This window comes from Eleutherodactylus coqui, chromosome 13 (genome assembly GCF_035609145.1).
Source record: "Eleutherodactylus coqui strain aEleCoq1 chromosome 13, aEleCoq1.hap1, whole genome shotgun sequence".
Taxonomy (NCBI): Eukaryota; Metazoa; Chordata; class Amphibia; order Anura; family Eleutherodactylidae; genus Eleutherodactylus; species Eleutherodactylus coqui.
The window spans coordinates 93696730-93768818 of record NC_089849.1 but is presented as its reverse complement, the minus strand read 5'-3'; the positions used below and the strand labels follow the sequence as shown (position 1 = coordinate 93768818).

General features: G+C 46.6%; 1 protein-coding gene across 2 annotated transcripts; it reads left to right on the top strand.

Annotated features, from left to right (window-relative positions):
• Positions 1 to 43294: 43294 nt before the first annotated feature.
• Positions 43295 to 66350, top strand: TRIM16 (tripartite motif containing 16). Of its 2 annotated transcripts, none has more exons than XM_066588077.1 (6): positions 43295 to 43392; positions 52175 to 52270; positions 53899 to 54132; positions 56511 to 56682; positions 61213 to 61308; positions 64812 to 66350. In XM_066588077.1, the coding sequence occupies exons 2-6, from the start codon at positions 52190 to 52192 to the stop codon at positions 65585 to 65587; spliced, it is 1359 nt and encodes a 452-aa protein (XP_066444174.1). In that variant the 5' UTR covers positions 43295 to 43392; positions 52175 to 52189; the 3' UTR covers positions 65588 to 66350. The 2 variants fall into 2 exon arrangements, with proteins under 2 accessions (XP_066444174.1, XP_066444173.1); XM_066588076.1 differs by lacking the exon at positions 43295 to 43392 and adding an exon at positions 43406 to 44234.
• The last annotated feature ends 5739 nt before the right edge of the window (positions 66351 to 72089 follow it).

Below are 72089 nucleotides of genomic sequence, written 5' to 3'. Positions count from 1 at the left end.
TGAACATCCGGTGAAAATCTGCACATAGCTAAAAGTCTGAATTTTTTAATATGGATTTTGGTGCAGAATTCACGCTCTTAGGCTAGTTTCACACGGGCGATCACGATTTTGCCATGAGAAAATTGCGGCAAAATCGCTTGTTTGTTCCTGCAATTTTTGAGCATCAGCAATGCTTATTTTTAAATCTCCCATCGCTTTGCTGCCAGCCGCGCAATTTTTTTTTATCGGAAAAGTTAATTGGACTTTCCAATATTAAGATCACATCGTAACGCAAGCTTGTTGCGATACAATAAAAAGGAGGCTCCATAGGGAAACATGGGATATATTACAAAAAAAATTAAAAAATCGCACATCGCAAGAAGATAGAGCACGCCACGATTTTTTGTTCTCTCAACATCGCATGAGTTTAAACATCGCAGATGGGAAGGAAACCGTTGTATATCACTGGATTCATAATCTGCCTTTATACTGACTCTCACTTACATACGGCCGAGAAAATCACAAGAATCCCATTCTTTGGGCGTTGTTTTCAATGAGGCTGGCAAAGCATCATACGGCGTGCAAGATGCATGTGGGTGCGATGTTTCCCAATGGGAAGCACATGCTGATCCTCCGGTGTGGCTGTCAGCCGCGAATGAGGATCGCTACTTTTCTGAAGTGATGCAAGGCATTTTTAACACAACATCTCGCATCAATGGGAAAATCTCACGTTGGCGAGCGCGATATTGGGCAGAGTTTCACGGCTCCACATCACACTCGCCTGTGTGAAATTAGCCTCAGGGCTCGTTCACACAGGCGATCGCGATTTTGCCGCGGCAAAGTCGCAATTGTACTGGGCATTTTTTGAGCATTATCGATGCTTTTTCTTGAGAATAATCGCGCATCGATTCGCTGCCGTTCACGATAAGAATGAGCAATCTTTTAGCTCTAAAGTCAATTGCTGCAGGATAGAGATGAGATTGATATGCTGCGGATTTTAATTCCGCACCTCATATAAATTTGCACACGGGGTCTGGGGAGATATTTCTGCAGCGTGTGGATGAGAGTTTGAAAATATCATCCACTTTGCTGCTATTGTAAAGGCAAAAACACCTGAACATGTTTTTCTCCCCTTATGCGGCTGTGATAATTAGTGTGAATACAGCCTCGCATCACTGCGGGGGTTCACTTCATCCCATTCCTTTCAATGGGGCAGCAGCTCCGGCCACTTTGAAAGCAATGGGAGAACATGCCAATCTACTGCCGCTACTGTGACAGCTGTGGCAGAGGATTTCTTCATCCCCGCGGGGAGTCCCCTTATCACTGAACACTGTGACAGCAGCCGCAGGGTGTTCAGTGATGAGGGGAGTCCCTGCGAGAATGAAGGAATCCCCTGATGCTGCAGGCTGGCAGGGGATTGTGATGTTCTCCCTACGTTTTCAGTGGGGCCGCCGCTGCCGCCGCCGACCCCATTCAGAACAAGGTTAAACCCCTGGATGTGACAGCGTCACATCCCTGCAGGGCTGAAGGAATCCCCTGCTGCAGCTGTCACAGCTGCAGTTAGGAATCACAATCTTCTCCCATTGCTTTCAATGTGGCCGACGCTGCTGCCACTTGCCCCATTGCATACAATGGGGAATAATGGAAAAAGAATGGACATGCCGCAATTTTTTTTTCACACAGCATCATAGGCATGAAAACATCGCGAATGAGAATGAAACCATTGAAATTTATTGCTTTCATAATCATGCATTTTCACTCACTCTCGCAGCGTGAGAAAATCGTCTAATTTTTCTCGCCAGCGTGAAGGCGTCCTGACTTTCTCTAAAAAAATCATGCAATAAAAACGTGTGAGAAAATTTTCTGCGGCAGCAATTACTTTGTGAGGAAAAAAGCGGCGCTGATGCTCAAAAATTGCGGAAAAAAAGACACAATTTTGACTTGGCAAAATCACAATTGCCTGTGTGGGACTAGTCTAAACTTTGATGCGTATTTTGGTGCAGATCCACACCAAAACAGGCAACACAAAACATGCTGTGGATTTTGGGGCATACCTGTGTGTGAACGTACCCTAAGGCTCGGCTCAGCTAATAATTACAAATGTTCCTGCGTTCCTCCAGTCCTCTTCGTGGGCAGGGGCGTAACTATAGCGGATGCAGGGGATGCAGTTGCACCCGGGCCCAGGAGCCTTGGGGGCCCATACGGCCTCTTGTCACTATATAGGGAGCCCAGTACTATGAATAAAGCATTATAGTTGGGGGCCCTGTTACAGGTTTTGCATTGGGGCCCAGGAGCTTCAGGTTACACCTCTGTGTTAAGGGGTTAAGAGAAGTTGGGGGGCCCCAAGATAAGCTTTGGCACCCAGGCCCATGAGCCTTTAGCTACGCCCCTTTTCTTGGGTATATGCACAGCAGCTTTGTCATAAGAGGGAATGCCTCATTTGACACCATCACAAAGGGTACTGGCGTCACGATTCCTGGAATAGGTGGAGGTGCTGGGAGCGTCACACAATCTTGAAGACTTTAAAGTCCAATCTGGGATGTTTGCAGCACCCAAGAATCTCCGGTGCGGTCATAGGCACCAACACCAAGCCTGATCCTGAGTGCGGTGACTGAAGTACACGAACATATTTACCCTCAACTGTGACCTAGACAGTTAGGAAGATTGGTTGGCGTTTGAAAACCTGCTGCAACCAAGTCTCCATGGTTGGGCAAGGCATGACAATGGGCTGCAATTTCTGCCAGAGAACCTTGTATGTACACCTCCCAATTCCGAAATCGGAGGTGCAGAGATGCATAGCTCTCTCTACAGTGGCCAAATATATGCAATAGCAAAAAAAATTAATACATAAAAAAATAACATCATTTAACCCTTTCCAATCCAGTGTCAGACCTCATCCGACATTCAGATTTTCCTGCATAGCTCTGATGTTGGGCCGAGGTCCGACATGTTTCTAACACTGCAGGACAGCTCTCTGCTGCGCTGTCCTGCATAGTGTAATATGTAGAATAGTCTACGTTCTACATACTATACATAATTTCTAATTAACATGAAACTCTTAATTTCTAATTTATCTATCTATCATTAGAGAAATTAGAAATGAAGAGTCTTATTATGTTAATGTATGTAATATCAATATACTTATATTTACAGGATTATAACAAATCATCTTCCAGATGTGAAACATTCATAACTTGTGTTTAACTTAAATATAATTGCTAATAAAATCATCACGACGGTTTATTTTTATGGGTTTCTGTTGAGTCATTCCTAGGAATCCACAACTTGCTTAATAAGTAAGAGCTGGAGAGTGCGCAGGTGGCAGGGATATTGGATTGGAAAGGGTTAATAACTTACAGAGATGCGTACATTTTTTTACATCATGTTCTATGGATTAAACTAGTGTTAGGGACATAAAATAAAATTCTATTACATAACATAGCCAAAGTCATGCTGACTTGTATATATTACACCTCACGATGGAACAATGTCCATAACATTAACCTAAATATCATAGCATTGCATACATTCTTATTTGGAGTCGTCCAGCAAGGTTATAAGTCATGGTGTGATTGTGTCTGTGTCACGTCGCTACATTAGTAGTGCATGAATTAAAAAAATTAATAAGTCTGTCAACATTGCTTGAAATAACAGTAATATATATATATATATATATATATATATATATATATATATTATAATACAGTTATACAGCTATTTTCCTTGAGGTACTCCATAATAGCATCTCTTAGGGTGGCTTCAGATGAGCGTGTATTTTGTTCATGCATACGCACGCACAAAAACACGCGTCTGTTAGCCCCAATGCATTCCCTATGGTGTGTGCACATGTCCGTACTTTGCAGGTGCGTGCCTGCGAAGATAGGACATGCGTGCACCATAGTGAATGCACGCATTGTTTTCAATGGAGCCGCGGCTGCTGCCGGCACACCTGCATTGTTTTTCAGGGAAGAACTTTACATATAAGCTCTTCCCTGAAAAAAAAAGTTTTTTAATGTAAAAAAATAAAATTAAACTTACCTGTCCGCTGCTGCCGTGTCCCCCGAGGGGATGAAGAACACATCTGCCGCATGCGGCAGATGTTTCCTTCATCCCTGCTAGAAAAAAGAATTCCCTGCTGCTACATCTGCCACATCTGTGACAGATGCAGCAGAGGAATTCGTCAATTCCCTACCGTAGCTGTCACACAAGTCAGCTGCGGTATTGGATTCTACTGCTGGCACCCGTCAATTGATTTCAGGGAAGGGCTTTAAATATAAGTAAAATAATACTGAAAATCCAGTAAAAGTGCTGTAAAAAAAACAAAAAAAATAGATACTCACCTTGCTTCAGCTGTCGGGGCTCAGGTCTTCTCTTGCTGTCCTCTGCACTGTGGTGCTGATCTATCAGCAGGCGGGGATTTAAAATCCCTGCCTGCTGAAAGAGCTGATTGTGATTGGCTGAGGTACTCAGCCAATCCCAGGCAGCTCTTGCTGAATAAATGACGGGCGAGAGCTGCCTGTGATTGGCTGTCGAGAATAATTTTTTGCCCCCCTAAAAATGAGGAAAATTGGCTTCTACCTCATTGGTTTTTTTTGCCTTCCTCTGGATCAACATTGGGGATGATAGGCCTCACATACATTACATAAAATTTGTCTTCATTGAACAATAAATTCCCAGAAGGTGATGAACAGCTTCTTATCTGTTGAAATTGCATTCCTCATCATAGTGTTGGCAAATATCAAGTCCTAATGCACTGTGTCCAGCAGTCAGTCCAATGAGCCAATAAAGAGTCTGCAGAAACATATGACCTTCTCCGGATACCTTTATATAAGATAAACAATTTATTAGATTTCTATAGACAGAAAAACACGCTGATTACCTTCTCAAATCAACACTAAGGTTCAGAAAGTGACCCTTGGTGGTTCTCTCCAAAAGAAGAGGGTGCACCCCTCACCTGCTTCTTCTTCTCATTTGCTCCCGTGTGAAATAATAAGGAAATATTTTTAAAAAACAGATATATTAAAATCTTCAATGTAGGACAAAAAATTAGGACTAAAGATTTGACAACCTGCCGCAGACGTCGTCTCACAAGCATCAAACGTGCATACAACAGCATTGACAAATGATGCCTGCACATTCGCAACATATTCGCACTCCCCCTTTTTTCCTGCTGCCATAGAAGACTATGGGAGCTTTCTGCATAATACGGACAAAGATAGAGCAGGTCCTACCTGTGCCATGTTTGAACAGCCGGGGCTGTCTAATGAATTGGCGGGCCAGCCTAAGTAGTTGCCCGTGATATCGATTTATACTGCAAAATTGCGCTGTGAATTGTTTCCTATGGGGCCTCAAGTGCGCAAATGTGGACAAAAATAGCGCATGTCGCATATTTTCGCTGATGGCTGAAATGTGCATGAAAAAATGAGTAATGTGAGGGAGCCAACTGAAATCTATGGGTTTTAATGGTTACGGTTCCCGTAGCCGATTTTTGCACACAAAACTGAGCAGAAAATCGTCCGTCTGCCGGGGCCTGTCTGCTTTTTTTTTTCTCTCCGCGTGAAAAATGCAGTGAATACAGATGCAGCATGGATGTAAAGAACAGGCATACGCAACACAAATGACAGACATAAATCCGCAGTGAATATGATGCCCTTTTCACGGACCACAATTACATACCCCCATGTGAATGGGCCCTCAGGCCTTCCTCACACAGGTGTTTGCAGAAATGAACATTTTTCAACTCTGCGTTTCTTGCGGTTTCAGGAATGCTGGCAAGCGTTTTGCCAGTGTTTTGGCTGTGTTTTCAGCAGCCAAGAAAACTGTAAAAAAAAAAAAGCAACACTTACCTATCACGCGAGTTTGAAGACCCCGCCACCAGCAAGAGATTGTTCTGTTTGGCTCAGCTGCGGGCTCAGCCAATCAGCGCTAGCGCTGGATGCACCAATCACAGCCATTCATTGAATGGCTGTGATTGGTTCATTGAGCGCTGGCTTTGATTGACTGAGCCAGCTCTCAAGGAACCAATCAGAGCAGTCTCTTGCTGGGAGGCGGGGTCTTTCAACCCCGTTACTAGCAAAAGATGATCTGTTGGCGCTGACAAGTGCCTGCAGGAGCGCCGGAGAGCAGCAGGAGGGTCCTGGACAGCATCTCATAGGTGAATGTTGCTTTTTTTTTAGGTAGTGTAGCTAGGGCTTCTGTTTAGCGCTGTCAAAAATGTGGTACCGCTGCCCATTCATTTCAATGGGTGACGCAGGGCTGAAAACGGCCGAAGATAGAACATGTATCGCTGTTAAAGCGCACCATTGAGGATGCTGCATATTGGTGCTTGTGTGAGCAGCCCCATTGAAATGAATGGCGGCATTGTACAGCGTTTAGCGCAGCGCTGAAAAGGCAGCGCTAAACGCTGTACAAAAACCTCAGTCTGACGGAGGCCTCGGGGTGTTTTCAGATGGTGCAGTTGAGGTGAAAACCACAATGAAAAAACTATTTGCCCTGGTTTTTGAGTGGTTGAAGTAAAAAAAATGGGAAACCGTGTTAAACCCGCATGGAGTTTTTCAATCTAGTTTTAACAAACAAAGCCAATGGCGCGTTTCTCCGTGCCGCAGCTTATATAATAGTGCAGCTGCCCGCGCCGCGGAACTGACTTTTATAGCCTGGAATATCATTTCTCTGGGACCAGCACATTTTTTGCTGTGTTGTTTGATTCTATCCCTTCTCATTAGTCTGCGGCAGCCAAGAATAACAATGTCGTTCCACTTCTGTCTGCGAAGTTCTGATGTAGTTCCACCCTTGGCTCCAAGACAAGCCCACAAGTGTAAAGATCTCCAGTCTTACCCAGAAGGGACCTCAGAACTACAGAGGTCATCATATTAAGCAATTCTGCAGGGATGGACAAACAGTACTCTTCCCTGGAAGCATTTAAAGTCCAGCAGGAGGGAGTAATATAATACTGCGAGGCAGGTGCTTATACACAGGGCACAGGTGCCCGCATAGTAATTAACCCCTTATACCTCTATGAGGTTACTTCATGCCAGCGGCAGAACCCTCCTGTCATTTAGTGATATAATAAATATACATACTCAGTAACAAAACAAGCTAAAGGCGCTGTCACACGGACACAAACAAACAACAGAATGACTTGTTTGCTTTCAAACGATGACTTTTTATGCTTTAACCCTTTCCAATCCAATTTTGGATTCAGGGTTTCCTAAAAGGCTTTCTCTTTTTGCTGTTACACAACGGTGCCATCTGCTGGCTAAAGCCAGTCTGTGTACGACAGAGAGGCTCATACAGCGGAGTGGCTGGCAATAGACAGTAAGAATACCCTGGCGGACTTTTTCTGACATTAAAGCTGTACAAGCCTCAATCAGAATGTAGGAAGACGTCAGACAGTGGATGGGAAAGGGTTAAGATTAGAGATGAGCGAGCGTACTCGGAAAAGCACTCCTCGCTCGAGTAATTTGCTTTATCCGAGTATCGCTGTGCTCTGGTCTGAAGATTCGGGTGCCGGCACGGAGCGGGGAGCTGCAGGGGAGAGCGGGGAGGAACGGAGGGGAGATCTTTCTCTCCCTCTCTCCCGCCCGCTCTCCCCTGCTCCCCGCTGCGACTCACCTGTCAGCCGCAGCGGCACCCGAATCTTTAGACCCGAGCACAGCGATACTCGGATAAAGCCAATTACTCGAGCGAGTAGTGCTTTTCCGAGTACGCTCGCTCATCTCTAGTTAAGATCATTGTTTAAATTTCTTGTCACTTTGCTTGTTTGCTCGTTTCTCTGCCATGGGTAGTGTTTAGACTGAATGATTAATTGCTTACAAAGTTCTGTACTGTCGGCTATTAAAGCATCGGATGATTGCGGAAGTACATGGTGGCATCCACCGCAGGAGTGACATAAAAGCCTTGAGAAATCATTTGCTATTCCGATCACTTGGAGAGTACCGCTGACGCACGTGTCTTTTCACTACTTCGAAGGGCGCTTCAAACTCGGCACAACAGAACGAGGATTACGTTATTCGATCACCTGGAAGTATGGTTCACTTTTTCAAGGCAATATTTTGAACAGTTCCATAAAAGTGAGTTTTCTCGCTTGTAAGTTCTGCTGCTCCATAGCTTTCAGTACTACTGAGGACTCTTGAACTATTAGTCCTACTGCAAAATTAAGTCCTAGTTACAGTTAATAAAAAGGTAAATTTAAATAGTGTCCAGGCAGCTGTAAATGTAAAAAAGTAAAATCACACTGTCTTATTTTCGGGGGGAAAAGGGTATTACCTCCTTGTTATGGCAAATTCTAATAATTATTAGGAAATTATAGTACCAGTGTTTCTGGTGGCGCAACTCTGCTACATGCACGTCACACACACAGCTTTGCTGTATGACAGACAGCTTTGCTACATGACATGAGCATCACAGACACAGCTTTGCTACATGCCATGCGCCTGACAGACACAGCTTTGCTACATGGCATGCGCGGCACAGAAACAGCTCTGCTACATGACGTGTGTCACAGACTCAGCTTTGTTACATGACATGCGTCTGATAGACATGACATGTACATGGTACAAACACAGCTCTGCTACATTATATGCGTGTAACAGACAGAGTTGTGCCACAGTACATGCGCATGTTACAAACTCAGCTCTGCTACATGACATGCGCATCACAGACACAGCTTTGGTACATGACATGCACCTGACAGACATGATATGCAGATGGTACAAACACAGCTCTGCTACATGACATGCATGGGACAGACAAAGCTGTTCCACAGTACATGTGCATGTTGTAAACTCAGCTCTGCTACATGACATGCACATCACAAACACAGCTATGCTACATGACATGTGCATGTTACAAACACGGCTCTGCTACATGACATATGTTACACGCACAGCACATTAAACAAACAGCCACTCGCAGCTCTACTACATTTATGTTGACTGCACACATGAGACACATAGCTCCTGGATGCAGTGATGAGCCCCTGGTCATGTGATTCCTGACTCCACCCCCACGGGTGATCACGTGACAGTGGTGTCATTACAGGTCCTGGTAGTTTCTGTTGGCTTATCCAGTATACAGTACTACCAAACTCCAGAATGGCTCCTCCCACAGCAGTGACGTCACCACAGGTCCTTTAGCCCGCCAAATCTCTGGGGTGGCAGTAGGTCTATATCTCCTGTCAAGTCCAGTGATTTGTGGTGGTAGGTCAATTTCTCCTGTCAGGACTGCTGATCTGTGGTGGCGGTAGGTCGGTGTCTCCTGTCAGGACCGCTGATCTGTGGTGGCGGTAGGTCGGTGTCTCCTGTCAGGACCGCTGATCTGTGGTGGCGGTAGGTCGATGTCTCCTGTCAGAACCACTGATCTGTGGTGGCGGTAGATCAGTGTCTCCTGTCAGGACCACTGATCTGTGGTGGCGGTAGGTCGATGTCTCCTGTCAGGACCGCTGATCTGTGGTGGTGATAGGTTGGTGTCTCCTGTGAGGACTGCTGATCTGTGGTGCTGGTAGGTTGGTGTCTCCTATCAGGACCGCTCATCCGTGGTGGCGATAGGTCAGTGTCTCCTGTCAGGACCGCTGATCTGTGTCTGACATAAAGGCTTAGTTGTATTCTCAGTGTGTTAGGACCTGCTATGATGTCGCCAGGGGTGGAGATATGATGGCAGCAAGGGGCGGAGCTATGACATCACCAGAGGGCGGAGCATGAGAATCACTCACTCACATACATACTAATGGACAAGTGGTCATTAGTAGTTTGATATATGTCGAAGTATGACTCGAGGTAGAGAGCAAAAATGTTTCGCAGGCAGCTGCACCATTTTTTGTCATTTTTTATAGGCACTCATAATGACAAATAAAGAGCCCCGTGACGCTGCTGCATGTGAGACATTTGTACTCTGAACTTTGAGGGGTACTTCTACAGGTCTGTTCACTGCTACGGAAAGTATTCTGTTTGCTTGTTATCGTCCTTGGCGCTCCCAGGTTTACTAATTGTAAAGAAAGTGACGTATCCTTTTCAATATGCACGTTAAATTGTCTTGCAGGTGGCAGCGCTACGTGGCTTCATACAGGCGTTCATAATGGCGAATGGAGAGCCACGCGGCGCTGACGTCAGCAGTGCACTTTTGCTCTTTACTTTGAGAGGTCGTTCGACATGTCTGTTGACTGTAGAGGAAAGCACTCCATTTCGGTCGTTATAGTCTTTGGTACTTCCCGTTTTATTAACCCTTTCCAATCCACTGTCTGACATCTGAAGACATTCTGATTGAAGGCTGTACAGCTGCGATGTTGGAAGACGTCCGGCAGGGTATTCTTACTGTAGATTACTGGCCGCTCTGTTGTTGGGGGCCTCTCCAGCATGTCCCATACCGCAGTACTGGCTCTAGCCAGCAGATGGCGCCATTGTATAATGGCAGAAAGAGAAAACTCCCTAGGAAACCCTGAATCCAAAATTGAATTGCAAAGGGTCAAATGTAGAGAAAATGAAGTATCCTTCGAAGTTGCGAGAAAAAATGTCTTGTAGGTGTTAGCGGCATGTCCCTCGATTTAGGCATTCGTAATTGCAAATAATGGAGAGCCAAGTTGGCGCTTTTGCCTGCAAGAGATTTTAGTATGCTATTCTGAGGCTTACTTTGACTGAACAAGTGCTGATAGATAGACTGGATCCTTGGGGTCTATAAGGGCTCGTTCACATCTGCTGTAGGGGATTCTGTTTTCCTGCTCCATTTGGGAGGTAAAAAAATGGCACCCCCTAGCTGAAGAGTTCCATCTTATGACGGAATTCAATGCCTCTAACTTTAATGGGGGTCTGTTCAATTTCTGACGAGCATTCTGGCATTTTCCCAAAGTCTACGGAACGAAATAGCGCTACTATTTCATTCTGCTTTCTAGCGTAAATCAGTGATGGAGGTATCGAATGGAACCTCCAACGCTGATGTGACCGAACTCTAATAAGTGTGCCCTGGGTCGGAATGTAGGGTTTCATACCGATACTTTATAGGTCTGTGATTTCAAGAGTGTTGAATCTTCTTGGTTTTGTTTCCATAAGGGAGTCATGGAGCGTGAAGAGTTCTTCAAGGATTTCATTGAAGTCTACTGCTCTTTCTGTGACTGGTGTGGATGGCGTTTACACCCCAAGACTGTGGTACAACGATCTCATGGCTTCCACCAAGGACTAGGAGGTCTTCACAATGTGTTGTAAATACGGCTGATAATGTTGGACTGGAGCCTAGTAGTGATTGCACAGACCTGGCACAAACAAGCCAACCACCCTTGGACAGCGTAAGCACATGACTAGCTATACCTGACAGAGCACACAGTAATCGAGCGAGAGGTCATCAACACCCCTGAACAGACCACCCAGGAACAGATTGCTACAGCCATCCCTTCCTGGAGCCTCGTGTGGCACAGAGTGTTAAGGCAGCAGAAATGCAGTCCTAAGCTCTCATTTACGTCCTGAAGGTTGTGGGTTCAATCCTGACAAGGTTCAGGTAGCCGGCTCAAGGTGGACTCACCCTTCCATCCTTCTGAGGTCAATAAAACAAGTACCCAGCTTGGAATAGGTTTATGCTATACAAATAACAAGGTTTATTTTTTTTTAAATTTATCTCAGCACACCACCCGACCCCGCAAAAGAGCTAGGGGGGGCTACATAGACGTAATGAGCTATTGGAAATGGCCAAACAATTTCTTGAAAACCCACCAGATGAGTTTGATCACATCGGGCAGAACATTGCTTTCAAAATGAGATGCATGACCGAACGACAAAGGATTCATTAGAGGGTTTTGACAGACTTGTCTGCTAAGGGACTACTTGGCGAACTTGATGCAGACAGCTTTATTGCAAATCAGAGGCAGCTTGCACAGCCTTCACGCCAAGCTATGTATGACTTCCAGCACACAACGATGTGCAACCATCTCTTCTTTTATAACTCTGACCCGTACAGACCGGGACACTGGGTAACACTACCACATCTTGTAGGGAACATCATGAAGTACCATTTGCTGAAGGTCATGATAGGTTCCCTTTAACCCCTTAATGCCACAGGATGTAAGTTTACATCTTGGTAGGGGGTATTTACCATGGCAGGACATAAACTTATGTCCATGTGGATGGCACAGGCTCAGAAGGGAGCTTGTGACATCCCACAGCGGAAACCAACTGTGACTGACAGCAGGTCTGTTGCTGTAATAGTGGGGGATGGATGCTCTTACTGATCGCCGCTGTTAACTCCTTGCATGCCGCGATCAATGTAGATCATTAAAGTAAGTAAAAAATGTAAAAATATAAATGACAAAAAACACTTTAAAAATACAATGTAACAAAAAAAAGAAACATTTTTGGTATCTTCATATCCGTAACGACTCGCACAAGAAATTGGCCGCAGTATTTATCCTGCACGGAATACAATGTAAAAAGAAAATTAAAAACAGCCAAATTAGCCTAAATGCTTATTTGCTTCATTTCGCCTTCCCCCCAAAAAAGCCAATAAAAGTGATTAAAAAGCTGTATGTCCCCTGACATGGTACCATTAAAAATGTCAGCTTGTCACGCAAAATACAACCCTCAGAGAGCTGGAAAAATAAAGAAGTTACAGGACTTGGAATGCAGCGAGGCAAAAAATAATAATTTCGAAAAAAATTTTATTGCACAAAAATTGGCCAACATTAATAAGTTATTTACAGTAAAGTTATTTTTTAGTAAAGCATTTAAGACAGACTAAGTTTATGTCATTTATGCCCTCAAAGTAGTAGCAAGACTTGTAGGCGACCGAATGAAGTAATGCTCGTTGCGATGAGCAGTATCCTTTGAAGTAATGAAAAGAATCAGTAGCTACACATGGCACTCTACAGGGGATCGGAATGGCGAATGATCCCTCCAGACTTTTATGTAGTTCCCGCGGCGTACATCATGACGTACGTCTGACTATTCGCTGCTTTAATAGCCAATAGTAGGGCACTTTGTATGCTTGTTAAAAACCCACCCTTGTTCTGCCGGCAGCCTATTGCAGAGCATTTAGTGATGCACGAAACTACGCCTATACAAACAATTAACAATTATTGAAAACCCCTCGGAGAGCAGATAAACTTCTAGAATTAAGCCCAGTTATAGTTGTGTAAACCGGGTGCCAGGACTCAGCCCAATGCTACACACAGCGATTATGCCAGCAGACCCTGAACGGTCACAGCCTACTGATAGCCTGAGGTTCAGAGTGTGAACTAATGGGGTAATTAACAAAATCTAATTCTTATTCCTTTTTACTCCATACTTAAGGCCTCCTTCACACGGGCAACAAAGTCGCATTGCTACAATGCTACAAATCGCATGTATGTGAAGCCCATGCTTTCCTATGGGTTACTTCACACATGTGATGTTTTGTAGCATGAGAAAACCTGAAACAAAAACCTTCGGGTCCGCTGATGTGCCCGCGACTGGTGATGTTTTGTAGCCCATGTTTCCCTATGGAGCCCTACTCTCTGTTGCATCACATCCCACAAAAATGTGCATGAAAATCCTACTGTCAAAGCTATAATCTAAGCCCTGGCTGCAGGGAAAAAAACCAAAAAGACATACATCACCTTAGAAGTGCTCTCTGACACTGACGCAGCTTCTCCCCGGGTCCCGGCACTGTTTCTCTTCATCTTCTGGCTGGGAATAGGAAATGCCAATCTCCTGGAAGCGCTGGCTGTGATTGGCTGACGCTTAGCCAATCACAGCCAGTGCTCGATGAATGGCTGTGATTGCACCAATTCATCGAGTGCTGGCTGTAATTGGCTAAGCATCAGCCAATCACAGCCACCGCTTCCAAGAGGCGGGGATTTTTCAATGCCCGGCCAGAAGATGATGAAGAGAAACAGTGCTGGGGACCAAGAAGAAGCTGCAGCGGTGCCCCAGACAGTGCAGGAGAGGTGATGTATACTTTTTTTCTTCAGCTACAGCTATTTTTGGGGTAGGGCTTATATTTCAAGCCCACTCCCCCGAAAATCCTCGCATGTGATACTACAAAGTCGCAAGACTTTGTAGCAGCAAATGCGACTTTATAACGCTACAAAACCTCGGTATTGCTGTGAGAAGACGCAGCGATATCGAACGGACCAGCGATGCGATATCGCTGCGATTTTCTTGTGGCGATGCCATATCGCTCGTATGAAGGAGGCCTAAAAGAAATGATGATCTAAGTAAGGCTGGGCTTACATGAGTGGGTCGGATTCCTGCGGATTTCGGCTGTGATCCCAGACGGTGACCTTGCGTATATCCTTAAACTGTACTGCGGACGACCGTGACGGCTCACCGTTGGTCATGCACAGTACAGTTCCTTATTTTTTTGTATTTCCAGTGTTGTCGCTTGGCGATGACGCGGGTACCTACAGCCCATACACAATGTTAGTTGCGTATGGTCTGCGGATCAGATGGCCTCCATTGACTTCAATGGTGGCCGTCCGTGCGGATTTCATGACAAAACAGAGCAAGCTGAATTTTTCTTCCATTTGCAGAATACACAATTCGTATCCACGAGTGCCAAGGAAAAATCAAAAGATCATGCCTTTCAATGCCTGCATTTCACCACTGATCATCCATGTGGACGGTGATCATGGCATCTGCATTAAAAATCCGATTGTGTAAAACCCCACCCTAAGACTGGACTTCCATATCGCATTTATAAAAAAAGATGCATCTGAAGGATAAGTTTGCACATAGCGGAGATGCTATGAAAATGGCATCACCTATAGTAAGCGCAACACCACTGATCAGGCCAGCCAGGTCCCAGGTGTCGGGGAGCACTGACAGCGTGAAGACATCAGAGGTGAGGTATGTTCTCTAATCAGCTGCAGATTTTAATTCTGTTTTGGATGAAGAAATGCTGCGGAATATGAAGGGATTTTCAGGTATTGTGAAAGCAAAAAATCTTAATCATTGTAGACTAAAACGTTTTTTCTGCTCTACTTTGTGTATGGAATTGTCAAGATCTCTGTTTTCTGTCAGTAAATAGGAACATTCATGTTTACATCTAGGACTGCAAACAATGTCAAGACCTAATGTTTCTTAAACCTCAGAGTAAAAGTCCTTTTACACGGACCGAGCTGTCAGGCAAACTGTGCCCAATGCTCGTCCCAGTGATGCCCGCCCCTGTGCTGTTACACAGGAGCGAGTATCGCTGGCATCGATCACAGCGCTGGCAGAATGGAGGTGAATCAGCTGGGAGGTGTTCTTCCCCCCACCCGCCTCCATTCACTGTAAGCAGAGAGTCGTTCAGAATTGCCTGACTGCTGTGTACACCGAACGGCGTGTTGTTCAGTTTTCTACATGCAGAAACTGAATGACTGAACTACTCTCGTTTAGTTGCTGCAAACATTTACAAGGGAAGAAAAGAGAGTAGCGGGCAGGACATGCCTCCCACCACCAGGGACAGTGGAACAGTGTCCCAACATTCTAAATCCAGGACTGTTCCACAGAATTCGGGATGGTTGAGAGGCATGAATGGGTGATATACATGAGGTTCCTTCACTTGGAAGCCCCTATGTTAGTCAGGGAGGAGAGCTGCTGTAGTGGCCCAGTACATGCTTTCCTGGCCCCCTCCATAATGTCATACATGTCATGTGTTATGTTGGTGCGCTGTGCAAATCTGTCTAGTCATTCTGTTATGTGTATTGCAAATTGTATTGTGATGGGTTAAGTGTTTGCAAAAGCCTGCAAATTGTATCAGTTTATGTCCTGTCATGTGGTATGAAGGAGAGTATAAATAGGAGTGTCTGAGAGAGGAAAGAAGTCCAGGTCTTCTAGGTTCCTGACCAAGAGTGCCAGCTACATGGGGGTACCTTCAACCCTCATGTAGTGAAGAATGGAAGAAGAAGAGAGGTTTCTCTGGATTGACTGTTCTGCCCAGTGCAGAGATACTCGTCATTAATTCGCACATCCAGCATCCTCAAGTCTGGGAGCGCTGGTTGGAGATACCTGTCTTCAATTGTTCACACACGGGTGTCCTGAAGTCAGGGATCGCCTTGTGGAGGTACTCTTACTCAAGTCTGCCTTAATGCCTGCACTTGGAACATTGTTAATTCTGCCTTGTACTATTGAAGTTTCTTCAAGTAAAGTTTTGCCAAGCCCTGACAGTTCCCAGGGACCTGAGGTATGTTATATATCTGTCTGCGGCTCCTTTATTCTCCACCGAACGTCATTCCGGTGTGTAGCGGAATGGTGGCGTCACCCGTGACAACTACTATCCCTGTTCTGCAGTTTATTGGGCATCCCTATCCTAGGGGTGTCCGGAAGAGGCCCAGCACTGCCCTGGCCGAGACTATGTGCGTCCCTCCGGGAGGGAGCGTGGTAAGTGCCACCATGACAAGCCAGCATTTTACCCTCCCTTCTCCTCAATGTATGCCCTGTGTCTGGGGTCACCCTACGGGACACTGCACTGTTGCAATGCAAATACGAGCATGACAAAATCTTCCCCTCATAGATATCTGTTGATCAGTATGGGTTCTAGCAGCCTGATCCCCAAAATTGGTGGTTCTGGGTGCATAAATTAACAACATATGCAAACCAGAACATCTCATGAATACAGCACCAGAATCAAGCTGATAACATAAATATAGCAGCAGAACCAAGCTCAGTACATAAATACAGCATCAGAACCAAACGCAGTATTTATATAAAAATGCCAGAACCAAACATAAATACAGCACCATAAACAAGCTCATAACATAAATACAGCATGAACCAAGCTCGGTATATAGCTACAATACCAGAACCAAGTTCATAATCAGAGCACATATAGTAGCAGAACTAAACAACTGTGTTGAGGGCACTGATGGGCTGACAGAGCGAAGGAGACAGAGCCAGGAGGAGAATGATTCATGTAGCTCTATGAGATGATACCGCATAGAGAAAGATCTGCTGGGCAGACCTAAGGAGGGCAATCGCCCCAGGCCTACATCCACCTTTTGCCCCTCTAGCAGCTAGTGGCTGTGTGAGTCACACAGCTAAGGCCGGTCATACATGGTTCTCACCTATGAAAAGCCCCATAAGCCCATTCACATTATATTGACTGTAAAGTTCCGTGATCTGCAGGGATTTACCTTGTAGGGTGAGGGCACACAGAATAATCTGGATATTGGGAGCATATTTCAGCGTCGGGACGGATTATCTCTTCTCAACCCAAATGATTGCTCAGCTTTAAGCAGCATCTGTGCAAATCTCTCATCCTTCTTTATGGTTTTCTTTGATCTTTGTCTTGCTCAAAGAGTTTTATCATTCCACTGTCTAATCAAGATGACATTTGCCAAAAGAGCGGCCCTTTATCAGAGTAATGATTGCACCATGTGTCAGAATACTGGATAAACGCAGGATATTAAATATAGACCCGGCGTGATCAGCTGACTGCCGGCCCCCAAATATAAATGTTAACTCATATAACTCATTGTAAGGAACAATCCCCAAGAAGTTGTCAGAACGGAATGAAACTTGTGTGATTTTAACATTGTTATAAGTGATCACAATATCAGTGCAAAAGGATCCTTGATTGTGAAGAACTGACCCCTTGTAGGGAGGTTCTAGTACCCTGTTGTACTGCTTTAGCTTGGATAGAAGATGTGATATGGGTGGGCATGGAGGCTCTAGTACCCTGTTGTACCGCCTCTAGCTTGGATACAAGATGTGATACAGGCAGGCATGGAGGCTCTAGTACCCTGCTATACCGCCTCTAGCTTGGATACAACATGTGATACGGGTGGGCATGGAGGCTCTAGTATCCTGTTGTACCGCCTCTAGCTTGGATACAAGATGTGATACAGGTGGGCATGGAGGCTCTAGTACCCTGTTGTACTGCTTTAGCTTGGATACAACATGTGATACGGGTGGGCATGGAGGCTCTAGTATCCTGTTGTACCGCCTCTAGCTTGGATACAAGATGTGAGACTGGTGGGCATGGAGGCTCAAGTACCCTGTTGTACTGCCTCTAGCTTGGATACAAGATGTGATACGGGTGGGCATGGAGGCTCTAGTACCCTGTTGTACTGCCTCTAGTTTGGATACAAGATGTGATACAGGTGGACATGGAGGCTCTAGCATCCTGTTGTACCGCCTCTAGCTTGGATACAAGATGTGAGACTGGTGGGCATGGAGGCTCAAGTACCCTGTTGTACTGCCTCTAGCTTGGATACAAGATGTGATAAGGGTGGGCATGGAGGCTCTAGTACCCTGTTGTACTGCCTCTAGCTTGGATACAAGATGTGATACAGGTGGGCATGGAGGCTCTAGTACCCTGTTGTACCGCATATAGCTTAGATACAGGATGTGATACGGGTGGGCATGGAAGCTATAGTACCCTTTTGTACTGCCTCTATCTTGGATACAAGATGTGATACGGGGCCATGGAGGCTCTAGTACCCTGTTGTACTGCCTCTAGCTTGGATACAAGATGTGATGCGTGCGGGTATGGAGGCTCTAGTACTATGTAGTACCGCCTCTAGCTTGGATTCAAGATGTGATACAGGTGGGCATGGAGGCTCTAGTACCCTGTTGTACCACCTCTAGCTTGGATACAAGATGTAATACGGGTGAACATGGAGGCTCTAGTACCCTGTTTTACCACATATAGCTTAGATACAAGATGTGATACGGGTGGGCATGGAGGCTCTAGTACCCTGTTGTACTGCCTCTAGCTTTGATACTAGATGTGATACGGATGGGCATGGAGGCTCTAGTATCCTGTTGTACCGCCTCTAGCTTGTATACAAGATGTGATACGGGCAGGCATGGAGGCTCTAGTACCCTGTTGTACCACCTCTAGCTTGGATACAAGATGTGAGACTGGTGGGCATGGAGGCTCTAGTACCCTGTTGTACCACCTCTAGCTTGGATACAAGATGTGATACAGGTGGGCATGGAGGCTCTAGTACCCTGTTGTACCGCCTCTAGCTTGGATATAAGATGTCATACGGGTGAGCATGGAGGCTCTAGTACCCTGTTTTACCACATATAGCTTAGATACAAGATGTGATACGGGTGGGCATGGAGGCTCTAGTACCCTGTTGTACCACCTCTAGCTTGGATACAAGATGTGATACAGGTGGGCATGGAGGCTCTAGTACCCTGTTGTACCGCCTCTAGCTTGATACAAGATGTTATACAGGTGCGCATGGAGGCTCTAGTACCCTGTTGTACCACCTCTAGCTTGGATATAAGATGTCATACGGGTGAGCATGGAGGCTCTAGTACCCTGTTTTACCACATATAGCTTAGATACAAGATGTGATACTGGTGGGCATGGAGACTCTAGTACCCTATTGTACTGCCTCTAGCTTGGATACTAGATGTGATACGGGTGGGCATGGAGGCTCTAGTATCCTGTTGTACCACCTCTAGCTTGTATACAAGATGTGATACGGGCAGGCATGGAGGCTCTAGTACCCTGTTGTACCACCTCTAGCTTGGATACAAGATGTGAGACTGGTGGGCATGGAGGCTCTAGTACCCTGTTGTACTGCCTCTATTTTGGATACAAGATGTGATACGGGGCCATTGAGGCTCTAGTACCCTGTTGTACCGCCTCTAGCTTGGATACAAGATGTCATACGGGTGAGCATGGAGGCTCTAGTACCCTGTTGTACCACCTCTAGCTTGGATACAAGATGTGAGACTGGTGGGCATGGAGGCTCTAGTACCCTGTTGTACTGCCTCTATTTTGGATACAAGATGCGATACGTGCGGGTATGGAGGCTCAAGTACCCTGTTGTGCCGCCTCTAGCTTGGATATAAGATGTCATACGGGTGAGCATGGGGGCTCTAATACCCTGTTGTACTGCCTCTAGGTGCCCTTTCTTTGATGAAACACTATTAGAATACCCTCTTATGGCCATATCTAATAATATTTTACCAATATACATGTATGAGATAGAGTGTTGGTCAATGGCTAGACCATTGTACAGAGCAAGCACTTTTACCTCGTGTCACCCCTATTTCCTTATAGATTGTAAGCTCTTGTGAGCAGAGGCCTCACTCCTATTCTTCAAATAGTTTTAGTTTAAAGGGAACCTGCCACCAGGTATGACACCAGAAACTAAGCCATGGTGTTCATACAGGAGGTTCCCTGGAGTACAGGGAGATATTTTTTACTTTTACCTGGCTCCCCAATTCAGCGCGGTCTCCCCTGAAAGACAGCGTGGACTATGTAGCCGGATTGCTGGCTGCATGCTGTGCGCACTCCCTCCCACAGAAATGAATAGGAGTGCGTGCGCAGCATGCAGCCAGCGGTCCGACTGCACAGTCCACTCTGACTTTCAAGGGTGACAACGCTGGATCAGGGAGGCGGGTGAGTATAAGGAATACCTCCCTGCACTCCTGGTAACCTGCCACATGAGCACCATAACTTAGTTCATGTTGTCATACCTGGTGACAGGTGCCCTTTAAGAAGACTTTATTATTGTCACACAGGTAGAAGACCAAAATATAACCTTTATTCAAAATCCATTCAAGCTCAAAATGGTTAAAAGTACTTGTAGTCCATTTAAATCGCACGCGGTTGAAGATCAAATATATCCTTAATCAAGCATTAATAAACCATTAGTACCACTGCAGTCACAATTAGCAATAAACAAAATGAATCTAAACAGACAATTGAATCTATAGTATATGCAATGTCTAGATACAAGTAGGCACAGATAAACCCTATTGCTCCATACTAAAAACAGGGTAATCGCCCTAGGAAGGGCAACCACTGCTCAAGATCCTTGGCGATGAGCAGATCGCTCGGCCTGCTGTCAGAACAGCAGAGTTGGACATCATCATAGGGGATGGGAGTAGAAGTGCCATAGTTGGCTTCACACTGATTGAAATCAATGGGAGCTGAAATGGCTTTTTCACATTTCCGCGTCTGACCCCTGTGCTGGAGGCAGACATGTTGGAAGTGTGGTAGCCGGCTTCATCTCCCATTGATTTTAATAAGAGTGAAGCCGACTACTTCTACTGTGACAACATCTGGCCCCATTGCACTGATAATAGGACAGGCTATCAGCCCGTCATGGGGGATCCTGAGAGGTGGGTCCCCAGTGATGAACTATTGATTGCCTATTCTGAGAATAGGTCATCAATAGCTTTTCCCCGGAAAATGCCTTTAATGGTCTTTAGAGGACTCATATTGTAAATAGACCTATAATATTAACAAAAATCCGTTCTAACCAGCAACCATCTCACATAACAAAGTATGGGGAATATAAGCTCTCAGTTCCGAACTTAACTCACATCTGCTCCAGTCTACAAACACATGAAACGCTAGATGTCATCAAAGCCAAACAAGGTTCTGCCCCAACGCGTTTCTCCTTTCATCAAGGGTTCTTCAGGGAGCCATGATCTGAGCAATGATGATTAAATGGACATTGCACTTTTCCGCCCCTTCTTAGTATCCAAACACCTGATTCACGGGAGCTGTTTATCCCCGCATGGTGCCGTTGTCAGCCACATGCATAGTGCTAGTTATTGCCATTTACATGGACTAATAGTGCTCATCGCTGTCATTTAACGGATTGTGAATACAAGTGTTATATGTTAATGGCAGTAATAAAGGATAATGTATGGGATGGCTGACTGTGTCTGTTCATGTGCCCGCTGACTAGCTGTTGGGGCTTTATATAAAGATTCTTATTATAGATAGCGCTGTATTGTAAGTAATGTAGGCTGGAAACAGACTGATGTCTATAAAGTTCTGACTATTAATTTCCCCCTTCCGAATTGGGAGCCGGCCCAAGGACCCAGACTCAGCGTCCAAGGCATACGAGAAACTAGTTCTGCGGCTCTGCCTGTTCATTTCTTCTGCAGGTCTTCTGCCCATAAACGTTATTTTTCAGCACAAGGGAAATGTATCCCACCACAAGTGTTTATCATAAGATTTTCCAAAGTACAATCTCATCATCTGCTTCTGATTATCCCAACGCTTCATGTCACATCGTGGTCTGAAATTGGAGCCTCCTCATGTTTTTCCAGCCTTCGTTCCAGAACGCAAGTGATCCATGAAAAGTGATTGCAGTCTGTCATTTAATTAAAGGGAACCTGTTCTGGATCGCATCAAATTCATTGAATGGAGGCTATTCTAGTTTATATCATTTCTGCATCTATACTGCCCTAAACATTCATGACATTATTATATGAGGTGTGGGGGTAAGGGGGTCGCTGTCTACTTCTATGCTTAACTGCCCAACTGTTCATTAGTTATTAATGTTAAGACATAAGAGATTTTTAATTAGAAGTATGGTGGTTGATTTAATGGGGCGTGGCTGAGAGGCGACCCGGAAGTGGAAGCAGGGAGCGCAAGTGTTTTGGGTGTGCAGAGTTTATGTGGTATCCGCATGCAGAGGATGTGTCAGGGAGGCTCTCCCTCTAGAGTGACTTTTCTGAGTATCTCGAAATTTGGAGTCAGGAACACTATCTTTTCTCCTTAGGGAGATCTAGAAGGTGAGTGAGGAGACTTCTAAGGCTATTCATGCTCCTCTGGGTAATATGCAAATGAGGTAAATGGTACAATACCTCTGCAGCGCCACCTATTGGAAGGCAGCATTCCTGTAGATCAATGCTAGACTCTTTATACAAACCTTGTAACAATGACTGGGAATTGAAAGTCAAGCCAGAATCCATACACAGACAGCTAGACAGGATTTGGACTTTCCAGACCACTTCGGCTTCTCTTGCAGTCTCTCCCAACCGGCCTGACTCAGAATAGAAACCAGCCTGTCTCAGAATAGGGGTAAAGGCCATGTCACGGGTCACAGATGCCTGACAGGTTGTCCCAGCGATTATCGGGACAGCGATAGAAATGATCATTGTTGGAGGTGCAGCGGGCCAGGGATCGTTCCCGCCCGCCTCCATTCACAGTAAACAGGCAGTCATTCATAGATGGACGACTGCCTGTTTACACAAGACGACCGTTCAGTTTTCTGCATGCATAAACTGAACGCTGATTGATAAGCAAATGGTTTTAAGGCAACAGATGAAAGTAGTTTCCGTTGGGAGCACAGACTGCATTGTCCTTACTGCTAACAGTAGGAGGCAGAAGACCCTGTTTGAGTTCTTTCCATATGACCTGTGAGACCGTGCACTATTTCTGACCTGCCCTCCTACTAAACTTGTTTGACAGAAGCTGGGGACTGACCTATATGAAGCGCCGCTGCTGACCAAAGGAAAAACTACAGCACCCTCAGGTAAAGGGACAAGCAGGGTGGTAGACCCTGAACCCTCACAGTGCAGCTTCGGACCCTTCTACATAGTCTACTTAGGTAGGACTTGCACTGAATACATTTGTGCACCCTTGAGGATATAGAACATGTGTAAAAATGTGCCATTTGTAAAACTGTAACAAATATTATGCTAAATGTTACTTTGGGCTGAAATGCAAAAATTTACTTTTTGGCCGCCCTTATCCCATCCCCATCTATGCATAGGCATCTGGTGATCTCCTATACTACTCGCTACATGAGTACCATTGTCCACATGTCAGCATGTAAGCTGACAACACAGGCAATGTATGGTATGTGTATGATTATATGTGATACCCTTTACCCTGTAGTGTTGAATGCTTCAGTATTAGATTTATGTTCTTCTAGTGACCTCTAGTGGACACAGTTGTTATTGGCTTTCAAAACTTTAGAGGGCTTTTAACTAAAAACTTCACAAACCTAAAATGGTATAAAACAAAGAAAAACATGTATATTCAAGTGCTCTGGGCTTCAAGCATCAGGGACTAGGATGGAGTAGGGGAGTATATACACTTACTCTTTATTTTATACTATTTTAAGCTTGTACATTTTTTTAAAGTCCTGAATTAACGCCTTCCTGCCCTATGCCATACATTCGTGGTGCAGTGGAAAGGTAGTTATAGGGAACCTGTCTCATTAAACATGCAGTCCGATCTGTGGGTATCTTGTTATAGAGCAGGAGGAGCTGAAGAGATCATATATAGTTATGTGGGAAAATAGTCAGAATAACTTGTAATGTATTCATTTTACTTCCTGCTTATTCTGGGCTTAGGAGTCCAGTGGGCGGTCCTATCAGTCATTGACAGTTTTCCCATTGATAACTGCTAATCACTGATAGGACCGCCCACTGGACTCCAAAGTCCAGAATGAGCAGGAAGTAAAATGAATACATTACAAGTTATTCGGACTATTTTCCCATAAAACTATATATCAACCTGCTCAGCTCCCCCTGTTCTATAACATAAACTGCATTTCTAAGTCACAGGTTCTCTTTCATGCCGACCACCATTTACAGCGCTGAGTTAATACATGACTGCGTTAAGTGACATAGTGACAAAGTACTGATGACAGCAGACAATCACCCCTAAGTGTTGGGGGGCCAATCACAGCCAATGTGTAAAGCCGAGCGGCTTGGGCTGGTGTGAACAGGTTCAGGATCGGTGTGCGTAAGTCTAATAGGGCCGCGTAGTAAGTTGGGGACAGGAGCCAACCTTCTATGTCCATCTTGTCCTTGGGACTTTTCTGGTCGCTCTTGGACTGATGTACAACCGGTAGTGCAGGCTCGGTGCTGAAGGACCGGTGAGCTGGTCCCGGTGTGACCCTTCAAAGAAAGCCTGACTCTCCAACAAAGGCACAGCTTCTGGTTCTCCCGGTGCTCCTGGGGATTAGATGTCTGTGAAGTTCCTCCGGTCTCTATCCTCCTTGAGGAACAGATTAACTCTTCTACAGCATACAGGCAGAGCATGCTGGAAAAGGTAGTGCCACTTCTTCGATTCTCTACATAGTTCTTACTGAGAGAATGTAGCTTCTAAAGGAGAAGGCAGAAGCAGTTAGGCCGCGTTCACGTGGCCGAGTAAATCGCACGACATTTGTGCGTTGCGAGACGAACAAATCTTGCAGGAATATGAACCAGGAATGGGGTCAGATACATGAGCTTTTATACTCTCACATCACAGTGTGGAAAAAAAATCACGGCATGTCCTATCTTTGGGTGTTCCCTTGGAACGTCTCACCCATTGTTTTCAATGGGGCCGAAAAACACATTGCACGGCATGTGAGGTGTACGCGAGTGTAATGCAATATTTCCCATTGAAAACAATGGGAATCACTTGCCAATCCTACTTCCTTGAAGCGATGCAAGGTATTTTTGGCACAAAAACGCTTTGCATCCGTGGGGAAATGTTCCAGAGCACGATATTGGCCCGAGCTTCATGGCCCAATATTGCGCTCGCCCATGTGAAATTATCCTCAAAAACCGCCCCAGTCGTCTCCTTCAGGTTCTTTGCTGTGTCTGACAGCTGAGAATCCGACCTGCGTCTGCTAGATTGTAGCAAGAGCTTTAATCCTGCACTGTATATTTACTATCAGCCGAGATTAAAGCCCAGGACCAAGCGTTGTATATTTACGGCACTTGGTCCTTAGTGGCCTAAAGTTCAGCAAGCGCTTCAAAGGCATAAGTTGGCATTAGAAAACTAGAAAGTAAAGGGGATTCATTTGTGGTATTGAAGTCTCACTCCACATTATCACAGTACTCTGTAACTGCCATAGGCCAGATCCATACAATTTGGAATCTTTTACAGAATGGAGTACGGAAATTGTGTACCACATCTAGTGGCGTACCACCAATGGAGCCAACTGCTATGGGGCAAATGGGATGGAGGGGCCACTTGCACATCCCACCCGGTCAACTGCGTCATTGTATTGTATGGGTTATGGTGAGTTTGGGAAGTAGCAAGCTCAGGGTGTATTAGTATTGTTGGATGAAGGAGACCTCTAGTGTTCCTATGTTGTCATTGATGCTCAGCTGGTATTCCTATTGAGAAGATTTTCTGCTATTTTATTGGTTGTGGTAGATCACAAGGGGCGTGCAGACGTCTGGGGGACATATGTATTCCATAGGAGAGTGCACGCTCTGACTCCATTGTAGGCCATGCCAGAGCTTGTTGCAGGGAGAGATTGCAACTGCCATTTGGGTGCTGAAACAGGCCTTCCGACATGGCCTTTAGTTGATTGGCTTCTGTCTCTAAAGTGAAGCTACAGAAGAAAACTTGCAAGATCTTGGGTGTCCCCAAACCATTAGGACTATATGCCCATAGACGTCCATGGCTACCCTCGTGTTCCACCGCTGCTCTGATCTGCCACCTTCAATAAAGAGGGCCTTTACTGTGGACTCTGTTCAGTTTTGCATGCCTCGATATAGAAGAATTGCCTCATGGACACATTTAGCCTTGAGCCAGCAAGTCAGTGACTGTTCTGACCTCGGGGCCCCAAGACTATATACTGTTTTCTTCATAACTTATGGTTCAAATATAGTGCTTCTGAGAAATTCGGAAGTCTTAAAAGGAAAAGACATTGGTTGATTTACGTTTGTTGTTAAACCATTCAGCATCATGGCCGGCTCAGCCTACTCTATGCAACACAAGCCTCTCCTACTGCAGGCCTGTGACCAAGTCCACTTTTGAAGTTATTGCTCTGTAGCTGAAGACCCTATGCTGGGAGGAGAACCCACTCCTTGGACGGAGAGCTGCTCCTCTCCACCACTGGCCGGCTGGTCCTTTTCTGCAACGGGTGCCTGCCAATATTGGCTGGCAAAATCAAGGGTCAAAAAATACTTGGCCTTTCCCAAAGCGGAAAGAGACTCTTCAATCCTTAGATAGGGATAAGAATCCGAAACAGTGCAGACATTCAACTTGTGGTGATCTACACAGAATAGAATACTTCTGTACTTCTTCACAAGTATTACTGGGGCTGTCCAGGGACTTGGACTACTCTGGATGACTCCCGAATTCAGCATCTGGGTTAACAGATTCTTCACCTCTTGGTACAATTTTGATGCTATCTGATGTTATCTCTCCCAAACTGGAGCTGCATCTCCAGTTGATATCTTAAATGTGAATGGCGTCAGTGCAGCCAAAGGCTTCAGCATGTCGGGCGAACACTGCTTGGAACTGCCACAATAAGTCTTCAATCACTTGTACCTGTTCTGGGGTGAATGACATTACTGAATGGCTGTGATTGGTTTATCGAGCGCCGGATGTGATTGGACGGCTCTCGATCCTATCACAGCATTTCCTCACACAGCACTGATGGCAGGGGATTTCAAAATCAAGCCAGGGAGATGACAGCGGGAAGAAGACTGAAGCAGCTTGCAGCACCACCGGGGAGAGCATCGCACCGGGGACACAGATAGGCTGAGAGGTGAGTATTGCGTTTTTGTTTTTTTTACCCAGTATATACTGGAGTATAGCTCGGCTTATACTCGAATCAATAAGTTTTACCAGTTTTTCGTGGTAAAACTTATTGACTCGGCTTATATTCGGGTCGGCTAATACTCGAGTATATACGGTAGTTATGTAAACTTTTGTCAACAACTAAAGAGATATATGGTTTCTACAGAAACCTTAGTTTTTTGTCCCTCCTAAAGATCAGTAATACTCTGCTATCGTAAAACAGGCAATATTACCACCAAACATATTAGGCCTCGTTCACACGGGCGACAAAGTTGCGTTACTTTCTCGCGATGCAACAAATCTGAAAGTTATACAAGTATTGTCTGATGACTCATCCGCAACTAGTGGATCCGTACTCCTACAGCAACTATCATTGGTGGGACTACTATGCGGGAGGCACTATCATTGCTGGGGCCACTGTGTGAGGGTCACTATCATTGCTGTGGCTACTGTGTGGGGGTCACTATCATTGCTGGGACCACCATGTGGGGGTCACTATCACGGCTGGGGCCACTATATGAGAGGCACTATCATTGCTTGGGCTACTGTGTGGGGGTCACTATCATTCCTGGGGCTACTGTGTGGGGGTCACTATCATTGGACGGACTACTATGCGGGAGGCACTATTATTGCTGCGGCTACTGTGCAAGGGTCACTATTATTACTGGGGCCACTATGTGGGGGTCACCATAATTGCTGGGGCTACTGTGTGGGAGGCACTATGATTGCTTGGGCTACTGTGTGGGGGTCTCTATCATTCCTGGGGCTATTGTGTTGGGGTCACTATCATTGGTGTGACTACTATGCAGGAGGCACTATCATTGCTGGGGCTACTGTGTGGGGGTCACTATCATTGCTGGGGCTACTGTGGGGGGGTCACTATCATTGCTAGGGCTACTGTGGAAGTGCGGGTCACTCTTACTACTGGGGCTATTGTGTGGGAGGCGCTATCATTGCTTGGGCTACTATGTGGGGGGTCACTATCATTCCTGGGATTACTGTATTGGGGTCACTATCATTGGTGGGACTACTATGCGGGAGGCACTATCATTGCTGGGGCTACTGTGGGGAGTTCACAAATTTTGCTAGGGTTACTGTGGGGGGTGGGTGTCACTATTACTACTTGGGCTACTGTGTGGGGGTCACTATCATTGCTGGGGTCACTGTGTGGGAGTCACTATCATTGCTGGGGCCACTGTGTGGGGGTCACTATCATTGCTGGGGCCACTGTGTGGGAGTCACTATCATTGCTGGGGCCACTGTGTAGGGGTCACTATCATTGGTGGGATAACTGTGTGAGAGGCACTATTATTGTTCGGGCTACTGTGTGGGTCACTATCATTGCTAGGGCTACTGTGCAGGGGTTACTATTATTACTGGGGCCACTGTGTGGGGGTCACTATCATTGCTGGAGATACTGTGTGGGGGTCACTATCATTGCTGGGGCCAATGTGTGGGGGCCACTAACATTGCTAGGGCTACTGTGGGGGGTCCACTATTACTACTGGGGCCACTGTGGGCTGGCACTATCATTGCTGGGGGTGCTGTGTCGGGGGCACTATCATTGCTGGGGCTACTGTGTGGGGGTCACTATCATTGCTGGGGCTACTGTGGGGGGTCACTATTACTACTGAGGCTACTGTGGGGGTCACTATTACTACTGGGGATGCTGTGGAGGTCACTATTATTACTGAGGCCCCGGACCTCAAACTGACTTGGGATATGTTTACACATGGCGGAAATGCTGCGGAAGTTCCACAGCGTAAATTTCGACATCTAAAAAAAATGCAAAAATCTGTACCATTGGTGCAGATTTTGACTGGAAATCAGGCGCAGATCCTCAGATCTTTTTTTTATACTATGCGACGCTCCCCTCACCTCCTCTGTAGACTTCCCACTGTCAGCGCTGCCCAGCTTCCAGTTCGCAGTGGCCAGGCCGGTGATGCTGGTCAGGTGAGGGGGAGAGCTGAATAGTATGAAATCAGCTGCGGGTAAGCGGCTGTTTTACAGTCAAAATCTGCAATAATACTATGTATTTTGACTGTTTTTTGGATGCAGAAATCCCGTGGAATTTGCTCCTTGTCTTATTTTGAACCGGCGCTGTCCTTTTTTGAACGGCGAAGGTAAAATCATACGTCGTGATAAGCGATGCCGCCTGACCACACCCCTCTGTCCCGCTTTGACCCTGGGAAAATCTGGACACCTAAAGCTAGGGCTTATTTTCAGGGGAAACAGGGTATATACTGGCTATATACTAGCTACATAAGAATTGTAGAAAAAGTGGCCTTCTAAAGGATGTGCGTTTCTCTATAAGGTCACTTACAGCCCATAATAAAAAATGCAGAAATTAGAGCAAAGAAGGATCTCTATAACAGGATATCCTGGAATTCGTAGGACGCTCGGAGCAGGACAGGCAGCCACTGGAACTCAGACAGACAGCCGCTGGAACTCGGACAGGCATTGTTTTACATTTAAAAAAGTCTGTGAAGAAAACATTGAGTCACTTCTGAGTAAGCTGGGAGAGTTCAAACACTTCATATTAAAGGACGGGACCCTCAGGCTGAGGCTGAATTTACACGGGTGAGAATAGCGCACGAAATCTGTGCGAGTGCAAGGGGCGCAAAACTCACGCATTGAAATAACTCATTACTTTTAATGGGTTAATTCACATGACCAATTTGTCACTCGTACCGATCGTGCAAGATCAAAAAATCACAGCTTGTCCTTTTTTGTGTGAATTTCCTCCAGAAATAGGACTAGTAATGTGCGGTGTCCTGCACAACACACAGATGGTGGGTCCGTGTGCTGTGCAACGCAAGCTGCACTCGAAAGTATCGCCCTCGGCCATGTAATACACAGCAGACACACGCTTGTGTGAATAAGCCCTTAGTTGAAGCTCCTAAGTAAAAACAAAATGTGTTTAAGAATTTCCCACGAACCCCAAAATGGTGCAGTCTTACTGCAGCACCCGAGGAGCGGGCCCCAGCCTAGGAGACAGCGGTGGTTGATGTAGGCCCTGTCACGGTGGCTCTACCATCTCCCACCCGGAGGGTAACTAGGGACAGGTCCAACGGGCTAAGGGCAGGCTATTAAGTTGAGGCAGTCTCTGAGTGCCCCTAGGAACAGTTAGGGCCCGGCCTAAACTTTTACTTGCAAACTTGAACAGATTACACAAGGCAGTTCACTTAAAGATGTTACAGTGCAGGCAAATGATTTTCAAACATAGTAAAGATTATTTTCTTGCAGTACCTCCACCCCGACTCAGAGACACGTGGGTGTGACAATTAAAGGGTATATCGCTACGCAGGGATCCTGTCTCTGGACAGCCGTGTAGGAAAAGTAGACAGAGAGGTAGTACCTCTGCACTGGGCTTGTCCGGAGAATTACTTACAATTGCTCACTCACTAATTGGGGGCTCACTTCACTCACATCCAGAATTCAGACATCACAGGCAATCTCTCCTCCACTTCCATTTTCACTACAAGGAAGCTGAAGGTGCTTCCATGTGGACCTGTGTTAGGTGGCAGTCAAGATGGAAGACCGGAACTCCTTTCCCGCTCTAAGCCCCTCCTATTTATACCCTCACTCATACCACATGACCTGACAAACTGGATTCATTTTCATGCAGACTATGATTTTATTAAAGTTAACCTCTGAAGCGCCGCAGCTGTGCAACACACACACACACTGGAAATAACAAGACAGACTTTACACAGTGCATCTACATAAGACAGACATATATGACATTTATGGAGGGGACCAGGATGATGAACTGGGCCACTACAGGTGACGTCACCATTCCTTCCTCCACAGTGATCTCTCAGGGAATGAATAAAGAGTCCACACAGACGGGGTGAAGTTTAAAGGCAAAACTGAGCACGGTCAGTAGAGCCGTTTACTGAGAATAACTTGTAACAACTCCAATACAGTCCACTTTTACACCCACCATTAGGACAGGTAGTGCAGAAGAACACGTGATGCAACAGGGAGGAAAACACGGGAGAACAGAGTGACTTACACAGGCCAAGTTATCTGTGGTTCTCTGGTCCCGGACACGTTCTCACGAACAACCTTGACAGCTCTCTACTAGAGATGAGCGAGCACGCTCGGATAAAGCAGTTACTGCAGCGAGCACCGCTCTTCTCGAGTAACTGCTTACTGGTCAGAGCAGGCTCAGGGGGCAGCAGGAGTGAGTGGGGGGTACAGAGAGAGATCTCTCTTACTCTCCCCCCTGCTACCACCCGCTCATCCCGGAGCCTGCTCGGAGCAGTAAGCAGTTACTTGAGAAGAGCGGTGCTCGCTGCAGTAACTGCCTTATCTGAGCGTGCTCGCTCATCTCTACTCTCTACCTGTTCACTCTCACCGATTAGTAGACTTGCACTCCACACTGCTTGGCGGGAACTTGCACTACTTGTGGCTGGTCACGCTTCCAACTCTCCACAGTTTGTAAGTATTATTGTCAACCCAAGTAATAATAATAATATAATAATAAACTTTATTTGTATAGCGCCAACATATTCCGCAGCGCTTACATAGACGGGGGAATACAGAAAGACAAAAGCACAAACATTACAGAACCACGGTTACATATAGTAATCAGTTGATGGAAACAATAGGGGTGAGGGTCCTGCTCCAACGAACTTACATACTGCGAATAGTGGGGAGATACAGAAGGTAAAGGGGCTGGAGATGTGCACGGTATGGCGAGGTGGAGAGTGAGCGATGTTATACACATAGACAATGGTCAGACATTTAGCCGTGTGACGGCAGAAACAGTATGACTGCAGGAGCGGTTTATGATGGCTAGCAGGGATTGCAGTCAGTAGGTCAGGGAGCATGTTATCAGGCGGAGTACAGAGGGCTTTATTTAGGGAATGCGGTATGCCTCCCTAAAGAGGTGCGTTTTTAGAGCATGCCTGAAGTTCTGCGGGTCCTGGGTTGCTCGGGTAGCCTTTGGTAGTGCGTTCCAGAGGACCGGTGCTGCTCTGGAGAAGTCTTGGAGGCGGGAATGAGAAGTTCGAATTAAAGGGGCGCTCAGTCTTGTTTCGTTAGCAGAGCGGAGAGCCCGGGCTGGTTGATGGATTGAGATGAGGGAGGCGATATAGGGGGGCGCTGCACTGTGGAGGGTTTGTGGATGAAGGTAGCAAGTTTAAATTGAATTCTGTATTTAACGGACAGCCAGTGCAGTGAGTGGCACAGGGCAGAGGCGTCAGAGTAGCTGCTGGACAGGAACATGAGCCTGGCTGCCGCATTCAGGATGGATTAGAGAGGGTAGAGTATACAACACAACTTCACCGCCCCGTCTTTCATTCTCTTTCATTCTTACTCTTCGTCTTTTGCATTCTCTCATTATCCCATTGGAGGCCAGGATACATAATGAGGAGCCTTCGGAGAGCGATGCTGGTTACCTGGGGGTGTGAATCTCTGGGGAGCAGTACTGCTGTTCTACTAGCCGTTTGTCAGTATAGCGAAGTACCACTAGTAGAGCTAAGGCTAAGTAGGGCGGTTTGTAGTGCACCATGCTGGCCGGTGATCAACCTGGATGGAGTTATCCCTGGGGAATCTGCTGTAACTGTGGAGATGTCAGCCTAGAAGGAATTAGACAGGGGTGAGCGGTTCTAAGCTCAAACCAGATGGAGGCTATAGCTGGGTCTAGTTGTAGCTGTGATACCTGGAAGTTGTCTGGGGACTAAAATGAGCTATAGTTAAGGCCTGGTTATGTTGAGGTCTCAGATGTGGTCTAGTACGTTCAGTTGGGAGGTGTTCCAAACAGATCTGATCTGTCCCTCAAAAGAGGATAGCATGAATATAGCCCTTGAGAGCAGGTCCTGGAGGTAAGTGTAACCCTTGGGTTCAGAGTCTGATTAAGATGAGTTAAAACACCCTGGAGATTGAAGTGGTGATACATTGTAACCGGAGAGGTGATGGCAGGTGCTGCCGGCCTAGAGAAGCCGCTAGCCCACTGGGAGGGTGCGAGCGATGTAAGAAAAATCGGGATGTGGTGCAACCGGCTTGGCTATGAAATAAACAGCAGAGTCAAGGCTTGAACCTGACTTCTCTCTTATTGCTACCCATGAAAATAATGTGTTTTGGGGTGGACGCCCCTTCATCAGATAACGCTGGACTGTGCACTTTTTACCGTCATGTAGGAAGTCTGACAAAGGAAAAACCAGGCAAGTTCAAAGTGCCGGCTCATACATGGTCATCTCAGCGTCTTACACTCACCCATTCACCATATGGCGTCCTCGGTCAGCAAGAACACATATTATTGTTTTTTTGTGATCTTTTATGTAATCCATTTTTACGTAATACCATTTAAGTGCTGTGTTTTTGGGAACCATTTCCTGACATTCGAGCTGGACTCTTGGGCGTCCCTTTAGAGCAATGAACAGTCCATGTTTTTGCCTCCCACCTAAGGATTTAGATATATTATTTTATACATTCATATTATTCATTTCTTTCATATTTAGTATCAAGGATCTATTTCCCTATGCAGTATATACACGTTATTGAACCTGGATATCTGCTTCCTGATGTCTTACCTTCATGGCATGCTCAGCATTTTTATGAGAAATGTTTATGAATAGAGATGAGCGAGCACCAAAATGCTCGGGTGCTCGTTACTCGGGACGAAATTATCGCGATGCTCGAGGGTTCGTTTCGAGTAACGAACCCCATTGAAGTCAATGGGCGACCCGAGCATTTTTGTATTTCGCCGATGCTCGCTAAGGTTTTCATGTGTGAAAATCTGGGCAATTCAAGAAAGTGATGGGAACGACACAGCAACGGATAGGGCAGGCGAGGGGCTACATGTTTGGCTGCATCTCAAGTTCACAGGTCCCACTATTAAGCCACAATACCGGCAAGAGTGGCCCTCCCCCCCCCCCCCCCTCCCAACAACTTTTACTTCTGAAAAGCCCTCATTAGCAATGCATACCTTAGCTAAGCATCACACTACCTCCAACAAAGCACAATCACTGCCTGCATGACACTCCGCTACCACTTCTCCTGGGTTACATGCTGCCCAACCCCCCCGCACGACCCAGTGTCCACAGCGCACACAAAAGTGTCCCTGCGCAGCCTTCAGCTGCCCTCATGCCACACCACCCTCATGTCTATTTATAAGTGCGTCTGCCATGACGAGGAACCACAGGCACACACTGCAGAGGGTTGGCACGGCTAGGCAGCGACCCTCTTTAAAAGGGGCGGGGCGATAGCCCACAATGCTGTACAGAAGCAATGAGAAATATAATCCTGTGCCACCGCCATCAGGAGCTGCACACGTGGGCATAGCAATGGGGAACCTATGTGCCACACACTATTCATTCTGTCAAGGTGTCTGCATGCCCCAGTCAGACCGCGGTTTTTAAATCATAGACACAGGCAGGTACAACTCCCTATTGTGAAGTCCCTGTGGACCGACAGCATGGGTGGCTCCCTGGAACCCACCGGCGGTACATAAAAATATCCCATTGCATTGCCCAACACAGCTGAGGTAGTAATGTCGTGCTTAATGCAGGTGGGCTTCGGCCCACACTGCATGCCCCAGTCAGACTGGGGTTCTTTAGAAGTGGAAACAGATGCATTTATAATTCTCTGTGGACCCACAGCATGGGTGGGTGCCAGGAAGCCACCGGCGGTACATAAAAATATCCCATTGCATTACCCAACACAGCTGAGGTAGTAATGTCGTGCTTAATGCAGGTGGGTTTCGGCCCACACTGCATGCCCCAGTCTGACTGGTAATATATACCTTAACAGTAACCTCGTTGGTGGTAATGTGGTGGTGACTGCGGACCTGGTAGCGCGGTTTTATGTAGTTGGTTTTCGGAATGTGGCCAGGATTAAGTGGGCCGTGGCGGGGGGATGGTGGTGGTGCTCTCTTGTTATGTCATTAAAGGTGAAATTCTTGGACTGCCACCAGACGGACCAATGCAAAGGTATTTGCCAAGAATGTTTTCATTGTTGGAGGAGGAGGGGGATGTTTTGGAGGCACTATGTGTCCTCTCCACGTGTCCGTGGTTATATGCACCTTAACAGTAACAGCGTTGGTGGGAAATGGCCTCGCCGCCATCATGTCTTTGTGAAGTCTCTGTTTCCACACCCCAGTGACATACCATTAGCAGCGGTATAGGCAGAGCCCACAATTATTAACATTTCAGCGGTAGCAGCAGTATAGGGGGAGCGCAGTCTTAGTTCCATTTCAGTAATAGTAGCACTCAAGACAGGCCCCAGTAACATTCCCATTGCAGCAGTTTAGGGAGATAACAGTCTCTTTCACATTTCAGTAGCTGCAGTATAGACATTTATGTAGCTAAAGTGTAGGCCAACCCCACACACCTTTCTGTACCATGAGTGCAGGCGAAGAACATAGAAATGACTATGATTACACTGTAGGTGAGGGCCCCAAAAAATTGGTGTACCAACAGTACTAATGTACCTCAGAAAAAATTGGCCATGCCCAACCAAGATGGCAGGTGAAACCCATTAATCGCTTTGGTTAATGTGGCTTAAGTGGTAACTAGGCCTGGAGGCAGCCCAGTTGAACGAAAAATTGGTTCAAGTTAAAGTTTCAACGCTTTTAAGAGCATTGAAACGTATAAAAATTGTTTAGAAAAATTATATGAGTGAGCCTTGTGGCCCTAAGAAAAATTGCCCGTTCGGCGTGATTACGTGAGGTTTCAGGAGGAGGAGCAGGAGGAGGAGGAGGAATATTATACACAGATTGATGAAGCAGAAATATCCCCGTTTTGGATGGTGATAGAGAACGATGCTTCCATCCGCGGGTGCAGCATACGTATTGCTTAGGTATCGCTGCTGTCCACTGGTGGAGAAGAGAAGTCTGGGGAAATCCAGGCTTTGTTCATCTTGATGAGTGTAAGCCTGTCGGCACTGTCGGTTGACAGGTGGGTACGCTTATCCGTGATGATTCCCCCAGCCACACTAAACACACTCTCTGACAAGACGCTAGCCGCAGGACAAGCAAGCACCTCCAGGGCATACAGCGCGAGTTCAGGCCACGTGTCAAGCTTCAACACCCAGTAGTTGTAGGGGGCAGAGGCGTCACCGAGGACGGTGCTGCAATCGGCTACATACTCCCTCACCATCCTTTTACAGTGATCCCGCCAACTCAGCCTTGACTGGGGACCGGTGACACAGTCTTGCTGGTGAGCGGTGACACAGTCTTGCTGGGGAGCCATAAAGCTGGCAAAGGCCTTGGAGAATGTTCCCCTGCCTGCGCTGTACATGCTGCCTGATCTCTGCGCCTCCCCTGCTACCTAGCCCTCGGAACTGCGCCTTCTGCCACTAGCGCTGTCGGATGGGAAGTTTACCATCAGTTTGTCCACCAGCGCCCTGTGGTATAGCATCATTCTCGAACCCCTTTCCTCTTCGGGAATGAGAGTGCAAAGGCTCTCCTTATACCGTGGATCGAGCAGTGTGTACACCCAGTAATCCGTAGTGGCCAGAATGCGTGTAACGTGAGGGTCACGAGAAAGGCATCCTAACATGAAGTCAGCCATGTGTGCCAGGGTACCTGTACGCAACACATGGCTGTCCTCACTCGGAAGATCACTTTCAGGATCCTCCTCCTCCTCCTCCTCCTCTGGCCATACACGCTGAAAGGATGACAGGCAAGCAGCATCTGTCCCCTCAGCAGTGGGCCAAGCTGTCTCTTCCCCCTCCTTCTCATGCTCCTCCCCCTCCTCCTCAACGCGCTGAGATATAGACTTGAGGTTGCTCTGACTATCCAGCGACATACTGTCTTCCCCCACCTCCGTTTCTGATTCCAAAGCGTCTGCCTTTATGCTTTGCAGGGAACTTCTCAAGAGGCATAGCAGAGGAATGGTGACGCTAATGATTGCAGCATCCCCGCTCACCATCTGGGTAGACTCCTCAAATTTTCCAAGGACCTGGCAGATGGCTGCCAACCAGGCCCACTCTTCTGTAAATAATTGAGGAGGCTGACTCCCACTGCGCCGCGCAAGTTGGAGTTGGTATTCCACTATAGCTCTACGCTGCTCATAGAGTCTGGCCAACATGTGGAGCGTAGAGTTCCACTGTGTGGGCACGTCGCACAGCAGTCGGTGCACTGGCAGATTAAACCGATGTTGCAGGGTCCGCAGGGTGGCAGCGTGCGTGTGGGATTTGCGGAAATGTGAGCAGAGCTGGCGCACCTTTCCGAGCAGGTATGACAAGTGGGGGTAGCTTTTCAGAAAGCGCTGAACCACCAAATTAAAGACGTGGGCCAGGCATGGCACGTGCGTGAGGCTGCCGAGCTGCAGAGCCGCCACCAGGTTACGGCCATTGTCACACATGACCATGCCCGGTTGGAGGCTCAGCGGTGCAAGCCAGCGGTCGGTCTGCTCTGTCAGACCCTGCAGCAGTTTGTGGGCCGTGTGCCTCTTATCGCCTAAGCTGAGTAGTTTCAGCACGGCCTGCTGACGCTTGCCCACCGCTGTGCTGCCACGCCGCGTGACACAGACTGCTGGCGACGTGCTGCTGCTGCTGACACATCTGGATTGCGAGACAGAGGTTGCGTAGGAGGAGGAGGAGGGTGGTTTAGTGGAGGAAGCATACACCCCCGCAGATACCACCACCGAGCTGGGGCACGCAATTCGGGGGGTGGGTAGGACGTGAGCGGTCCCAGGCTCTGACTCTGTCCCAGCCTCCACTAAATTCACCCAATGTGCCGTCAGGGAGATATAGTGGCCCTGCCCGCCTGTGCTTGTCCACGTGTCTGTTGTTAAGTGGACTTTGGCAGTAACCGCGTTGGTGAGGGCGCGTACAATGTTCCGGGAGACGTGGTCGTGCAGGGCTGGGACGGCACATCGGGAAAAGTAGTGGCGACTGGGAACCGAGTAGCGCGGGGCCGCCGCCGCCATCATGCTTTTGAAAGCCTCCGTTTCCACAAGCCTATACGGCAGCATCTCCAGGCTGATCAATTTTGCAATGTGCACGTTTAATGCTTGAGCGTGCGGGTGCGTGGCGTCGTACTTGCGCTTGCGCTCAAACTGTGGCGCTAGCGACATCTGGACGCTACGCTGAGAGACATTGCTGGATGGGGCCGAGGACAGCGGAGGTGAGGGTGTGGGTGCAGGCCAGGAGACGGTAGTGCCTGTGTCCTCAGAGGGGGGTTGGATCTCAGTGGCAGGTTGGGGCACAGGGGGAGAGGCAGTGGTGCAAACCGGAGGCGGTGAACGGGCATCGTTCCACCTTGTGGGGTGCTTGGCCATCATATGCCTGCGCATGCTGTTGGTGGTGCCTCCCCAGCTGATCTTGGCGCGACAAAGGTTGCACACCACTGTTCGTCGGTCGTCAGGCGTCTCTGTGAAAAACTGCCACACCGTAGAGCACCTTGACCTCTGCAGGGTGGCATGGCGCGAGGGGGCGCTTTGGGAACCAGTTGGTGGATTATTCGGTCTGGCCCTGGCTCTACCCCTGGCCACCGCACTGGCATGGCCTGTGCCCACACCCTGACTTGGGCCTCCGCGTCCTCGCCCGCGTCCACGTCCTATAGGCCTACCCCTACCCCTCAGCATGGTGTATTACCAGTGATTTGATTTCCCAGGCAGGAAATAAATTAGCGCAAGCCTGCTGTTAAACGTAGCTGGCTGCGTATGATTTCTGTTTACGTTCTGCACCCACCACACACGTACCCAGAACGCTGAGGACTGTCAGAGGCAGGCCAAATAGAATGTTTCCCTTTTTTTGGTAAAGAAAAGGCCCACTGCGTATATTCAATCAATAATATATGTCTTCTGGCCCTGCAAATGTGTCACAGAACTGCAGGGTTGCAGAGTTATTAACTACAGCAGAGCGGTGATTTTTCCCAGGCAGGAAAGAAATTGGCGCAAGCCTGCTGTTAAACGTAGCTGGCTGCGTATGATTTCTGTTTACGTTCTGCACCCACCACACACATACCCAGAACACTGAGGACTGTCAGAGGCAGGCCAAATAGAATGTTTCCCTTTTTTGGTTAAAGAAAAGGCCCACTGACTATATTCAATCAATAATATATGTCTTCTGGCCCTGCCTACACAATTCTGTCCCTGTAGTATTACTGCAGGGCGCAATGCTCTGCACAGCCGATTTAAAAAAAAATATGAAAAAATGCAACACTGCTAACAGCAGCCTGCACAGTTCTGCACACGGTTAAATGTGGCCCTAAGAAGGACCGTTGGGGTTCTTGAAGCCTACACTCACTCCTAACATTCTCCCTGCCTAACCACCACTTCTGTCCCTGTAGTATTACTGCAGGGCGCAATGCTCTGCACAGCCGATTTTGAAAAAAAAAAAAAAGGGCAACACTGCTAACAGCAGCCTCCACATGGATAGATGTGGCCCTAAGAAGGACCGTTGGGGTTCTTGAAGCCTACACTAACTCCTAACGCTCTCCCTACAGCAGCTCCGGCACCAGCAGCACTGTCCCTCAGCTAACTCACAAGGCATCTGAGGCGAGCCGCGGGAGGGGCCGACTTTTATACTCGGGTGACATCTGATCTCCCCAGCCACTCACAGCAGGGGGTGGTATAGGGCTTGAACGTCACAGGGGGAAGTTGTAATGCCTTCCCTGTCTTTCAATTGGCCAGAAAAGCGCGCTAACGTCTGAGAGAGGAAACTGAAAGTAACCCGAACATCGCGTGGTACTCATTAAGAGTAACGAGCATCCCGAACACCCTAATATTCGCACGAGCATCAAGCTCGGACGAGTACGTTCGCTCATCTCTATTTATGAAGTGTTTTTACTCATGAATTTATATATGATTTTTGTATATCTATGCTGTTATTTATGGACTCACTATTGCTATATTTATTTATTACATGTATTCACGGATTTATTAGACTCATTCATCTATTTTGTAGATTAATTCTTTTTTTTGTTTTTTCTTTAATTTTTCTATTTTTTTTTCTGCTCTGTTTCTCCTGTTTTTTTCCTTGGTCACATGGTAAATGTGATTGTAACAATTACACATTCCAGCATTATCTGATGAAGAGGCATGTGCCCTAATTAGCTGATATCAAAAATGAAAGAATTCGGTTTGAAGCCTTGACTGCTATCTGTTTATTTCACGGTCAAACAAGCCGCGCTAGATCCTGGCGTTTTCTTATCTCTTCTTGACTTAAGGCCCATAAACACGTAACAATTAGAGATAAGCGAGCACCCAAATGCTCGGGTCCGCGTTATTCAAGTCGAGCTTTTCGTAAAATTCGAGAGCCCTACTCGAGTAACGAACCCCATTGACTACAATGGGAGACTCGAGCATTTCTGTATGTGGGACGCCGGGTCCCGAGCCTTTTTTCCCCCCTAGGTTCGTTCTCTCTCTCCCCAGCCAGCCAAAAAATTTGCCAATGACGCGCGCTGCGGCGGGGAGGGGCCAAAACAGGCACGTCAGCCATAATTGTATTGTCTAAATGCGAGGCATTGTGCACGTTTTGTTCACTTTTTGTTTGTCACTCATTTACAGCCAGAATAAAAATCATTGCTGGTTCACTGACTTCTTGTTACGTCTGAACACTCCATGCTCCGTGTTTCAATGTGAGAAGTGAATGAGGAGTTCGCGATTCCCAGCAGTGATCTGCCTGTCTGACCATTCTTCACGAGCGCGAACGTATAGCGGTGACGTCACTCACTTGTGCGCTTGTTCAAGTAAAAGGGGCATAAGATGAGTCGCGCTCTACAGAGTGTAACCATGGACGGGAGCAGTAGGGTTTTGGAGGATAGGGTCGGTGCGGTGAGAAGCAACAGATACTCATGGCAGATACTTTGGCATTTAGGATGTGAGTGAAGTAACCCGGTCATTTTAGTGGGACTCCTGTGATGTAAATAAGGACCTAACATAGTGAGCTACACAACTGTCCATTGTTATACTCCGTTCAGTTAACCCCTATGTTTCCACAATACGCCTTTTTACTGACCTAACCAACAGCTATATCGCCGTGAGAAAATCTGTGCAATCTCACTGTATTTTCTCGCAGCGATATCACGATTTTGTGTCGCTACAATGTTGTGTGACTTTGTAGCTCTCTTTTGCCGGGATTTTCTGAGGGTCTTGAAATATAAGCCCTACTCCCCAAATAATCCCTCGCTGCAACAAAAAAAAAAACACAATACATCACCTAAGAGGCGCTGTCGGCTCTGCTGCGCATCTCCTCGGCAGCACTGGCAGACTTGCTTGTAGTTTTCAAACAGCACTTCCTGGTCAGGGGCTCAAAATCCCCGCCTCCAGGAAGAGCTGGCTCTGATTGGTTCTCGAGTGCCGTGGCTCAGCCTATTAGAGCCAGAGCTTGATGAAGCAATCACAGCCATCGAATTGAATGTCTGTGATTGGTTCATTGAGCACTGCAGTGAATGGCTGAGCCGCGGCACTTGAGAACCAATCAGAGCCTATGTTCTAATAGGCTGCTGTTATAAGTAATGCAGTGTGTTATCCTAGTGATTGAATGATCGGATCTTCAAGACTCCTTCAGGGACTAAAAAATTATATTAAAAAAGTTCAATAAAGTTTAATTCAAGGAACAAAATACGTATCACAGGAAGGGAAATATAAAAACAAGCAATCACTGAAAACGGCCATATACTTACTAACACAGGAGGGCAAACGTGTGCACCAACCTCGCATTTAGGGCTTATTCAGACGGTCGTATATCAGCCGTGTATTCACGCCGGCCGATATACGGCGTCTCTCTCTGCAGGGGGAGGAGGCTGGAAGAGCCGGGAGCAGTGCTCTGAGCTCCCGCCCCCTCTCCACCCCCTCTCTGCCCCTCTGCACTATTTGCAATGGGAGGGGGCGGGGCTAAGTTCCTGAAATGATTCTTTTCCGCTTGTGGATAAAAAAATTGCAGCATGCTCCATTTTCCTGCGGATTTCACCCAGGCGGTTTCCATTGAAGTCAATGGAAGCCGTCCGACCCGTGGCCCATCCTCAATTGACATTGCGTACGGGCCACAGATTCCGCGGAAAAAGCAGGAGTTAAAAAGAAAAATCTGTACTGCGAATGTCCAACGGCGAGCCGTGCGGACCATCCACAGTACAGAAAAGCAGAAGAAAATACAGGTACGCACAGATGCTGGCCAGGCACAGGGTCGGATTCCGCTGCGGGCTCACGAATGCAGAATCCAACCTGCCCTTGTGCATGCGGCCAGCTGTAAAAACACCTGTATGGGCTCCTGCCCACGGCCAGATATTTGGTGCGGAATTTGCGGTGATCGTCCGCACCACAGATCCGCAGCAAATGGCACCCATAACATGCTATGGGAAATCCATACTTCCTCCACACCTGCGGAAACCAATTGTGGTTACTGTAAGTGGAGGAAAAATCGCCTCCGGGTTCCACGGCAATAACCCTCCATAGCATGCTATGGAAAAATAATTCCTCATGCACACGGGTGGAAACCAATTGCGGTTTCTGCTCGAGGATGAAAAATCACAGCATGCTCACATTTTCTTGCGATTCTCACATGGACGGCTTCCATTGCAGATGGGCCGTGGATTCTGCGGGAAAAGCAGGAGTTTAACAAAAAAATCTGTACTGCGCATGTCCGACGGAGAGCCATGTGGACCATCCACAGTATAGATGAAGATCAAAGGCAGGTACCCGCAAACACTGGGCAGATTCCATGCAGGATTCCCCATGCAGAATCCGTGAATGCCCATGTGCATTCGGCCTTAAAGTAACTGCAACCAGGGGTCTCCGTTCCAGCTTTTCTGCAATCCCCTCTCTGTTGTTAGGTACAGAGCTTCCTTAGTAATAAGGACACAGTGACATTTCCATAGCAACAGGTGGAGAAGCTATTGTAACTAGCGGCACCCCTGCACTTAAAGGCTGCAGGCTGACAGATCTACAGTCACTGTGATAACGATCTTCGCAAGCTCTGCCTCTCCTACTGTTTAAGCATGTGGGTGTGTGTCTGTTTATGCACATATTACACTCACACACATTATAGTGGCATTACTAAGCATTCACTCAGAACGTCTCTGCATGCCTGAATCATTCTGGCAAATCAGAGGGGCGGGCATTCAGATACTGGCTCCCTGCTGATTGGACCAGAGCCAGTGCAATGTAGCATGGGAAGTCAGGACATGAACTACTGACGGAATGCGAGGCTTGTTACACGCCCCTCCCTGAAAAGTGGATTGCAAACAGCAGAGCAACACAAAAATGAGGAAGAGGGTCTGAAAATCAGAATTTACAGACATGAAACGGGGTGCAAACAGCAGCAGTTGTGCGGGTAAGGACACCCTGGGGTATTGTAGAAAACTAGTTGAAAGCTTACGAAAACTTTAAGGAGAATTCTGCAAATGCCGAAAATACCCAGATGATATTAGCATGCTCCGTGACCTCGCTCTTGCAATCCAGGCACATGCCTAAAACTTTCACAGTGGCTTGCCAGGAGAACAACAGTCATACGTAATTATCTGTTTCCTCCCCGGCTTTCCTGGCACGCGAGTAGTTAAACGCCTCTGGCTCAGTTACTCAGGCAGGTGTGGCTCCCTGTAAACCTGATAGTCTGTTTCTGAGACTGCAGAAAAGTTAGTAACTCAAGCTTGCAGCTTCTTGAACATGGCTGACACAGTAGTGAATTCCAAACCTGTCTCCAAAAGCCAGAGCTGGGGAGAAATCTCATCTATGGCCGAAGGTGAGGAGGACAAGGTGGCCAAGACATCTAAAAGACACTCAACAGCAGAACTGCAACCGCTGACTATTACTGGTTCGGCATCGTCAGAACATATAAATGATCCTTCCACAGAGAAGATTAAGGAGGACACAAGCGATGAGGTTTGGTGTGACTTCTGCTTGGAGACCAAGGTGAAAGCTGTTAAGACGTGTCTTACTTGTATGGTCAACTACTGCACTACTCATGTCAGACCCCACCTTGATAACCCCAAGCTGCACACTCATCAGCTGGTGCATCCTGTGAATGATGCCGCCTTGAGATCCTGCAGCTCCCATAATAAACCATTGGAGTGGTTCTGTAAAGAGCACTTGATATGCATTTGCGAGGATTGTGCCACGGGAGACCACAAAGACCACAATCCAATCCCATGTGCGAAGGCAAGGAAGCAGGTGGAGGTAAGATATAAACCCATTTCTAGTCTATAAAGTGACTATACATATGGGGGTACATTTACAAAGAGTTTTATGCCAGTTTCTGGTGTGTTTAAAAATAAAAAAGTAGCACATTTTTGTATAAGTGGGTATTTATGCAAAAAGTTATGACTTCTCCTTTTTGGAAACCATGGCCGGGGCTTGTCAGGAGGGTGTGTGGCCATCCCAGACCAACAGAAACTGGTGTATATTATACCAGTAATGTATGTAAGGTCGGACCTGGCATAGATTTCTGATAAGGCACCCGGAGCTGCCAGGATGCGCTGAATACATGGAGATGACCGCGCCTCTTCATATATTAAGCGCATCCTGTGCCGGAGGAAATTATACTCTGCCTAGTGTCGGAAATGCCAGGCTTGGTAAATGTCCCTGATAGATCATTGCTTTCAATATATGCCACATTCATAATTTTAAGAATATAAAGTTTTTGTCCGTTCCCCGTATCGGCATAATGCAGTGCTCAGTAAGGCACTTTTCACGCGGCCGAGAAGATTGCACGAAATTTATGTTGAGAAACGCACAAATATGCACCCCGTTATATTGAATGGGGTCATACACATTAGCATTATCAGTTGTTTTTTTTTGCACCGTATTGCATGGAAAAAAAAATCGTGGCATGTCCCATCTCGGCGCATTCCCTCAGAACACGTCGCCCATTGTTTTCAATGGTGCCGGCAAAGCATTGCAAGGCGTGCGAGGTGCCCAGAGTGCGATGTTTCCCATTAAAAACAATGGGGAGCACTCCGCGATACTCCGCTCCGGCTAGAAGCCGCGGCAGAGGATTGCTGCTTCCCTGCAGTGATGTGAGGCGTTTTTTACACAAAATCAGTGGGAAAATCGCAGCCTGATATTGCGCTTGCCTGTGTGAAATTGGCCTAAGGCTGCATTCACACATGCAGATGTTCAGAGCCAAAACCAGGAGTGGGCCAAAAAAAGGAGGCGTTGTGCCCGTCCTTTTATTCTTTCTTTCTTTGTGAACCCTACCTAGTTTTGGCTGAAAAAAATGTACCCTAAGGCTCGGGTCACGGGGCTTATTCAGACGACCGTATATCGGCTGGGTTTTCATGCCTGGCCGATATACAGCGTCCCTCTCTGCATGGGGAGGAGGCTGGAAGAGTCGGGAGCAGTGCTCTGAGCTCCTGCCTCTCTCCGCTATTTGCAATGAGAGGAGGCAGGGAGGAGCTAAATTCCAAAACGTAGCTACGTCCCCACCACCTCCCACCAGAGGGTGAAGAGGGGGCGGGAGCTCAGTACACTGCTCCCAGCTCTTCCAGCTTCCTCCCCTTGCAGAGAGGGACACCGTATATCGGCTGGGCATGAAAACCCAGCTGATAAACGGTCGTCTGAATAAGCCCTTAGCCGCAGGTTTTGGAGCGGTTTCGCCGTCGGCATTCCGCTGCGGCTTTCTCTCCCCATAGAGAGGAAAAAGCCTGCTGCGAAAAGAGAAAAAATTGAATTTCGTACCGCATGTCAGCTTTTGTGCAGTTTGGCCGCAGCGTGTGGACGAGATTTTGCAAAATCTCGTCCACTTTGCTGGCTAGTCCCGGGACTAGGAGCCACGGGCAGCATTGCCTGCAGACTTTCTGCACGGCACTTCCGCCCTGTGTGAACCCAGCCCAAGGGTATGTCCACATGTAGCTGAAATGCTGCGAAGTTTCCACAGCAGAAGATTCCACATCAAATTCTGCAGTATTTACCCATAATAAATATGTGTCAAAATCCTCATTGTAACCCGGAATCGCCTGCATACCTCCCAGATGATTTAACATTTACAGCGCTCACCTCACAATACTTCGCTCCCCACCGCTCGTCACCCGGCGGCCTCTAGGCGCTGGTCAGGTGATGCAACTTCCAAATCACCTGCCTAGCGACTCAATGTGGATACACGGCCGATTCCGTGACATAATCCGCACTGATGAGGAGTTTGACACTGTTTTTCAGGCAGACATTCTGCAACAATTGTGCTATGTGTGAGCGTATTACTGATGTTTAATTCCCCATATCAGAAAGGTGTCATTGGTGCTCTAATGCAAAAAGGGGCGGCAGCATGGATGGAAATGAGATAAAAAGGAAGAAATGCGGCACCTAGCTGGGTAAGGGCTCATGCCCACGACTATGTTTTCATTGCGTACCATGCATGTGTTGCCCAGATACGTGATACGTGGTGAATGCAGTCAATGAAGCTCAATGGACTCTCATTGATCCACGCACATGAGCGTGTGGATACGTACGAGAAATAGATGGCAGCATGCTCTATTCCTCTGCGTACCACGCAGCGTGAGCCCTATACATTTGTATAGGCTGTGTATGAAACGCTGTCCATGCACAATACCCGGCATATGGGTGGCATACACAACCCATTATGAAACAGATCGGGGGAACAAAAAAAAAAAAAGCACACTGTGCATGACCGCAGGCATGTGCCATACGCAATCTACAAATACAGGTAAAACACTGTGGGGTGACCCGCAGCGCCTGACCGATACGGTCGTAGACATGAAGCCATCCAAGTGGTCTGTCTGCATCAACGCACCAAGCCATAAACAAAGTTTTAGACAGAAGTTCCACACCAGTTATAATAAACATTCCGCAGCACTTTATAACACAGGAGGGTACAGATGTGTTCAGCAGGCACATGCCCGGCACAACACGGCAGCTGTTTGTATAATGTGTCGAAGGTTTGTTACTTTACACTATTCGCGGAGCCCATGACTGCTGGGCTACACAATATCTATGTAGCCACAACGGGCAAGATAAGGCTTGCTACATCTGTGCACTGAGTAATAAACTTCAACAATTGAAACAAGAGAGGTGAAACCCGGTTCACAAGAGCTTACAATCTACGGGATGTGGATTTCAAAACGGGCACCACCAATGGGTCCATAGCGGTGCCAGAACTGGATTGACATGTCACTTGAGGCTGAGCGTTGTGTGACCTAAAACACCCCATCATGTATCCTGTCCCGGTGTGTGTGGAGCGGCAGCCATGGCCAGGCTGGTAACATTCCTTAAAGGGGGTTTCCAATCATTAGTGCTGTGGGGTCAAGAGAATAATTAAGCAGCGGTGATGTGGGCTGTTTAGGGACATCGCAAGGCCTTTTGGCCAGGTGATGTCGACTGTCAGATGCCATGGCGGCGGTCAGGCCAAGGTGAGTATTTCTTTTATATAGTTTTGGGCATAGGGATGGGAGAGGTGGGGGGTCTACTCTGAATGGTGTTGGATTGTTGAAAGATCTTCATCTGCATTCAGTGAATGATCACTGCTCTTACGTGAAAGCGCAAGAGCAATGATTGTTGGGACGACTCTAGGGCATTTACAGCTGCCGTGAATTAATGCCTGCGTCACGCCTTTATAGATTGCCTGTCAAAATCCGGTATAATGTAATACTGTGGTATTACATTATACTGTATGAGGGATCGAACGATCGTAAGTTCAGTAAAAAAAACTAAAAAAAACAAACTTTTACCTATAATAACTTTTTAAAAATGAAAACCCATTTGGCATCCCCGCATTGATAAAAGTGTGATCTATCCAAGTAACTCATTGTTCACTGTGTGAGGGGGAAGCAAAATACACAATGCCAAAATTGCGCCTTCGTGGTCATGCAGTCTAAAAAATGTAATAAAAAGTGATCAAAAAGTCACACAAACCCCCAAATGATGCCAATAGGAAATACAGGACATACCCACAAAAAAAGTGAGCCCTCACACAACTATGTCGCCTGAAGTATAAAGTTATGGCTGTTAGAAGATGGCAGCAGAAAATAAAATATCTTTGGAAAAAAAATATTTTTTTAAATGCAGTAGAGCAAAAGTAAAACTATATAATTTGGGGTCATCACAATCCTACGGACCCATAGAATAGATTTATCACATCACTTTTGCCACAGTGTGGAGACCGTAGAAACAAGACACCCAAATCCCTCCTCCCAAGGATGTCGGAATTGGGAATTTGAAAAATACAACCTGTCCTGCTAGAACAAGCCCTCCGGGAAAAGTAAAGAAGCTATGATTATTCTGAAGGTGAGCTAAAATCAAAAGTGGGGAGGAGAAGGGGAAAATAGGGCAGAGTCCTTAAGGGGTTAAACACCATACACCCAGCAAATCATAGGTTTGGGCCCTGGGAACTAGGAAGAAGGGTGGATTTATTTATGTGCATTGCCCATTAAATGCATGAAAAAACAGGCTTTAGGATGATGTAACCGGATCTATAATGTTTATGATAGTCATGGTTTACTATTACAGTAGTTACAATGACCTAGAGAGCGCTCTGCAGCACTGTCCACGACCTTTGTAACCAGATGCCTCATATAGTGTTAAAGACCAGTGTTTCCCAAACTCTGGTCCTCCTGGACCCCAACAGATCATGTACTCAGGATTCGCTCAGACATTATCACAGTTGGTGTTACTGTAGGATATCCTGAAAACATGGCCTGTGGGGGTCTGTGAGGACTACAGCTTGGGAAGCCCTGCTCTAGACGATCGGGATCTGTGGCATGAGTACAGGCATTTCATAGAAACCTAGAAGATTGACAGCAGACAAAGCCCCCCGGTCCATCTAGTCTGCCCTTGTGGTATTCCTCTCTTATGATAAACCAGTGTTTATCCCAGACAGCTGAAGTCACTTATTGCTGATTTTCCTTCCAAGCATCTACTATTTATACAATGAAATAATATTTCCTGGCATTGATCCTGTCCCACCTCGCTCCCCCAAGGAATCTCAGATTATGCCGCCTTGTTCTAGTGTTTAGCTTCCTAATAAACATAGTTCCCTCCTGAATCTTTTAAGGGCTCTTTCACACAGGCGATGTGATTCTGAGCCGCGCAACGCAGACCAAAATCGCATGAATGAGAGGCAGCCACGACCAAGTCATGGCTGCATCTCTCGTTTTGTCGCCCGTTTAGATGGCAGGTGCTGCGGCGCATATACGCCTCAGCTCAGAATACCGTCGGGCAGGGAGAGAGAGTTAGCTATTGTGCTAATCTCCAGCCCCCTCCCTTTGCCGGCAATGGGGTGGAGAGGGGTAGGGAAGGGGTAAGACGTTTAGCGGAGCCTCTGCTAAAATCCCTCCCACCTCCCTTTTCCAGCACAATCAAGCCACTTTCAATTCTGCGTCATGTTAGACATGGGGGTTTTGGTGCAGAATTTTCTTGACAGTGGAAAATTCTGCTGCGTGTTGTGGAATAATTGCACTTGTGTGAAAGGCAAGAAGTAGTCCGCTGGATTCCTGCAGCATGGGCTTGGACAGTGGGGGAGCAGCGCAGAGGGCAAGTATGATACTCATGTCCCTAGATTCAGTGTTTCAACTTCTATTAGCCCATAAATTTAGTCTATAGAGTTCACTGGTGTTGAGTTTCCCTTTAAATCTGCAGCATGTCAATTTATGCTGTGCAATTCCATCTCTTTGGGTGTATATAATGAGGTTCTTCAGCAGCTGAGGTATATAATGATAATCTGCAGCAGTTGAGCTGTGCATAAGGGCTCATTCACATGACCGTATGCGTAAAACACTGTGGGATCGCTCAACATTTTACCCGTCTGCGTGAGCCGGCTATTGCCACATGTGGTAGTGAGAGTGCATGACTGTATCTCACGCACGTGGTCATGCACAAAGTGACTTTTATCGGGTTGTTTTTTTTTTTTGTTTTTTTTTAAATATTTCTGGCTCTGTATGTATGCCCTGACTAACTCGCCACTAATTCTCTTACTTCCCGGTGTCGTACGAACATGAAATTTGGCACAACCATTCTTTAGGTCCTAAATAGGAAAAGTAAAGGGGTCACAACTCGATTATTCAATACTAATTGCAAGAGTAAGTACACCCCTATGTAATGTAATTTCCTGGTATCATACAATTGTGAAATTGGGCGTGAGCATTCTTTAGGTCCTAAATGAGAAGAGTGGAAAGGGTGGCACATTCTGCAGATTGACATCGGTACATGCAGCCTGAGGAGAATTTACCACCCCTCTATGTGTATACATATTTTATTCCTCAGTTCCTCTGAAGTAACACGACTTCCTAATTAAATTTTCCACGTGAACAACACATAAACAGCTGTATCAAATTAACTCGGGCAAAGCCGGGTATATGAGCTTCTATGTACATATAGCTAAGCTTGTCCCTTTTAAGAGACCCAGCACTCCTCTTGTGTGCAAATCATGCATAAAAATTCCATTCCATAATTTGATTAACTCCTCGATAAGTATATTAGTCATGATACCAGGTTGGGATGACGATCACGTTGGGCCAGAAAACTGTGTGTACATAGTAAAGTGTAACATTGCTTGTTGCTGCTGATAACACCAGCGCACGAGCCAGATCAGCGTGTTCCAAGTGACGACAATGATCTTTTATAAGACCTTCTTCTTTGCAAAATTTTGTGTGGTTGTCACACTTAGGCCCAATGTCCACGGGCGGATTTGATTTGCAGAATCCGCGTGGGGCACCTGTGCAGAAGATCTGCAGTTCAAGTTGTCCATGGAGAAGCACGGGCGTCCGTGCTTTTTTAAAATTTTGTATATTTATGCTAAAATAAAGATGAGACTGAATTTCTCATTTTGATAAATATAACTTGTATAGTTGTGGATTACAGGGTGCATACGCCGACTGTCTTCGTTGGTGTTGGCAGGTAATTTTTTTTCCCTTTGCTTTTTTTTTTATACAGTCATACCTTGGCTTGCGAGCTTCTTGACTTGCTAGCAGGCTCTCTCTCCCGAATTTTTGCTCTGATTTAAGAGCAAAAACTCAGGTTACAAGCCTCCTTCTGCACCCCACCAGAGATAGTGCACGCCACTGTTTCTGGGAATCTCACACTGACTCGGGGGAGGGGTGTGTGTGTCTAATACTCACCCCCCACCGGCGTTCTGGTCCACGCGATGGCCTGCGGTGCTGCTGCAGGCTGCCTCATCCTTCTCAAAACCAAGCGAGCATTTGTTTCTGAATAAATTTGTTCTTGAATACCCCGCCTCCAGCAAGCTAATGCTCTGATTGGTTAATCCAGCGCTGGCTTTCATTGGCTGACACAGCACTGGATTAACCAATCACAGCCATTTTTGTTTAAAATATTGGGGCATACCAATCCCCTCTTTTGAGGAGGTCTGGAACGTATTAATAGCGTTTCAATTCATTTCAATGGGGAAATAGATTTGACTTCTGAGTGTTTTGGGTTAAAGCTCCGTCACGGAATGAATTAAACTCTTAAGCCAAGGCACTGCTATATATGTATTTTTATTTTATTCTGTAACTTTTTTTTACATTTTTTTTAAACTTCTTATTCTTTTCCTATCTATATCTCTCATGACATCCTATTAGGCCTCTGGGGGTCATTCACATGGTGTTTTTTTTTTTTTTCCAATTTTTTTTATTTGTATACGTTTCCACTGTAGCTGTGGCATGTATAGGAGCCCTAGAAACAGGGAAAAACATCTACCTGTAGTGACATCAGTCACTAACAGCTGATCAGGGTCTGATAGAACCCTGCAGCTCTGCTGTAACAGGGGGCACCGAGTCGCATAGTGGAAATAATACTTCCACTTCCACTTTTTAGTATATAGTGCTCATTGAGCACTATGTAGCTTGAAAAGGAGAAGGCAAGAATAGTTAAAAATAGCTTTTCCTTTCTCCTCCGGATCCTTGGCTGTGGACATAACCATCTTCTGCTTGATTGCAGGAGCAGATGCTTTAATTCCATGCCGTACATTTGCACTCCGCCGGGATTAAAGCCCAGGACCAAACGCCATATATTAACTACACTTGGTCATTAAGGGGTTAATGAATATTCTTTAATATTTTGTAAGTTATTTGTATCGTGGATTATAGGAAACTTCGTTGTGTGCATTATATTCTAGAACATTCTGCATGCAATGACTAATGTATAATGGCTATCCTCTTTCACGCCTGCAGGCAGAAGTTCAGGAGATGGTCACAGAATACGAGTGGAAGCTGAAATGTGCAGAGAATGCCATAGTCAAGCTGGAGGCGAACACCACGTCCATACAGGTAGGAAAAGATGACCTCACAAGAGTGGACAACCAACGTATCACATCTTGGAAGACTAGGCTATAAAATACCAGAGCTTCTGCATTGCTGATACAAACCTTTGGCAGTTCTGCGGTAACCTCCATTTTTAAAGGGTTGTACAGCATTAGAAATATGATTGCTTTTCCCCCCAAAACACACCTGTCCGTGGGCTGTCTGGTAATTTAACTGAACTGAAGTGAATAAGGGCTACGATGCCACTCGCCTCCCATGAACAGCTATGGGGGTGTTTTTGGAAGAAGCCAATCACCTTTTATAATTCTGTACAACCTTTCTAAGTCTTAGACTAGAACTGCTTTATTGCACCTCTTATCATTGACGATCTAGCTGTAGTTCTGGGAGAGGCTACACGTTCTAACCGTATGGGTAATTATCTCCTAAGGAACAAATGATAGCCCATAGTGTTTTCAGTCTCCTATAATGTGTGTAATCCAACCTCCTGGTTGGCAGGGGCGTAGGTCTTGCAATTTGGCCAGCCCGGAAATGTTGGAGCTGGTATTATCCTCCTGTTTGGGTGACTCTTCTTAAAGGCTCATAAATATGGCCATGTTAATGGATTCCTGTTTTATAGATCAGTAATTAGGCACCCGTACAAATCTATAGGTCCATTTTGTACCTTTTTAATTTCATGAGGAGGAATAAATTATTCCTATGGATAGTAGGTTCCATCACAAGTTTTTCTCTCCTAAAATCATTGCTGGACTGACCTATAAACTGCATTTCCCCGAAAATAGGACCTACCCCTAAAATAAGTCCTACCCTGATTTTCAGGGGAGCGTGTATGTGGGGGAGGGTGGTCTGAAATATAAGCACTACCCTGAAAATAAGCCCTAGCTACACTACATTAAAAAAACCCCAAACATTACCTAGCAGGCGCCGTCCGGGTCCCTCTTGTTGCTCTCTGGAGCCCCAGCGTTCTTGCTTCAATCATCACCGTCAACAGAAGATCGCTTGTTGGTAACGAGGTTTGTAACCCCCTGTCTCCAGCAAGTGATGACTGTGATTGGTTCATCGAGTGCTGCATTGATTGGCCCAGCCGTGGCGCTCGAGAACCAATTGGAGCCATCACTTGCTGGAGGTGGAGTTTACCAGCAAGCGATCTTCTGTCGGCGGCTGAGGATTGAAGCAAGAGCTCCTTAGTTGAACGGGAGGGACCCGGGCGGCTCCTGCTAGGTAAGTATGATAAGACATGCCCCGAAAATAAGACCTAGTGCCTCTTTTGGGGCAAAAATTAATATGACAGGGTTTTATCTTCAGGGAAACACAGTATGTGTAATGTATGCCAGAAAACTACTTTGGCTCCTAGCTGGCATAGGTGCATGGAGGAGCCTAGCTGTGCCTAATATATGAAGAGGGGTGCGTCCCTACACGTATTGGGTACATTGTATATCGATGGGGGATAATATGAAGAGAGGTGTATGGAACACAGGTCTTTATAAATCTGCCCCATAGTCTTTAACCCCCTCTTGTTCAGCCTGCTGTTGCCTGGCAGCTCCACAGAGGAGGTTACACAGTACTGCAATATGTATAGACACGTTACCCCTTGAAGTTGCCAATATTGGAGCCCTTCTCCTTTTCTGCAATCACAGAACTCTGTTGCGGAGGCCAAACAAGCTACAGACCTCCAGTTTAAAGAACTTCACGATGCAGTCAAGAAGGCTCATTCCAAAGTGCTGGAGTTCCTGGAACAGCGAGAGAAAGCGGCTATCAACCAGTCCATTGGTATTAAGACGCACCTCAAGCAGAAATGCAAGGAGCTTATGAAGATTAAAGCCAAAGTGGAAAGCATTGCAAATTACTCAAGCGACTTCTGTTTCATTCAGGTATGAAAAGCAATGAGCATGGGCTATATTATTCTGGACACATTGCATCCTATTCCCAATCATTGTCTTACAGATTCGTTAAAAAGTGGTACATTAATTTAAAGGAATGCTGCCATCCAATAGGTGGCGCTGCAGAGGAGCCAGAGGAGCATGCATGGCCTTATAAGTCTCCTCACTCGCCTCTCAGGTGTCTTCACCCTTCTGGGTGTTCTTCTTGGTGAGAGACTATGCCATTCCTTGATCCACTCACCCCCTAGGTGTCTCCACACACTTTTTGGGTGATCCCCTTAAGGAGAGGCGACGCCCCTCTTGACCCACATCCTATTTAGTTAAATGCTATAATGTGAAATTAATATCGTTGTCCAGTTATGAGTTATTGATGGCCATTAATAGGAGATCGGCAGTGGTCTGCCTCTTGGGATCCCCACCGATCAGCTTTTTGTTGGTAAGAGATAATGCATTGCAGTACTTCTGTATTGCAATGCATTATCATAGTGATCTGAGCTCTTCTGCTTTAAGTTCCCTACATGTACAAAATTAATTTAAAAAAAAAAAAATTAGCGAACTTTTCCTTTTTGTATAACAAAAATAAAAAAAAACATACATTGAACACAATATTTATCCTATGCGACAAAAACTGTAAGGGCTCCTTCACACCAGCGACCGCCATGAGAAAATTGCCTCAAAATCGCAGTTTTGTTCAGTCGATTTTTGACCATCAGCGATGCTTTACCTTGTGAAAAATCACAAATCGCATCACTGACGCATGCGCAAAAGTCAATAAGCGTTTCTAATGTTAAAAATGCATTTCAAATCTCGCAGCATTGCAAAACCTCGTAAACGGGAATGGAACCATTGAAAATCATTGGTTTCATAATTCTGTCTTTTCACTCACTCTCACATCACGCGACTATCTCGGCGGTGTGAAGGCAGCCGGACAGGAGGAAAAACTAATGAGAAAATGAGCCAAAATGCTTATTTTGTCTTTCAAACAAAACCATAAAAGTGATCAGAAAAGCCGTATGTACCCCAATATGGTGCAATTATAAACTACAGCTCATCGTTCCAAAAAGCAAACCCTCACGGAGGTCCATGGAAAAACAAAAAGTTATGAGACATCGCAATGGGAGGGGGTGGGATCTTAGCAACTAGTCCCCACTCCGTCCCGCCCACTCCCATTGCAAACAGCCGGCAAGGGGCGAAGAGGAGGGAAGGGGGTGGGAGTTTAGCGGACTCGCTGCTAAACTCCCTCCCACCTCCCTTCTCCGGCAGCTAACATAGGCTCCCATAGGAGTATATGGGAGCCGCCGCTGTATTCTGGCTGGAAGCTAGTTACAGAACTGTATTTTCCAGCTGGGGTGAAAACGGGCAGCCAAAATGCACACCGTATGGACTTTCTTTGCTGTTCGGATGTTTTCTTGCATCGGTAATACGCCCATCTGGACTGATGCATTGGAAACCAATGCCTCAATGGGTAGCGTATATCGGCCGACAGTAAAAAGAGCCCTAACGCTGTTAAAAAAAAAAGCAGAATTTGATTTTTATTTTATTTTTTCATTTTCCCTTTATCCTCCAAAAGAAATGAATAAGTTGTATGATGCCATAAGCCCTTTTATGGACGGCTTTATTGACCGAAAAATAAAGTTATGGCTTTTGAAAACTGGAGCTGAAAACATCATTGTGTCCCTATGGCCAAAATAGACCGTGTACTTAAAGGGTTAATGGGTCAGAACTGGAGAACCCCTTTAACATTGTACTTCTGGGAGAGCTGGATGACAGACTAATATGACCAATCTTACCCTAGTCCCTTGGCTTCTCAGATCCTGATCTCATACCCCATATCCTATCGTCAATAAGCAGATTTTGCATTTAGTGCCGATGAACACGAGGTCCCATCTGCCGCAGACTTTTACCCAACTTTCCCCAGAAACAACCATTCTATTTAGTTATTTCTTAGTTCTAGCTAATAGCTTGGCAGAACTAAAGGCAAACTCTGTATAAAATATGTGGTTTCTAACCAGTACCACCTACAAATTATATTTGTCTTTTTCAAAGCCACCTGGTGGTCATTTGTGGCACTACAATTCTGGTTTTAGAATTTTTAGACTTTCTTTGTCTCATTAAATGATTTTGCGACACATGGAAGACCTAATTGAGAACTGATGTAAATGATGAAAGGTCCCTTAAAGACATTATGTGCTGTGGATATGTTGCTGCATCTTGTTCATAGGAGTCAAGCATGCTGCTCTGAATATCCTGCTTGTAATGAATGCTGCTGGGTCGTTCTACAGCTTCTTAGTTTTCATTTGTTTCATCCATATTTGATTAATCATGACAATTCTTATAACCTTTCTGGAAATGTCATTCCTTGTATGCAGGAATATTGTGAATTTAAGAAGGCTACCGGGGACGACACCCTCCCCAGCGTCTACATCGGACTTATAGACAAGCTGTCGGGCATCAAGAAGGTAGTGAGTGATTCAACCCAGAAGGTCATTGTTGACCTGCAGACCTCCTACACTAACAATCTTCAGGAGTTTGCCAAGGAGGGTAAGTACCCCGGCCCCTGGGGTCTATGGGGTGTAAATGCGCATACACCAGTGTAAATCCGGCCCAAGGCCTGAGTCACGTGAGCGTGTGTGTATTTCCGCTGTGTTTCTGCGTGCATTTTGGCATTTTTCACTGTACTCTTTTGAGTGTGCGAGTTGTGCGCACAGAAAAAAAACCGCACATACCCATGCGCTCAGCCATTGCGATGGCCAATTAGTTTAATGACACTGAGTCGTGTTTTTTTTGCGTGCGACTAATTTGTGCACACAAGATATGCACTTGTGAATGTACCCATTGAAATAAATGGGTTCTATTTTTTGCGTATTGTGCGGGCAAAATTTTTGCGCTCAAATACGCCCGTGTGACACAGACCGAACAGTTCAGCTTAGCTCCAATATTCAGTCTGGGAGTTGTAGTGTTTCTACTGCTGTACAGCGTGTGCTATAAACACTACAAAGGACAATACTGTATATAGATCCTGAGCAAGCAGGGGGCGGTAGTGAGCTGTGATCATGAAGGCTGAGATGCAGGAAACCCATAGAACGGGTTTATTGTCCTCTCCGCACTCTGGGCTGTTGTATTCAGTTTGGTGAAGCTGCCCTTTAAATCCCCAAACAAATGGTGACGAATAGGGGCGACGAGCCGATCCTTGTTTGAACAAGCGAGTGACCTCATCGCTGGCTCATTGGCTCGGACAGCCGGTAAAGATACAGCGTTGGCTCGTTCACACGAGAAATCGTTCAGTTGTTCGGTCATTCACACGACGAACGATAAGTGAACGGGCCGACAATTTTTATGCCTGCAGAAAGTGAACAACAAGTGAAAAGTGAACTATTTTCGGTTGTTGGCTTGTGCGTTGCGCTCACTTTCGTGCGTTGCGCTCACTTTCGCGCGTTGAAACATATATATTTTTTTTTTACTTTTTTTTTTGTTGTTGTTTTTACCAATAATCGTTCCATCCAAAAGCACCTTACTTACTACTTGCAGCGCCGGAGCTCGGAGCGCACGGTGCAGGCAAGTAAATATTTACACTGGAATTTACATTGTAATGACCTTGAAGATCAACAGCCGTCCGGTGTTTGAGGAGGCTGCGGGGTTCAGATTGGTGCTGTAGACTCCTCCCCGCACTGTAGATATTGTAGCGGTAGTGACTGATATTGTAGCACACAAGGACAACCAGATAGACCCTCGCTGGCCGGACGCTCTCTAGTAACTGAGGATTCTGGACAGCCTAGAAGGCCAGCTTTAGGCCACTTTCACATCTGCGCTGGGACTTCTGCTCAGAGGTTCCGGCACAAAATACCGGAAGAAAAAGCGCTGCACGCAACTTTCTTACGGCAAAATGCTGGACAGCCGAGCAGAAACCCAACGGACGCCATTATAGTCAGTGGGGACTCTTCGGCGCTGTTTGGTTCTGTCATAAGACGGATCCGTTCGGCCAGGGGATCCCCCTTTCCTGTTCCCATAATGGAGCAGGAAAACGGAAGCACCGCAGATGTGACAGCAGCGTTAGTCCGTTCTCTGCCCGCCACTTGTGACATCAGTGGGTTTGACAGATACGGACGGATGGCAGATGGCTGTCCAAAAGTTCATGTGTTGTGCGGGATTCCTTTGGCTGACTGTTGTAGTTGTGTAAGCCGACCACCGCCACACTAGATGGTCTGGGGGTTCTCGACTGGCGGGTGTAAATCACTGGGCACTGGGACTGGTTTAACAAGTCTATTTATTATGACTGGTCCCTCATGGTGGGAGATGAGATGGTGAAACAGAAAATCGATAATGCCACATGATGCCGAATAGCTCTCTTACTTGCTTCACAACCACTTCATCCCACTTGGTTGCTGCTGACCAGGACATGTGACTGCTGCAGCCAATCACTGGCTCTACATGGTCACTATTGTGGCCAGTGATTGGCTGCAGCTGTCACATGACCTTATCAGCAGCAACCAGGAAGGACGAAGTGGTTGTGACCCAGCTTTAAGTTGTTCAAAAACGCCTTTAACCGTTTAGTGACTAGTCTATTTGTGCCTTAAAGGGGTTGTCCCGTGATAAGAAGTGGGGTTATACACTTCTGTATGGCCATATTAATGCACTTTGTAATATACATCGTGCATTAAATATGAGCCATACAGAAGTTATACACTTACCACCTCCGGTGCTGGCGCCCCCGTCTCCATGGCGCCGACCAAAGCTGCCTTCTGCCGGGATTAGATGCGCTTGCGCTGTCTGCCTTCTTCTGTCCGGCTCCGGCGTGCTCGCGCTGCAGAGGTCTTCTGCGCATGCCAATATTTAATGCACGATGTATATTACAAAGTGCATTAATATGGCCATACAGAAGTGTATAACCCCACTTGCTGCCGTGGGACAACCCCTTTAAGGGCACAGAGTGATTTGCATCATCACAATGTAAGAGACCTAACTCACTGACATAGATGTATGAGGGCTTTTTTTTGGCAGAAGTTGTATATTTTAATGGCCCAATTCTGGGGTACATATAATGTTTTGTATTATTTTTATTTCGTTTTTTTGGAGGGGGGGGGGGGGGCAGATGGAAAAAAAACACATGCAGAAATTTCCCCTTTGTTTTGGGGGTTTGTTTTTGCAGCGTTCACCATTCGGTAAATATACCATGATGACTTATTTGCTCAGCACGATTACTGCGATACCAAGGATATACAGATTTTTCAACAAATAATTTTTTACTACTTTTGCACAATAAAATCACGTTTTTTAAAGAAAACCAATTGAATCTGCATCGCCGCATTATAAGATCAATAGCATTTTTATTTTTCCAGCAACGTTGCTGTGAAGGGCTTGTCTTGTGGGAAGAATTGTGGCTTTTATTGCTACTAGATTGAGGTACATGGGACTTTTTGATTAGTTTTTAGTGCATTTTTTGGGGAGGTATTTTTGTTGCTTTTTATAAACTTTTTAATTATTTTATCCATTTAAAATGGTTTTGTTTTTATGGGGGAAAAAAATATATATTTTATTTTTTCTTTAAATGTTAAAATTTATTGTATTTTCTAGACACAATTTTTTTTTTTAGTCCCTGAAAGGAACTTGAGGATGTGATTGTTCGATCACCAGTATAGTACACTGCATTACTTATGTAGTGCATTGTACTGCAGCCTGTTAGACTCTGCAGGAAGTGAGGCTTAATAGGCTGAGTCACATGGCAAACATGGAGGCCTTTATCAGGCTTCTGACTTCCAAGCCCATTAGTGAGGCCAGTAAACAGACGCATTGCAATCTCCAACTTGGAACAACGGTATACAGTAGTTACTGCTGATTTTGAACAGCAGCACATAAACAAACATAAAAGGCTCCCAAGCGGAGGTCAGTAAGACAACCACAGGACTGAGGATTTTTAATGGGAATTGCAAAATGCCTTTAGCACAATTATTTTTATCTACAAGAGGAATTGCCATAATTGAAGACAGAATGTGTCCCATGAGGCCACCTTGTGGTCATTAGTGGTGCTACACTTAGCTTTTTTTTTTTTTTTTAATTTGCATTGGCTCGATAGCAAAAATAATCAGAGAAAAACGATCAGTGACTGATAAAATATATATTGCACATTTTTTTTATAGGTGATGAGATCAAATGGGTGTTTTTACACTGGCAAATGTTCTCTTGCATGGACGCTGCGAGATGTAAAATTCACAGCGTGTTCTATTTTCATGAGTGTCTCGAATGAGAATAGAGCATGCAGACGTGCGGTGTCCTACACGGACAGTGTGTTTGTGTCCTGTGCAATGTGAGTCGAGCCTGAGGATGTCGAGCATGACTCGCCCTCGGTTGTGTGAATGCCCCCTCTTTACACATGATAGAAATTGTGCAGCATTTACAGTAGAAGCCTCCATTGAGTTTATTTCTAAATCTCCATCACACAGTGCGGAAAACTGTCACAATATAAAACTGCACATCAGAACTACCGTGTTTCCCCAAAAATAAGACCATGTCTTTTACCTCAAAAGAGACACTAGGTCTTATTTTCAGGGGGTGTCTTATTTTACTTAGCACCCGTAGTCTAGGTCCCTCCTGCTGGTCTCCGAAGTTCCTTTGCTCCACCGCATATCCTGCACTCTCCGGCCGCTGACAGAACGTCACTTCCTGGTTGCAAGTTTATAAATCCCGCCTCCAGGAAGCGATGGCTCTGATTGGCTGAGTAGCGCTCACTGAACCGATCAGAGCAATTGCTTCCTGGAGGCGGAATTTATGAATCCGGCAACCAGGAAGTAATCTTCTGTTGTCGGCCAAGGAGCTACTGATTGAACTTCGGAGAGCAGTGGGAGAGACCCAGATGGCGCCTTCTACGTAATATATTCATTTTCTCTTTTTTTTTCTAATGTAGTCTAGCTAGGGCTTATTTTCAGAGTAGGGCTTATATTTAAAGTCTCCCCCAAATAGGCAAAAATTGGGGTAGGACTAATTTGCGAGAAGAAACACGATAACTATATCACAGTGTATCAGTTTTATCTGGAGTGTTTCAATTTTTATTTTTATACTTTTTTTTTTTTTTTGCAGAGGATGTAGGGATAAAGACCATGGTGTCGGCGATCGTTTCAAAGAACCACAAGATAACGGCTCCCGATCCCTCAACTCGAGAAGACTTTCTGAAATGTAAGTGCGCTGATGTGCTACAACGTCCTAGAAACCAGTGAAGGTTCAGCTTCTGGATGTGAGGAAAGTTTCACAAAGTTTTAAAATATTCATGAACAAGTACAAAAAAACCCAATGTCTGGACTCCCCAGCGTTTCGCAGGCCGCACTCCTTGTAATGGGAGGCTGGGGCCTGGATATGAACTAGTAGAAGTGGAAGGAGGGCATCTGAATTGCACCCTTGGGACCCCCACCCCTGAATGCAGAGGACATGCATGTCTTCATTTCACTGACTTCTAGCCCATCTGTAGTGGAAGTTTCCCACAAGGCCTTGTAGTTGTACCTGTACCCTGCAGGTCTATGGAGGTCAGGCGCTCTCGTTATCATGATCGCTACACAAGCATCTTTGAGTTTTCTGGTGTTACTTGTCAGTTTGCGGACTTTTGTGGCGCGGCTCTACTGTTGGTTTTACGACCTCATAAAGCAGCGCTGCAGCAGTTTCTGAATAAACACTATATAGAGTCTCGCTGCCTATCTGTCATTGGCCCTGAAGCCAAAGACAAGGGAAAGCACGAAGCAAGGCAAAGGACTTATGTCAGGACTGGAAGGGGTCCAAATGGCAGAAAGCCACTGTCTTAAGCAGATTAAGGGCTCTTTCACACCAGCATATTTGTGAAGACTATTGTGTGCGCAGTTTTTTCCCATGCAATACTCAGTGAATAGAACCCATTGATTTCAATTGCTTTGTTTTATTTGAGCGTTTTTTTTGGACATTTTTAAAATTAATTTTTTAAGCCCAAAAATCAATGCAATTCTGTCCGTTTTTTTTTATTACACGCATAAGGCCCGAATGCACGCGGCCGGGTTGGATGTTCAGCGGAATCCCACCCTGTGCCCAGCCAGGGACCCCTGCGTCCCTGTCCGGATTCTTATCTGTGCTGCGGATGTGCCGGCCAGCGCCTATGCACAGTACAGATAATGCTGCGCTGTCACTAGGCGATGACGTAGATCCTGCGGCCTTTGCACAATTATGATTGCGGAAGGGTTGCAGCTTGGGACCGCTTCTATTGAAGCTGTCCACACAGAGTCCGGCTCAAAATCGAGCATGCTTCGATTTTTTTTTTTAATTCTCCCCCCGTGAGCGGAAAATTGCAATTGATTTCCGCTCGTGGGCATGAAAACCCGCTTTTGCATTACATGCTTATGGCAGGTATTTGCTGTGGCACCCACTCCAGATTCTGCAATGCAAATCCGTCCGTGTGCATCGGTCCTAAATGCGTTTACACATTTGCACGAGTAAAAAGATTGTCGTTGGCAGAAAGACTCGAGACAACAGTGTATTTCAGCCCATAAATACCCTGCATTTTCATGGACCGAAATACGTATACGCCCGTGTGAATGCACCCTAATACTCATGAAATAGGTCAGGGACGCGCCAGGTGAATAATGTAATATTATAAAACCAATCGGTGTAAACTCACCCGGTGCCTGACGGGGAAATCAGCCTGATAAACCTGATGTCCAGAGAGGCTTTGAACAAGTTCTTTTAATCCCACATCCGCGGCAAGACGGAGAGCAGCAAAAAGGAATTCAGCAAACAAGCACCAGCGGGTGCTTGATAAACCGCAATAATAAAAAGAAAAAAAGTAATTGTGGGACGGGAGGGGCGTTCCCTACACCTCCGGTTTCTCTCCTTGGAGCAACCTTGATTGCTGCTTTTGAAAGCTTATGGAAGCATGTGAGTAGACTATATAAATACCTGCTGTGTTGTACTTGTATGTATGTTTATTTTGGAGCTTGAAAAAGGCGATTGCATTCGCCGAAACGCGTCGCTCTTATTTATGTAAATAAATGTAATTATATTTACAACCTTCGCCTTTTATCCCGACGAGCACAAAAGCAGCTTTTTTTTCTTTTTATTATTACCCTAATACTCATGTGCGTGGCGTGGTTGAGCCCCTGCGCCCTCACATAACCTGACAATACCATCAGATTCCCAACAAATATGGCACATAAAGCCCCATCTCCCCAGCGCCATATTGGGCTAAATTAAACCCCCTAGGGGTCACTGCACTTACATTGCAGGGGAAATAGGTCTCCATTGCAGAACAGGTGTGATGGGAGGAAACACTTGATAAAAATGGAAACGTTTCATGTTATATAGCAGGCTAGTATAGTTCTGTTATTTAAGCTTAATTAGTAGAAGACCACTCTGCTGTATATATTATTAAGAGTTGATTAATATTGCATAGAGTGGGGTGGTAAGAAGACCTTTCCCAAACTGTGCCTAGACCTTGTACTGTATGAAGGGGATTGTCCACTAGAGATGAGCGAGCACCCAAATGCTCGGGTCCGCATTATTCGAGTCGAGCTTTTCGTAAAATTCGAGAGCTCTACTTGAGTAATGAACCCCATTGGCTGCAATAGGAGACTCGAGCATTTTTGTATGTGGGACGTCGGGTCCCGAGCTTTTTTTTTCTCTCTCCTCTCTCCCCCCCCCCTCTCCACAAACAAATTTGCCAATGACACACGCTGTGCCGCGGCAGGGAGGGGCTAAAACAGGCACATCGTGGCGGGGAGGAGCCAAAGACTGGGGCGAGGACGAAGACGGCTTGATGCTCCTTAGAGTAACGAGCACCATCGAGTACGCTAATACTCGAACGAGCATCAAGTTTGGCAGAGTATGTTCGCTCAACTCTATTGTCCACCTTTTCACACAGTGTTGCCTTTTGGTCCACAATCCTGTGCTGATGAATATCCTTATATCATCAGTTAGATTTTTTTTTTCTGGTACACTGCTACAAATCAACTACATAGACACAATCTACAATTCTGGTTTCTTCCACCCGCCACTAGAGGGAGCTCAGATCATAACATGGCCTGAGCTTAAGGGGAGCTGTGTGACTACAGGGAGAAGAGGGACCACAAGGAGGGGCACAGAAGGGAGGCCACACTGATCTTGTGGGGTGCAGAAGGGGGTGCACCCTGATAATAAAGAGGACACAGAAGGGGAATTAGTACTTGTCGTGGGTGCTTTGGGTTAAATATAAGGGCATGTACACATGTTAGCGTTTTTTTTAATGTTGAGATTCACACCAAAAACTGCGTCAAAATCCACAACAGAGGTGAAATGCGGATCAATGGCAAAATTAATGTGGATTTTGGTGCAGAAATTGACGACCATTTTTTGCAACTTTGCTAAGTGTGTTCACAAGGCAGAATTCGCCTTGGACTTCTCCATGACTAATTCCGCTTCAAGAAATCTGAAGCTTTTTGGCATAGATCCACATGCGTACTTTGCCCTGTCAATGGCTCCATGAGACTTTAGCTCCGTCCTGACAAAAGCCAGAGTTAGATAAAATGAGGTCCTATAAGATCCATCAGTAACAATTGGCCTACTTGCTGATCGATTCCAATCAGCAAGCCTTACATGATCAACCAACTGAGTTCGTGAAAAAAACATGACTGGTTGTCGTGAGTTTATATAAAACTTCATCCTTCTCTTTTATGTTTGTGTGACTACAGATAAATCAAGCGTTACCCTGGACCCGGTGACCGCTCACTACTTCCTGAGGTTATTGCAGCACAACCGTAAAGTGAACAACGCTTCTCCTTGGCAACAGTCTTACCCAGAACACCCGGAGAGGTTTGAGCACTGGCGCCAGGTTCTAAGCGAAGAAAGCTTTTACATGGGTCGCCACTACTTCGAGGTTGAGTTCAAAGGGGAAGTCATCTACATTGGCGTTACCTACAAGTGTATTGACAGGAAGGGGTCGGAGAGTAACAGCACCATAACTGGAAATGACTTCTCATGGACCCTTAAGTGGAATGGTAAAGACTTTTCCGCCTGGCACAGTGATGTGGAGACCCCACTAAAGGCAGAGAAGTTTTCAAGGATTGGAGTCTATATAAATTACCAGAGAGGCACCGTGGCATTTTATGGTGTCAAGGAAGCCATGAAGCTCTTACACAGGTTTGAGGACACCTTTTCGGAACCCCTCTATGCTGCCTTTTGGCTTCCCAAAAAGGAAAGCTCCGTGACCATTATTAGTCCAGATGACATGTCCCAAGCTGTGCCAAGCATGGACACCAAGACGTTGACTGATGCTCCCCAGGAGGCCATCTTGTTGACTACTACAAAGACAGAAGTCTTGGTCAATACCACAATTCAGACCATAGAGGTGAAGACCAGTAACGGCCAAGAAGACATAGATGCTCTCAAGTCATCATTGTCTTCTTTCATAGAGTCCAATGGAAAGTCAGAGGAAGGCTTCCCCAACACTAAAGTCACTACAGTTTAAAACTCATTCTCCATCCTGGAACTTTCCAAGATTCTTCTAGATTAAGAACTATGTGGATTTGCATTGTACTGTAGCAATACAAATCTGGAAGTCATAGAAACATTAGAGACCATTAGATGTACAACGTGGGCAGCGCCGCCTATCAGTGCCTGGATACACCGGCGTTAGAGTGGAAGCTGCTGCTCCGACCGCTGTGTAGAGGCCCGTGCTTGTAATTGCAGGAGTGGCTCTCATTGAAATTAATGGTACCGCAGCCTGCAATTACAAGCACAACTCCCATTGATTTCAATGAGAGCTGTGCCTGCAATTACAAGCAATGGCCACTACACAAGGGTCGGAGCAGCAGCTTCCCCTCCGACGCTGGTGTTTCCTGGCACTGCCAGCCACCGCTTCCTGGATAACACTTTTGAGTTTCTCTGCTATAGAATACTGTAAAAATACTAACATTAACCCCTTTCCTACCCTAAACCATTAAAGATGCATACATTAATCCTTTCATTGCCCCGAGACCTGCAGGGATGATGATGGCACTAATTTCTTTACTGTCCTGACCCAGAAACATTAATGGGACCACTCGGCTGTAGTGCCTGGGCTACCAGGGATGCTGATATTCACCCCTTCACTGCCCTTGACTTACAAGGATTGTGTCATTGAAATACAGTCCATTCTCTAGGTTGGTTATTGTAAGGCAGGAGATTTATATATGGTTTTGTGGCAATATATTTGGAAAAACTTGTGCATTTAAAGCCTATGGACACCTTCAGGAGACACACTTTTTTTTGCAAAAGGGTTAGAATAACAATCTTGTCTTCTGCAGCTTCTACATATCGCTGTACATATACACTGCAGCCTAAGTCTCAATAGGAGAGCAGCAGCTGTTACTGTACTTTGGTAGGGGAACAGAGGGAGTCTAAATGGATGGCAGCTATGTCTGCTATAGCACTTCCTTCTCCGATTCCAAAGTGGATGGAGCCGTTAACATCCGACCCGATCCAGTGAGCGTGGGGCTGAGATTAGGTGACAGGTCATCAATGCTGAAAGGGCTTAAATGCCTGGAATACCCCTTTTAGGTTGTATGGGGAGGTGTAGTTACATATGGTACTGGGTTAATCAGACTTTGCAATTGCTGTCTGTACTCAGCTTGCTTCTGGTGCTGTACTTATGTACTCAGCTTGATTCTGGTGCTGTACTTATGTACTCCGCTTGATTCCACATAGGTAAAGAGGTTAGCTTTGGTGCTATATTTACAATAACTAGATGTGGACAAACCAGTTTCAGATGGGCCAGTACTGTGTACCTGCACCCCTGCCTAAATTTTGCCAGCCAGTGCTTGTTCACCAAAAATGCTGCAGCCTTTGCCATATTTTACACCACTTTCTATTCCAGGCGCACTGCTACAACAGGGGGTTACACTGCTATCACATTTGATAAATGCATAAAAACACCAATAGCTACATAGTTTTACCCTCCCCTTGGGGACCTCCTGTTTGTGTGCGTCACTGGAACCTCATGTGATTTCATTGATCTACAGCTGAGAATTGTTTCAATGGCAATATTTTCTGGGGTCTTGATAATGCCAGAGAACGGGGGTGTCCAACTCATTTTCACCGAGGGCCACATCAGCATTATGGTTGCATTCAAAGGGCCAATTGTAATTGTATAGTAAGGGCGCCTTCACACTGGCAAGAAGATCGTGTGATTTTACTCGCAATGCGGGAGTGAGTGAAAACTCATGATTACGAAACCAATGATTTTCAATGGTTTCATTTGCCTTTGCGATGTTTTCACTCCTGCGATGCTGCGTGAAAAAAAATCGTAGAATGCCCTTTCTTTCTGTGATATCGCCCATTGCTGTCAATAGGACCGGTGGCAGCAGCACCAACCCCATTGAAAACAGTGGGAGAACATTGCGATCCCCTGCTTTGGCTGTGACAGCTTCGGCGGGGGACTCCTTCAGGCCGCAAGAGGTGTGAGGTTGTCGCATCCAGGGGTTTCTACATGTTTTCAATGATGCTGGTGGCTTGATATCGCCCTCGCCAGCGTGAGGGAGCCCTAGGGTTTGTTTTCCATGGGTGTATTTGCACAGTGAATATTACGTGCACAAAAATTGTGCTTGTATTACAGCGAATGGAAGCCACTGATTTTAGTGGGTTTGTTCACTTGAGCATATATATATTTTTTTCATGTGATATGCAATCGGGTAAAAAAATGTGCAGTATGACCTATTTTTAGTGGGTGTTATGCACCGCAGTAGGCCATTGCAGTGAATGGGCGGGCACAGATACGCAGTGAATACACCAAAAAACTTGCATATAGATTGCATATTAGCGGCCCCAGTAGTAATAGTGTACTCATAATAGTCCCAGGGATGCTGCCCGTCCAGACGCCAACAGTTAGACCCCCCAATACTGGCCTCCGGCCAACAGTTAGACCCCCCAATACTGGCCTCCGGCCAACAGTTAGACCCCCCCAATACTGGCCTCCGGCCAACAGTTAGACCCCCCAATACTGGCCTCCGGCCAACAGTGAGACCCCCCCCAATACTGGCCTCCGGCCAACAGTTAGACCCCCCCCAATACTAGCCTCCGGCCAACAGTTAGACCCCCCCCAATACTAGCCTCCGGCCAACAGTTAGACCCCCCCCAATACTGGCCTCCGGCCAACAGTTAGACCCCCCCCAATACTGGCCTCCGGCCAACAGTTAGACCCCCCCCCCCCAATACTGGCCTCCGGCCAACAGTTAGACCCCCCCCCCCCCCAATACTGGCCTCCGGCCAACAGTTAGACCCCCCCCCCCCCAATACTGGCCTCCGGCCAACAGTTAGACCCCCCCCCCCAATACTGGCCTCCGGCCAACAGTTAGACCCCCCCCCCCAATACTGGCCTCCGGCCAACAGTTAGACCCCCCCCCCCAATACTGGCCTCCGGCCAACAGTTAGACCCCCCCCCCCAATACTGGCCTCCGGCCAACAGTTAGACCCCCCCCCCAATACTTGCCTCCGGCCAACAGTTAGACCCCCCCCCAATACTGGCCTCCGGCCAACAGTTAGACCCCCCCCAATACTGGCCTCCGGCCAACAGACCCCCCCCCCCCCCAATACTGGCCTCCGGCCAACAGTTAGACCCCCCCCCAATACTGGCCTCCGGCCAACAGTTAGACCCCCCCCCAATACTGGCCTCCGGCCAACAGTTAGACCCCCCCCCAATACTGGCCTCCGGCCAACAGTTAGACCCCCCCCCCAATACTGGCCTCCGGCCAACAGTTAGACCCCGCCAATACTGGCCTCCGGCCAACAGTTAGACCCCCCCCAATACTGGCCTCCGGCCAACAGTAGACCCCCCATACTGGCGTTCGGCCAGGCACCATCCCCTGAGGTTTACACTCGCCCATCCTGCAGCTCCGGTCTGGAGTCTGTGTCTTTGACCACTGACCTTTTACCTGGGCGCAGACGCGGAGCTGCAGACAGGGTGAGTATAATGTTATTTTGATACAGACAGCAAACTGCATATAATGAGGGGCGGGTGGATTCGGGCCACGGGCCTTGTGTTTGCACACGTGTGCATGTAAATTTACACCATCTAGTAAAAATTAAAAAGCTCCAAAAAGTGTAGGGCTAAAACCAAACCTTATTCCAATGTCACAGTCGAGGTGGTTGCGGATTACGCTTCATAAATTGCTCACGTCCGCGGTCCCCGAGTGCCGATCCTTTTTTATTGCCCACGTTTAATGTGAACGGTTCTGTCTGCTCATTTTCTGACACAAAAGTAGAATTTATACCCAATCTCCCTGGAAAATCTGTGACATTTCGACTCTGAAATGCCAAGCGTTCCGCTGAGCTTTCCCTCATTCTTCTCTGCAATGGAGAGGAAATTGCAGTTCATTTATTCTTGATTAACTGGGTAATTGTTATGTGCGAACGCAGCTCCTCGCGAGCCGATAGAAGGGCCGCACGGAACGGAATTAAGCTGTTTAGCTAATAATTGGCTACAGACGGTGTTTGCCCAAATGGTTGAAATTATCGTCATTCGGTAAATTTGTTACAATGTAATAATGCTACATTGAGCTTGTCGCTGGATGGGATGTTACGGCCCCTCTGGTAATACAGACCAAGTAGAACTTATGCTGCTACACAAGTGTGCAAAGGGGTTTTGTAGGAAAGGTCATTTTCAATCAAGTAGGAGTAGTAGTCTAGCAATTCAGGTACATATATTTTTCCATAGGGGGCAGTATTATAGTAGATAAAGTCCATATGAGATGCAACACTTCAGTGAAATGTATTGAATGTTTCAAAGAATCAGTTCTATATCAGAATGTATCTGCTTATCAATAAGACTACGGCTAATAATACAAATACTAACATTGCCTCAGTATTGTCCAATGTCCTATTTTTTTTACCAGGAAATCCTCCTTCCTTGATGTCCCTTTTCATTGGAACCAATGAGAATTTAATTATATGGAAGAAAAAGAACATGTTTTGAATTTCTTTTTCGATGTCCTTCAGGTCTCGTTCACAGGGTGTGGTTTTTGCTCAGTGTAGGTGTGTGAAAAAAATCGCAGCTATACTGCACTAAAAATCGTGTGAACAGGTGATTATTCACGTGAAAATCGCCCATTCACTGGAGCAGCATGTTGCTTTAAAAAAAAGTGCGGCTACTCCTGGAGGAGAGTGAGAAGCAGCCACGCAGGGCTGTGGGGGATTAACCCATAGCAGGCGGAGAGAGCAGGGCTGTGGGGGATTAACCCATAGCAGGCGGAGAGAGCAGGGCTGTGGGGGATTAACCCATAGCAGGCGGAGAGAGCAGGGCTGTGGGGGATTAACCCATAGCAGAGGGAGAGAGCGAGGCTATGGCAGATTAACCCATAGCAGGGGGAGAGAGCGGGGCTATGGCTGATTAACCCATAACAGAGGGAGAGAGCGGGGCTATGGCGGATTAACCCATAGCAGAGGGAGAAAGCGGGGCTATGGCAGATTAACCCATAGCAGGGGGAGAGAGCGGGGCTATGGCGGATTAACCCATAGTAGGGGGAGAGAGCGGGGCTATGGCGGATTAGCCCGTACCAGGGCGAGAGTGAGTGGGGCTATGGCGGATTAACCCGTACCAGGGCGAGAGTGAGTGGGGCTATGGCGGATTAACCCGTACCAGGGCGAGAGTGAGTGGGGCTATGGCGGATTAACCCGTACCAGGGCGAGAGTGAGTGGGGCTATGGCGGATTAACCCGTACCAGGGCGAGAGAGAGCGGGGCTATGGCGGATTAACCCGTACCAGGGCGAGAGAGAGCGGGGCTATGGCGGATTAACCCGTACCAGGGCGAGAGAGAGCGGGGCTATGGCGGATTAACCCGTACCAGGGCGAGAGAGAGCGGGGCTATGGCGGATTAACCCATAGCAGAGAGAGAAAGCGGGGCTATGGCGGATGAACCCATAGCAGGGGGAGAGAGCGGGGCTATGGCGGATTAACCCATAGTAGGGGGAGAGAGCGGGGCTATGGCAGATTAACCCGTACCAGGGCGAGAGTGAGTGGGGCTATGGCGGATTAACCTGTACCAGGGCGAGACAGCGCGGTGCTATGGCGGATTAACCCGTACCAGCGTAAGAGAGCGCAGGGCTATGGCGGATTAACCCGTACCAGCACGAGAGAGCACGGGGCTATGGTGGATTAACCCATAGCAGGGAGAGAGAGTGCAAGCGGGGCCATGGCGGATTAACACATAGCAGGGAGAAAGAGAGAGCGGGGCTATGACGGATTAACCCATAGCAGAGAGAGAGGGGCCATGGCGGATTAACCCATAGCAGGGAAAGAGAGAGTGGAGCTATGGTGGATTAACCCACACCCCCACTTTCTTTCCAGGCTATGGGTTAATCCCCCACCCTGTCTCTCCCAGCTATGGGGATCTCAGTGGCATATCCCCATAGAGCAGATGGGGAGGGCAAGGCTAGTGGTCTCCTCCCTGGGATTTCCCCATTGCAAGTTAAGAGGTGCTAAAGGGCGGATCCCTCTTGCTCCACCTCTGCTCTAGGGGAAGCCCTCTAACCCCCACCAACCCTCTGGCTCCCTGCTATGGGAAGATCCATTCGGAACCCAATGCTGGGGAGGGTGGTGAAGGGAGTCCCCTACTGCCCCCTGCTGCTGGGGAACTGCCCAGCAGTGGGACTGGAGGAATTCCCTGTTGCTTACAGCAGGACATTGAAAACTTGCAGCCCAAAAACACATTTTAAATGTTCCGCTATAAACTCCTGTTAGTCCCGGCAGGGATTAAGGGAACCCCCAGGGAGATGAACAGAACCCTCAGGGCTTCCCCCTCATCACTGCGGGGACTAACAGGAGTTTACAGTGGGACATATAAAATGTTCTTCTTGGTTTAGCGCTGCTGTTTTGAATTTCCTCGGTCAGCAGAAAACCACCTAATGACTTCTAATCTTCTTTTGGAGCGTTGGACGCAGCTAAACTCCAGCTCCCATAGGAGGCTATGGAGACTCCTGCACATCATGCACTTAGATAG

Coding starts and splice junctions, on each gene's coding strand:
- TRIM16 (XM_066588076.1), top strand. CDS start 43,725: ATGGCTGACACAGTAGTGAATTCCAAACCTGTCTCCAAAAGCCAGAGC. Junction 56,683..61,212: donor TCAGGAGTTTGCCAAGGAGG/GTAAGTACCCCG, acceptor TTTTTTTTGCAG/AGGATGTAGGGATAAAGACC. Junction 61,309..64,811: donor TCGAGAAGACTTTCTGAAAT/GTAAGTGCGCTG, acceptor GTGTGACTACAG/ATAAATCAAGCGTTACCCTG.